The following is a 72,089-nucleotide window of genomic DNA, read 5'->3' as shown; positions in this document are numbered from 1 at the left end:
TGACATCAGCTAAAAGCTCTATTTTTTGACATCGGTGCACTCACACAATCAATCGACATTAATTGTCAAAAATCAGGGTTACCAACTTTATATACTCAATCTAGTTGAAACCCGAAATGGGGGGCTAGCGAAGTTGGATTTTTTCTCACAATCCGTACGTTAAACCTAACTTCGGAAGTGGTGCGCTGAATAGCGCTTCGCGATATGAAAACAGCGCACCACTTCCGAAGTTAGGTTTAACGTACAGATTGTGAGAAAAATCCAACTTCGCTATCCCTCAATTCCGGTTTTCAACTGTATTGGGAATAACTTTCCCCTTGTCGCCGAGTCTTGCGCTGAGTGCTCGGCGCGGAAACCTAAAGGTGGGAATAAAATTTTGAGATTTATGCGCAATAAATGAACTAAATTAAATTGGCCTTTTATCGCCGGATTCATAAATATCCCGTATGGCCCAGGCCAGCAGAGCAGCACTTCAGCGTTAACGACAAGGCAAGGCATCCCAGTTCGAGACTCAAAGAAGTTAGCGTTTATATATTCAACGAAATTATACGAGGGTTAAGGAATTTGGTATAAACAATGAAGATATAGAACAAAGCTTTCGAAAACATATTTACTATTGTTTTAATTTTTCTTGTGTTTATCCATTTCAATGAACATAAAAATTCCAAAAAGAAATCATTCAAACTAAAAATAGCATTGGAAAACAAAACCAGATACCAATGCTTTCTAAAAGTATTAGCGGTGCTGTAAACGTGCTGTCAATTTTGACAGGATTCTTTTGCAGCACTATAATTGCATTAGTAGTGCTATGCATTGGCGTAAATAAGGGGGGGGCTAGGGGAAAAAATTAGCCCCCCCTAGGATTTGATAAGTTAGTTAGCAGTGATATCAGTTTTCAACATATTGTCATATACATTGTATTAACGATTGACAAAACTCATAACTTAGCAATTTCACCCCAAGCGTTCGGATCAAATTACTTATTTCAATGCTTGTGCAGAGCAAGCACATCGACTCTCCCATGCTCAATAAATTATATTTGTCACACGGATCAATACCCTCACGTTTAACCAGTGTAAGCAAAATTAAACCACTTTGTATATGCGCAATGACGCGAAAATGTAGCAACACATAGCTTGTAATATAAAACACATTTGGACTCTGTAATAAACGTCCTGTTCGTAGTTAGCGTTCTTCGGAACCACATCGTTTTGTGATTAGTGATCCTATCTGCCCAGATTATGGGTTAGGACACTGTTTTAAAAGAAACTCCCTTTAGGGTCATGCGCAACGGATTGCGCAGTGTAAAAATCGTGCCACGAACCTGCCAAATTAAGAAGAGGCATGATATGGCGACCGGCCAGAGTTAGTGCAGTGCAACAGTTTACCGAGAATGAAGAAAAAACAGCCATTAAGAAATTGAAGAGATGGTTTGCGTGGAATTGAGTCGCAATCGTTGCAGCCAGTATTTAAGTGCTAGCACAGAGGTTTAAAACCATCGGCACGGTGCACAACAAAAGAGAAGAAGACAATCCGTACAATGCTAGTGAAATGTGCAAAACAATACAAAATAATTGTATAGTGCTAGTAAAATGCGTGAACGATCATTACGATGCACGAGAAAAATAGTGAAGTGAAAATCAAACTGTTCGATACACGAGAAAGGATATGAAGAGAATGCAGATGCGAAGATCTGCAAGACAATCTGTACAGCAGGCGAGAGGGGTGATGAAGAGAATGCAGATACCAAGATTCGGAAGATAATCTGTACAGCAGACGAGCAAGGCGATGAAGAGAATGCAGATACCAAGATACGGAAGATAATCTGTACAGCAGACGAGCAAGGCGATGAAGAGAATGCAGATGCCAAAAACACCAGCCTGAGACCAGTGGAGGAAAATACAGCAGCTGGAGTTCTGGAAAATTCAGTAAGGTGAAGTACTCAAACTATTACATCGTGTTATTATTGTTATTATTATAATTATTGTGTATTAAATATTGTACATTTATATTACGATGGGGAAACCAAATTCAAAAGTAGATCAAAAGGCGAAAATAATATTAACATAGTTGAACACCTAGAACAAAATGAAAATTACCATGATAGTCACGAAATTAAACTTTGGCTAATCCTTGCAATTGTACTTATTCAACTCATTTTAGTCTTGAGAAAAACGTTGAAGAAACGCTGGCAGCGTAAAGGGTATGCCATGGGAAAAGCAGCATCTATCGCAAATATAGCTGATGTATAATATTTAATCTAGCTGAAATATTTATCAATGTCGACTTTACAAGACGACATTGGCTTACTGAACACACTTCTAAATAATTTAAAAGTCCATTAATAAAAATTTCACAGTTACCACTCTTCAGGCTAAATTAAACTACGCAAACGAGTTATATAACCAAATTGAAAGGGGGTTACTAGAAGAAGAAGATACTATACCGGATACGGAATTAACTTTTTAATTAAAGCATCTCGAAATTCAATATCTGAAATTCGAAATATTCTTAAACTCAAATTTGAACAATTAAACACTAAACCACAAGTCACAATGCCGTTTGATTATAAAGTAGCTACATCTATCGTACAGCCATACGATGGAACGGCTGACGGTATCGATGCTTTTTGGATTCCGCAAATCTTTTGAAGGATCTAACGGAGGCGAACCAACAAGCAACAGCAGCAAGATTTTTGAAGACACGTCTTACGGGGAAAGCCAGATTGGGTCTACCTGAAAGATTGGCAACGATTGACGATATTATTGCTGACGTTAAAACAAGATGTGAGGATAAAACCACACCGGAGAATATTTTGGCCAAGCTGAAGGCAATGAAGCAAAAAGACACTGCAGAAAAATTCTGCGACGAGGTGGAAAGACTTACCATAAAATTGAAGGCTGTCTACCTTAATAGTGGAATTCCTGATACAGTATCAACAGCAATGTCAACAAAAGCTGGAGTAGATACCTTAATTAATGGTATTGGTTCGGCTGAGACAAAGCTCATTCTTAAAGCAGGTACATTTAAGGACATGAAGGAAGCCACGCAAAAGGTTTTGGAAAATACTGCAAACACTTCATGTCAATCTGCTCAATTGTTAACATTCAAAAGCAGACAAACGCAACATAACTACAAAGGCTGCTTCAATAGCAACCGAAACGACACAACTCGTTTCTTTAAAAGAGGTCAGTATAACGCTCAACCAAACTACCATGGAAATAATTTGCAATTCAGGAATAGTTTTCCTCATAATACGAATAACTATTATCAAAATAGAGGACGTGGCGGAAGGTACCATACAAATTCTCGAAGGCAAATCTTTACAACTGATGCAATACGTGTTCATAACACCTCAATTCCAAATTCCATATCCCAAGATGCAGGACCACAATCTCATACACCCCTGTACCAACCAATTTTCATCAACTGGATCTTTCACGTAATATACAAAGTATTAATAACGATAATTTTTAGATCAACATATGATGCAGGTAAACCCGCATCGTCTAACGTAATTTACTTAACAAATGTAAACGCTGTAAATTTTATTACTTTAGATGTACATATGACCAATTCAAAATGTACATTAATAATTGATAGTGGAGCCGACGTTTCACTTTTTTAAAAGTGGGAAAATATCTGTTAACCAACCTATTGATAGAAATATTAAATATAAACTCTCAGGTATAACCAATGGAATATCTGAAACCATTGCCGAAACTACTACTAACTTACGATTCAATGACTGTCTTCAAATAAGTCATAATTTTCAGATAGTTGGTAATGATTTCCAATACCAACAGACGGTATTTTGGGACAGGATTTTCTTATCAAACACAGATGTACTATAGACTATGAATATTGGCTATTAAATTTCAATTACCAAAATCATGTTGTTTCAATACCAATCGAGGATAGTTTCCAAAACACCATTATTCTCCCACCGAGGTGTGAAGTAGTACGCAGAATACCAAACTTCAAAGTTACTTCTGATTCTATAGTATTTTCACAGGAAATTTTACCTGAATATTTTGTGGAAATACAATAGTATCTCCAACGAATGCTATGATAAAATTTATCAACACAACTGACAAACAAGCACAAATACAGAACTTTCAACCCGTTGTCGACGAACTTTGTAATTATGAACAAATCGCGACGAAACCCAATTTAAATAATGAACGAAACCAAAATTGCTTTCTAAAATAGATTTTTCAAACGTTCCCCACTTTGTACAGAAACGTTTGAAAATTAATCGAACAAAATTCAGACATCTTCTGTATGTCAGATGAGAAATTGAGCACAAACAATTTTTATACTCAAAATATTCACTTAACGGACCCCGTTCCAGTTTATATCCCGAATTATAAGAATATTTATTCACAAAATGATGAAATAAAAAACAAGTTCAAAAGATGCTGAAGGACGATATTATAGAACCATCAGTATCGTTGTATAATAGTCCAATTTTACTTGTTCCAAAAAATCGGACAACAATAGCAAAAATGGAGACTGGTCGTTGATTTTCGCCAGTTGAATAAAAAAATCTTGGCAGATAAATTTCCATTGCCAAGAATTGATACAATTCTTGATCAATTAGGAAATGCTAAATATTTTACAACACTGGATCTAATGTCTGGATTTCACCAGATTCCATTGGATCCGGAAGCAAAAATACACAGCTTTTTCCACTTCATCTGGACACTTCAATTTTAAGCGATTACCTTTCGGGTTAAACATTAGCCCTAATAGCTTCCAGCGAATGATGAATATCGCTATGGCAGGATTATATCCTGATTGTGCCTTTATATATATTGACGATATAATTATTATAGGTTGTTCAGTAAATCATCATCTGAACAATTTACAAAAGGTTTTCGAGCGCTTGAGGTACTATAATCTCAAGCTCAACCCTGAAAAATGCAACTTTTTCGAAGAGAAGTTCTTTATCTAGGACATCGTATTACAGATAAAGGATTTTACCAGACAATAGCAAATTCCAAGTCATCAAAGATTTCCCAGTACCTACAAATGCGGATGAAATACGACGATTCGTCGCTTTCTGTAATTATTACAGAAAGTTTGTGCCAAATTTTGCGAATATAGCAAAGCCCTTGAACAATTTATTGAAAAAGGGTGTAAAATTTGCTTGGACACATTTACATCAAAACAGTTTTGAGAAATTAAAACGATTACTGATATCTCCGACAATTTTGCGTTACCCAGACTTTACGAAAGAATTTATCCTTACTACGGATGCTTCTAACGTAGCGTGTGGAGCCATTCTTTCACAACAACATGACAACCATGATTTACCAATCGCCTACGCAAGCAAAAGCTTCACAAAAGGTGAAAGTAACAAACCAACAATTGAAAAAGAGCTAACGGCCATACATTGGGCCATCAATCATTTCAAAAGTTATTTACACGGGAAAAAGTTTATAGTTCGTACGGATCATAAGCCACTAGTATATCTATTCGGCATGAAGAATCCTACTAGCAAATTAACACGAATGCGCTTGGATTTAGCAGAGTTCGATTTTGAAATTGAATATGTTTCAGGCAAAAGTAACGTAGGAGCAGACGCACTTTCGCGCATTCCTTCAAATTCAGATGAACTGAAAAAATTATCAGTTTTAACAGTCAACACTAGGGCAATGGCAAGAAAACAACACAGTTCACAATCAAATAGTAAACTAAGATCAGAAGAACCAAGTAATAAGATTGATCACCTTAATGCTTGGCAAACTGAAAATCCCTCTGAGACCAGAAAAATCCTTAAGCTTGGTTGCGAAGTGCACCGAAACCAAGTAAGATTTAATGTATACAGCCATAATTATACAAAAATATTGGGAAGTATTGAAATTACTCTGAATAACGGAAGTCATGCGCTAGAGTATGCTCTTCTGAAAATTGAAGAGATTTTAATAAAATATAGAAGAGATAAATTGGCCATTTCACTCGAAGATAAACTTTTCAAAGAAATCAGCGCTAGAACATTCAAGGAAATCGCTAACAGAGCCATTTCCAAATGCGAAATAATATTATTCAATCCTCCAAAACTACTGACAACACAGAAAAAATCAAAGAAGTTCTTCAGAATTTCCATATGACCCCGACGTCAGGTCATATTGGACAGCACAGAATGTATTTGAAAATAAGAGAAGTATACAAATGGAGAAACATGAAAGCAGATGTTGCAAATTTTGTCAAGTCTTGCAATATGTGCAAAATCAATAAAGTTCACCGACATACTAAAGAAAATCAAGTTATTACTACCACACCATCAAAACCTTTCGAAGTTCTTTCAGCGGATACAGTTGGACCGTTCATAAGAACGAGAAACGGTAACCGGTATATTCTAACACTACAATGCAATCTAACCAAATACGTAGTTTGTATTCCAATACCTACAAAAGAAGCAGCAATAATAGCGAAGGCGCTTGTCGAACATTTTATTCTGATTTACGGAAATATTTTGAATTTAGAACAGATCAAGGCACAGAGTATAACAACGAAGTCCTTGATCAAATTTATAACTTTTATCTATAAAACAAAAATTTTCAACAGCGTATCACCCACAGACAATTGGAGCATTGGAAAGAAATCATAGATGCTTGAACGAGTATCTGCGATGTTTTACCAATGATCACAAAGATGACTAGGATGATTGGATTCAATTTTATACATTCAGCTACAACACAACACCCCATATCGAGCACAGTTTTACACCGTTTGAATTAGTATTTGGACATAAAGCAAATTTACCAATTGATTTTCGAAAACGTCAAACCATGAGCCGATTTATAACCTTGAGGAATATTACAACGAATTAAAATTTAAACTGAATATAACAAACAAATTAGCTAGAGACAATTTACTAGAGCGAAAAGAAAGTAGACAAAAAGTAGTAAACGAGAAAATTAATCCAATAGATCTGAGAATCGGTGACCACATTTATATTACAAACGAAAATCGTAAAAATTAGACCCATTCTATCTAGGCCCATATATTGTAAAAGAAATCAACAGCCCAAATTGTACTATTGTTAATGAAAACACAAACAAACAAACAGTAATTCATAAAATAGAATTGTAAAAGCATAAAGAATAAACTCGCAAAAACAAAAAAAAAAAAGAAAAGAGAAAAAAAAAAATCGAAGAATTGCCAAAATTTTGTCAAAAATAAAATAATTTCATTTCACTTCAATTATTTTTTTTGTAAAAAGGGGAGGTGTCATATACATTGTATTAACGATTGACAAAACTCATAACTTAGCAATTTCACCCCAAGCGTTCGGATCAAATTACTTATTTCAATGCTTGTGCAGAGCAAGCACATCGACTCTCCCATGCTCAATAAATTATATTTGTCACACGGATCAATACCCTCACGTTTAACCAGTGTAAGCAAAATTAAACCACTTTGTATATGCGCAATGACGCGAAAATGTAGCAACACATAGCTTGTAATATAAAACACATTTGGACTCTGTAATAAACGTCCTGTTCGTAGTTAGCGTTCTTCGGAACCACATCGTTTTGTGATTAGTGATCCTATCTGCCCAGATTATGGGTTAGGACACTGTTTTAAAAGAAACTCCCTTTAGGGTCATGCGCAACGGATTGCGCAGTGTAAAAATCGTGCCACGAACCTGCCAAATTAAGAAGAGGCATGATAATATAACATAATGAATTATCGGAAAAGTTTGAAGACTAAAGAGTTATCTCTCATATTCACTATATCATACTTAATGAAATGAGTGGAATAAAAATTAGCTTGTTTCTGAATTCTGAGAAAGAATCCCATCAGCATACGAGAAGGATTCTCATCAGAAGGCGAGAAGAATTCTCACTTCAATCTCTAAAGAATTCTTTTCGGATTCATCGAAGTATTCCAATCGTAATCCAGAAGAATTCCTTCTGGATTCTTTCCAGTATTGTTAAACAATACCCTTGGGAATCTGTGAAAAATACCCCTTAAAACTCATGGAGGATTTGCTTTAGAATCTCTCGTTGATTTGCTCCGGAACATCTCCAGATTCGTTTTAAGATTGGTTTAGGAATTCCTTGACAAATCAGAATCCTTCGGCGATTTGCTTCGTAATCCTTTGAAGATTTAATTCGGAGTCTCTCGACGTTTTGCAAATGATCTGCGTTGGGATCTCTAGACGATAAGGAATCCGGCTGACGAATAGCTTCGGAATCCCGCGTACAGTTGCTTTAGAATCATTCGACGTTGCGCTTCGGTATACATCGACGAATACGAATACATTGCTTCAACATTCATGGAGGATTCCCTTCGGGATCGCCGGATGCTTCTTTTCGAAATAACTGAAGGAGTAATGCGGAGTCGCTCGACGATTTGCTTCAAAGTTCTTCGACGTATTGCTTCCGAATCCTTCGACGATATGCGTCTTCATCCCTGGAACATTGCTCATGAAATACCTGGTTTTCGACGAAATTCCTGGAATATTCCCCTTCAAATTCCTGAAATATTCCCGTCGAAATTCCTGGAGGGTGAAGGATCCCTGGTTCATTCTCGTCGGAATCCTTGAAATTTTCCGTTGGAATTCCTGAAATATTCCTCCGAAATCTCTGGTGGATTCCCTTCATGATCCCTGGAGGCTCCCATCGGTATTCTGGTCGAAATATCTAGAGATTCCCGTCAGGTCCCTAGAACATTCCAGTCAGGATCACTAAAGGATTCTCATCAGAATTCTTGGAAGATTCTCGGCGGAATCCATGGAAAGTTGCACTATTTTTTTCATTTGAGATAGATAGAATATTTATGAAGTATGCAAATATATCCACTGCCTGACGCTAGTCGAGCGCAATTAAACATAGACTGTGAGTTGTTGCTCACACGTGCACACGTGCACGTGCTTGAGAAAAGAGAATAATATGAATGAGTGTGATGGATCCGCAATTGCCTTAGGTGGTTGGACTGCATTTGTCACATTACCGCTGATAACTTGATGAGATGTTAAAATGTTCGAGAATTTTCAAAAAGAGGGTCAATTTCGAGAAAAAATATAAAGGGCTATAGCCCCCCCTAGGCATCGGAGGTAGTTACGCCAATGGTGCTATGTAAGTGTTTTCATCATCAGCATTTTATTGGCACGCTATTTCGCCTTTTGTGGCATCAAATTAGCATTATATTGACACTCAGAGCAAGCAGGCTTTAAAAAGTTGCTCTACAATTGGATATAATGCTGAATTGAAGCCAGTTTATGATGCTTATGGTTACTTGGGAATGTGTTTAAATGGGTGTTGATACTTTTTAATCCGGAAAATTCCGAATTAGCGAGATCCGGAATAACGAGTCGTCGGACTAGCGAGGTCCGGATAAGCAGGGGGATACTGTACATTCTGAGCTCCATACACACGGACAGAGAGGGCAAGAAAACGCCAAGTACGAAGCGACCCAAACGCGCTACCATTAAGGCGAAGCGTCGCCTGGATGGTGCACCGGAGCCTGAAGGGCGTGTGCCCAAGAAGGCGAAAGGCACTAGACAGGCACAAGTTGCTGAGCCACAAGCTGGCCCCAGCCAGCCATCGGTACCCGCCGAAGGGGATGCGAATCGCCAGCAACTGGTCAGTAGGGCGCGGAAGTCGAACACCCTCGACCTATGAAGAGAGTGAGAGACAGAGGCGAGGCCTTGTTGGTGAAAACCGACAAGGACAAATACGCCGATGTCCTTAAATCGCTGCGAGCGGCCGATAGCCTATCGGCCCTGGGCCAGGACGTGCGCAGCGTTAGACGTACCAAGAACGGTGAAAAGATCTTGGTACTGAAGCGTGGTGCGCAATCCAGCGGGGTGGCTTACAAAAAGCTTGCCCAGGAGGTCTTGGGTGACGGCGCTCAGGTCAGGTCGTTGGGTGCGGAAGTGACCCTCCAGTGTAAGCAGCTGGATGAGGTCACGACCGCGGAAGACGTCGTCTCTGCCGTCAAAGAGCAGTGCGGCACAGAGGTTGAGCGGTCCTCTGTACGTCTAAGAGGGGGATTCTTTGGTACGCAGGTAGCCTATCTCAGACTACCGGTGGCTGACGCCAAAAAGGTCATCGAGAAAGGGAAGCTGAAGATCGGCTGGTCAGTATGCCCAGTAAGCGTGCTCCACCCAACAAACATTCACTAGTTGAACTAACATCAGTGTGATGATTTAATTCAGCGCTGTGTTGAATTATGTCTGTACTATTTCTTATCACAACTTCTGTTCAAGCTTTGTTCACACAATTTTGGCGAAGTTATACAACTACATCATCTCATTTTGAAAAACAACTTTATTAACTGATTCGTTAAACCTTTAATAAGCATTTTACTAAGCCTCAATTCAGCTACATGTAAATTCTTCGAAAATAATAACGCATAGAAGGTAACATCAGTAAGATCTTCAATGAACGTATTTTGAAGCAATTGCTATTTTCATATAATCATTTTAAAATTTTCCTAAATCGGGTCTCGAACTGCTGTCATTTGATCATCCGCCGGTAACGTTGTCATCCGCGCCATCCTTGATTTGTTAGATATGGCTCACTCAACGCATAACATAAATAATCTTATTGCTGAATATGAATCATAATTGGACTCTTATTCAATAAGTCGATCTGTCAAACTACAGTTTGTTAATAACTGTACAATTTTTTATTTCAACCATTGTTCAACCAGTCATAACCATCGCACACTAGGAAAAATACGTAAAAATAATGTCGATAAACGATAAAATAAAATCCGTCCCCAATGCTATTTATGAATTTATGAAAATAAAAACAAAGTATATTCGGCCTTCCTCAGAATCTCTTGATAATCGGTTGCGATATGATTGTCAAATGCTAAGATAATTTCAATTATTTCGCCGCAATAAAGATCAACATCCATGCAATAATATTGGGATTCCACACATCAAAGATTCAATAATTTTTCGATGTTATTCAACGGCGTTATGTCCGGCTTTTAGTAAATTTAGTTCCGCATGAATGCATGATTTTTTTTTCATTGCTCCAGCAGTTTTGTTCGTTATAATCTCCGACAGTTTAATAAATCACGAAAATAAAAAGCATGTCTTGAAAATAAATCATTATTTTTCTATAAATCAAATTACCCAGATCTAGAACTCAGATTTTCTCTCAAACTGAAAAAGCATGTTTTTTCCCACTGTGCGTCAGATCAGATAAATTTGAAATCCAATGGTTAAGAAGGACAAAGGTTAAGAAGGATGTCTAATGCCTGCTTATTAACTTACTATTCAAACTCAATTCGACCACCCTTTCAGAGCATCACATCATAGTCGAACAGAGAACTTTAAAAATCATTAGTTCAGTACATTGTTAAACTTCCCCAATGTGCTGAAATGTGATAAAACGAAAACGTAAGTTCGACTTCAAATAAAGGTAGTAAACAAATTAATAGGCCATGTCGAATATTAGTTAGATTAAATGCTGAAATGAAATCTGTCTAGCAAATTATTCAGCATCCATTTTATTCAGCTACAAAGATCACAAATAAACAATAATTCAACCTAGATGCTTATTTGTAGCTTGTCGTTGTTTGTTGGGCAGCCACCTTCAGTGGACAGGTGCTACCGGTGCCTTGAGTCCGGGCACAAGTCTTATGACTGCAAGGGCCCAGACCGAAGCAAGATGTGTCGTCGCTGCGGCGAGGAGGGACACAAAGCACCAGAAAGCGACAAGGCACCTAGATGCCTTATCTGCGCCAGTAAGAAGCAGGCCCGGAAACATGCTATGGGCGGGCCTGCGTGTCCCTTCGGAGAAGCCAATCGGAAAAAGCCGTGCAAGTAACACAGCTGAATCTGAATCACTGTGCACCTGCCCAGCAGCTGCTGTGGCCGGCGGTCTCGGAGTCGAGGATCGATGTCGCCCTCCTGTCCGACCCGTACAACGTCCCTGCCGTCAATAGCAACTGGGTGGCGAACGGGTGTAGGTCGGCGGCAATCTGCACAACGGGAAGGTACCCCGTTCAAGAGGTTGTACACTCCTCCGCGGAGGGTGTCGCGATAGCCAAGATCAACAGGGTGTTCTATTGTAGCTGCTACGCCCCACCAAGGTGGCCAATGGAACAGTTCAACCAGATGATCGACAGGCTATCGGCCGACCTAGTAGGTCGGAGCCCGTTCGTTATAGCGGGAGACTTTAATGCTTGGGCAGTGGAATGGGGCAGCCGCTGCACCAATCAGAGGGGACAAGCGTTACTCGAGGCACTTGCAAAACTCGACGCAGTGCTTGTCAATGACGGAGCCAGTAGCACATTCCGTAGGAATGGGGTCGAGTCATGGATAGATGTAACGTTTGTCAGCCCCAGTCTGGTCTCGGACCTGGACTGGAGGGTAGACGAGGGCTACACCCATAGTGATCACCTAGCAATTCGCTTCAAGATCAATTATGGTGTGCAGCGTCCGAGGGCGGGTGATCCCTGTCAGGTCCGTGGGTGGAAGACCAATCACTTCGACAGCGAAGTTTTCACCGCGGCCCTGGGACTGGAGGCCAACACCGACAGTCTAAGCGGGGATGCACTGATAGCTGTCCTATCACGCGCGTGCGACGCTACTATGCCGAGGAAAGCCCTGCCAAGAAATGGCAGACGCCCGGTATACTGGTGGAGTGCCGAAATTGCAGCCCTACGATCAGCCTGCCTTAAGGCTAGACGTAGGACGCAACGAGCCCGCACCGAGGAGGAAAGAGCGGTCCGCCGGGAAGTGTTTCAAGCTGCGAGACTGGCCCTTAACAAGGCCATCAAGAGCAGCAAGAGAGCGTGCTTCGACAACCTGTGCGAGGGTGCCAATGCGAATCCGTGGGGTGACGCCTATAGGATCGTGATGGCCAAGACCAAAGGGGGCTCTTCACCCCCCGAACGGTCACCGGACCGGTTGGCGAGGATTATCGAAGTACTCTTCCCGTCCCGAGCCACAAGTCCCTGGCCTCCTCCTGCGCTGCAAGGCGCTGGGAGTGTGGCCGAAATGGTGGCTCCGGCGACGAACGAAGAGTTACTTGCAGCGGCTAACACCCTTGCGATGAACAAGGGTACGGATGGCCTGTCGAGTAACCAGTTTGGTTTTCGGAAGGGTAAGCACAACCTCACACAACCCTACTTCATTGAGCGCCGTTGCTGATGAAGCAAGTGTGTAGGAGCCGGACAATACTAAATACTCATCCTACTTGGTTGACATGTGTACAAAAATACATTTGAGAGAGTTAGTTCTGAAAATGTATTGCGAGAGATCGGCTGGTACCTGGTGCTGGGAATTTGGTTTCATCAGTACCCGCTAAGCTGCGGTGGACGACGGAGGTCCTTCGTAGCTTAGTAGGGAAAGCACCTGTCATGCGAACTGGGGTCGTGGGATCAAACCCCACCGAAGGGGCGGTTACCCTCCAATACCTTTTCCGAACTAAATCTATCACATGTTGTACATATGCATAATCAAGTTTCAGACATAGTAAAGGTAATCTACCAAACATTTATTGAGTTTGGCAAACCTTGCTGGAAAAACGAACGTTTGAAATAGGCAAGTGAACCGACCTTCGAATCCATTGGTCAAGTAAATCCACAATAAACTCAGCTTTATGCTACGTTTAGACAAGGCATGTGAATTGAGCAAGTCGCTTGAATCTAACGCGAGCTGAACGTGTAAACACCTTAATTCAATTCACTTGAACGAAAAGAAAGTTGAACATGTTCAACTTTTGGCAAGTCAATTGAATTCAACTGAGTTGTTCAATTCACTTGCCCTGTCAAAACGTAGCATTAGGTAAATTGTTTACATGGGATTAAAGGCAAACTACACTCAGAAATAAAGAAAAACATTTTTGGATTAAAATTTAAACCTTATTGACATTTCTGCGATTTAAACGAAGATAAGTTTAAAAAGTATACCAAGTTCATTAAAACTAAACCCATGTCCGTATTCGGTGCTGTTATTATTGAAAGTTTAAGTCTTCTTTTGAAGTTAACAGAAACCGTGTGCTGCACCTAGATTGAAAACTGAAAAAAATCCAACTTTCTCGGCGACTTCATCTCACTCATCTTTAACATGGTAAGACATATTTATTATAGATCAATAGCTCCAATTATGGTGATGTTCCCGATGCTTCACACAGGTTTCCCATCTTGATATTTTGTTGGAAAATGGAAGATATGAAAGTCACCTTTTCACACCGCCTATCTCAGGAGCTGGAGAAGTGTTTCCGATTTTCGGTAATTGGGAAAAGCGAGTTTCTAGCTACGCCATGGAAGATCAAGATAAATCTCAAGCTTTTTTGCCGATGATTTCACAAACTAGAGACAAATCTATGGTAGCATTTACTCTATACAATCGTGAAGACTCCAGGCAGGATAGAGCTTTGCAGAAAAAATGAAAATGTACCCGGTATTGTCTTGCAGTAGTCATGCATCCCCAACCAACTCCAGCCGGGCTATGGTATCTAAAATGCTATCTATAGGAAGCTAGTAGCAATACCTATTGTATGAGACGAAAGAATAATAAAGTAAAAAATGTGTTTTACTCTCAATATTGTCCTTTTTAACAATCAACAACAAAACAAAAAACGAAAATACTGAAATATTTCAACGGCTTGGGCATGCTGAAAATTAATGTAGCCAGATAGAATGACTTTTAATCTATTTAGTATAAGGCATTTTATGAGACGTTTCGCGGTGGCCCGATTATTTACTTTTAATGTTTTGTTTTGGTATGACTCTGCGTGAACATTTCGTTAGGTCCGATCACAAAATAATGTTTGAAACGTTTTACTTTTCATTCGTGTTTTCTTCAGCATTTCATGCCTAGAACTCAATGGTATGAATAATCTAACGACACGTTTCAAGAATCATATGAAAAACTTTGTTCTAAAGCCCTGGTAGACGAAAAGTAAAACAGGTAAAATTGATGATGGGACCCATTATTACCAAACAAACGGGCTCCCACTAATTGTCAAAGTAGATAAACACGAGAAAAACAGCTGTTTCGATCTGTCTCATAAAATGCCTTATAGATTTTTCTCAGAGTGTACACGGACAGATAAATCAACCCAAACTTTGAGTTCAATATACGCACTGATGAGAATATAGCAGAAAAAATTTACCCAAATTTGGGTAGTTTTCCCTTTCTTTCCCATGATTGCTATCAAAACTAGAGCAAGATGCAAACACCTCACCGAGGTTGCTCAGCCCAATAACCCAAATTTGAGTAAATTCAATATTCTCTATTTTGGGTTGAATAAGGTCCGCTTTGGATAAATTAAACTCAGCTTTGGGTAAATTGTTTACATGGGATTAAAGGCAAACTACCTAGTGCCAGAAAAGTCATTTTACTCAAATTTTGGTTATTGGCCCAAACCACGGTTTTGAGTGCAATCAACCCACTTTTGGGTAGTTTTGGTTTTCAGTGCAGACAAATAGACCTGTGCAGGAGTTCATCAAATTCACTCACCCGATGGATTTTGACATTTGAGCGGGTCGTCTTCTCGAACAAAAGTTCATTTTGCGTTCATTATGCGACCCGCTCAAACGTCATAATTTCTTGGGGGAGTTCATTTTGCGTTAGTCTATACAGACATTTTACTGAGATTGATACACACCTACACTGCAAAAATTCCACACATTTATATTGGCAAAAAGCAAAAATCCATTAATTTAATTCATGATTCTAATTAGTGCACACATTACCACTCTCCACGCGAAGTTCAAATATAATCTATAATCAAATAAAATGTATGTGTGGTCTCTAATATGCAGTTGTTGAATTTATGTGTGGGTACAAATTGCATATTTGGGTCGCCAAATTGCAAAAATGTATGTGTGAGACAAATATAGTCAATATCTGGGTGCTGCGGATAGAGCCGTTTTTCTGCGCTCAAGCGAGCAGAGGGATATTTTGAAATCACTTCCATAAACTAAATTATTTTGCAGTTACTTGGCTGTCAAACATTTCCCGCTCTTCGAATTTCTCTTTCCACGCTGCACGAGGGCGCACAAATGCGCTAGACTCTACATGACTTTACGATTGTTTACATACATTGATGCTCCAATCAGCTGCTGAATCTCTTGAAATTTCGTAACGAGTCCTTTTTAATTGCATTCTCACTAATTTTCCACTCGAAATATAATGTGAGAATATTTGTTACAAAGAATACAAAACTCAAACAAAGTTTATTTTTATTTTTTCCAAAAATAATAACAATACTTCTCAATATTAGATCAGAAACGAACATAACCACAATCTTCAATGTTTGGCTCCGGCACAATAGAAAATTTTGGCTTCAGTTTGACAACCAAATCGATTCTATCCGCACCACCCAGGTCAATATAAAGAATTTTCTCGGTGTATGAAAATTGTATCTGTCATCCCTGCAGTTAACGAGCCTGGATTAAAAACAAATCAAGCATAATTTTTCATAACGACGTATGTAACAAAAGTAAACAAAACGAGGTTTTTAATACAACGTGACAATCACACACGGCTTTATATAATACGCATAGATTTTACTGATTTCAGATCTTAAAATTCTTTAATTCAATCTTTTTACGAATCGACGTATGTAAAAAGTTCTATTTTTGAAGTTTCACTGTTACATACGTCGCTTTAACATATGGAAACTAAGAGCGACCTATGTAACAAAAAAGCAAAACAAAACAAAACTGCAGTTGCGTCAATCGTGCGCACTATGGAAAACCGACCAATGTACACCGACGTACGTGCAGCATACCGGTGTATGTATAATTTTATTGTTTTTCACAGTGAATTTGAATGAACTGAGCTTTGATGTGGAGCACGCTTATTACGTGTCATGTAATGATGCATGCCAGCGGGAAAAAGTATTGAAAAAAGATTTAGTTTTAAAACAGTTTTAGAAAAAGTTTTGCCAACTTTCTGCAAAGGATTTCTCGAATCCTCAGAATTATTACATACGTCGTTATGAAAAATTATGCTTGAAATGCGCTGTTCCAATTTTGACACTTCATCTCTTTGTTATGAGTGCAGCCTCTTTACCTGCAGTAAAGTGGCAACAGTTTGTTTATTCCGTTGAATCTGCCCTTTACGTTGCGATTGAGTTGATTGAGTCAAGTTGTTTCGGTGGCTATTTCGCGAATTCTAAGCAAACACACAATGGGTGTTAAACATTTGGATCATTTCATCCGCAACAAGGTGGATAACGGTTGTTCCAAAGTAAACATTGCTGATGAAGTTCGGTACGATTTGATTTTTATTTCCAATCATTTGATTTCTTATTTTTCAATCATTTAATTTTTTTACCTTCAGGAAGTACCACAACAACGCAGCGGATGCCACGTTGGATCCTCCGCTTCCAGTGATAGTCGTCGATGTGTGGGCCTTGCTTGGCGAATTGATGGGAATAGATAGAGAATCGTTGATATTCGGTGCGCGCTTTAATGTAGGCTTCTGGATTATCGACGGTTTCCTGCGAAAGCTTAAATCTCTTGATGTGACGCTGGAGTTCTTCGTGGATGGAAGTGTGCTGGACTTCAAGCTTGATACATGGTCCCAGCGTCGGGATAGGGGATATCAGGAGATGCTTGAGCTGATCGATGCTGTTGATATGGGCGATGATGTAGAAGCGATTCTGGCAAACCACGAAGCTCCGTCTTGCTGCTACGCTATAGAATATCTCGCCCGAAGGCACGGTAGATTGACCGTTTCGTTGGAGAAGGAGTGTGATCAAGAGCTGGCTGCGTTCGCTTGTAAAGCGAACGCTCTGGCTATTATTTCCAACGACTCCGATTTTCTGATTTACGATGGTGATTGGAAGTATTGGTCATCCAGGGATCTCGACATCACTAGTTTGGACACGCTGGAGTACAATCGTAAGGCGTTGTTGAAGCATTTGGGATTAAATTTTGCGCAAATGCCGTTGTTCGCGACTCTTTGTGGTAACGATATTGTGGTGCTTGAAGAATTGAAGCGATTCCACTACAGACTTGGAAAATACTCGGACAAGATGATAAACGTAGCCAGATTCATTCGTCAGGGGCCAAAATCAGTAGATGTGAGCAAAGTTGTGGAACAGGCGTTCGGACCGCGTAACGCGCATGTGAAGGATCGCTTCCAAACCAGCTTGGATTTCTACAAAACGGTAAGTTTTTATCCAAGTTGTATTCCACGTCGCCACTAATTCCCCAAGTTTTTTAGGACTATTCCACAGTTACCAATCACGAGGAATCGCCTCAAATGCGAGAGATTTTCCTAAAGCATCCCAACAAGTTCATGTATCAACTCTGGCACAAGAAGCCTTACACCGTTTCGTTTGGACCGGTTGATATGCGCAGGATAGAATTGGGAGAACGACTCCCCAAATTCGCCCTCCGCATTCACTTGCGTACAGCCGGGATTGTTTTGTATCACCGCGTTGAGCATCGGAAGTCCTACACGCACCCATTCGTCATCAAACTTGATCATGAGCTCAAACACAAACTCCAACGCTTCTTTGTGGAATTTCCACCCACTGATGTACCACCTACTTTGCCGGAGCTTTTTTCTTCCGATCCGGCTGTCGGGGAAAATCTCCATGATCGAAAACTGCAACTAATTAGCTGGATCGTATCCGAACGATTAGACTACCGTCAACTTAAACCCATATTACGACCTTTGCTTCCGACTGTTATCACTCTGTGCAATTTGATGGAGAACCACGTCCTCCAGCTGTTCGAGGCCGATTTGCTGCTGCACGTGGCATATCAGGTGGTGACTGATGACTATGATCCCGCAACGATGGAAATTCCTACCAAGGTGCAAAGCCGCCCGTTTCGGTTGGTGTTTTTCTATCAGACCATGTACCGACTCGTAGTTGAAGCGATGGGTTGCATTGGGTTGAACCTGCAGAAATTCAGGGAAGATCCCCCTTTCGACGGAGTGATGTTTCACACGAAATATGAGGAGTGGGCTTCGTCAGAGGTGAAAACGACACCGATTGCGCAATGGCGAATATATGCTCATCAGTGTTGATCAAGGATGGTAAAAATCGCCTCACCCTACATTCAATCAGCACTCACCCATAAACATATTCCCGCTATGAAACACACCGTTTGTGTCGCTCCATACCAAGAGTCACACGTTCACGCGAATGAAGGAGATAAAACAAACAGATGAACTTTTGCCTACGTTTAATTTTTGATTGTGTTTATCCACCGATTCTCTCATGTATGGACTGGATCGCTACGCGATGCAAAGGGAAAGATTCGCAAGTGAATGCATTCTTTCAATCACCGTGATCCTTTCCGAAGCATTCACGGGATCGTTTACCGCAATTTTTGGTAGAATATCGAAGCCTTTGCTGGTAAGTCCACAATAAGCAACGGGTGGGTGGCAGCAAATCCAACTGAATTTGTTTACTACTTCCCATGCGATGGAACTTTTTTTTTAAAGCGCATCATTTCTAGGTTCAAGTTTTTCGCCTGCTTGACAAATTAATGACTAGGTATAGTAAATTTATTTGCGTTGTTTTTATTTTAAGGTTTGTTTCCAGCTTACAAGATAATGCGTCAATTAGCATGAAGTGCAGCATTAAAATTTTCATGGAGAGGCATTTAGTTCAGGACAACTTCCTGGATACTGGATAGAGCTAGGTGATAAAATGTTGTTTAGGTAAAATGCGCTACAATTTCGTATATAATAACTCAACATTTGTCCAAACAGCTTAAGCCTTGTCATGGCTTCGAATATTTAGATGGTTACGTAATTTAAATCGATTGGCGATTACACCAAAATATGCCGAATGTCAGCTCTTTTGTGAATAATTTTGCATCAAATAGATGAATATTCGCTTGCAATCGGTTGTCAATCCATTATTGTCCACTTTTGGACTCTGCAAGTTGCTACAGGGAGCTTGAAGGGCATGTTCATTTTTTAACCAAAACTGCTGTTCGGCAATTCATTTTTCATGATTTTTCATCAAATAAGGCTGAAACAAATATGATTTCCTTCTTCTGTAATGTTGGTCTTTGCATATCGAAGGGGGTGGTGAAAAACGACTGTATCATCTGATAACTTTGGGATTAGCGGCTTTTCAGTCTCACAAAAATCGAAACGACACGTTGGTTTAGTTTCCTATGTTTCGGCCCTTGCTCTTGGCCTTCCTCAGGGAATTAGACGGTGCATGTTTAAATCCATAAACCCGGAAACTATTGAACCAATCGGCGTAAAAAGTTGTATGCAGGGGTTTTTGGGGCCGGGGAAGGTTCTTAAGATGGTTTGAAGCCCATCCCCGCTCTAGAAGGGGGGGGGGGCTCCCATACAATTGAAGCATACATTTCTGCATGGCTCGAGAACTAATCAGAGAATAAATCATTTTTTGGCGAACGGAAGTTCGTCGGGTCTGTTAGTCTTATATCTTCTTATTTAGAGTTCTGAAGAATCCATCAACTCGAGTTGAAATCGATCTTGAGTGCGACGCTGCAATCAAACAAACCATTGACACTTAAGGTTGGTATCGTGTTCAAAAGAAATTCCTTTATTCCTTTTCCTATCCTAACCCCATGTTAAATTCCGTTTACTGAATCGGAAAAGTAAAAAATTTAAATGAAGTTTCGTCAACAGTATCCACCTCAAAAGAATAAAAATTGAAAAGGGAATTTGTAAGGTTCCCATGCAAACTATAGGAGCTGTCACTTTACTTTTTGAAAAATAGTCTGCTCGATTATTCCGCAAGTAAAACTGACATTTTGTTCCATGCAGATCAGTTGTCAAAATTCAGCTTGGTAATATCGAACAAAATTCAGTAACCTCTCTACTTTTTAAGTGGATACTGGGCTTTAGATAAAATAAAATCACGAGTTAGATAGGACAGATTCGTCTAGTAATTAAATAAAACCACAAATGATGACAGAAGATGCAGAAGAAGAAAGTTATAGGTATTTGTTGCAGACTTAATTGGTTATCTATTTGAAATTGATCGCCAACTATGTTCAACACCCCTGGAATATGTTGACAACTTTTGTGATCATTTTCCAAGGCTCTCATAGATGTGGAAAATTTATCCGCAGTACATATAGCACGTGCTATCAGAGCATTCATCGCCACAATCCCCCACGTGGCGGCCCGATTTTCAAAAATATTTTTTTAGACGACTATCTTGCGCTCATTTTTTGTTGCGATTATAAATAAGCGGAGGAGTAGATTTTTTATGAGCGGTACAATATGAGGTTCCCTCGAGCAACCCGTAGTGTAAATTTCCGTCTCCACATCAAAATATGTCATGCGGCAGCGCAATTTTTCTGACTTTTCATCATGGTTATGCATTCAAAATTAATGACCGACCACATTGATCACTTCTGGAACAAGGGAACATATTTATTTTTGCATCAAAATATACTGTGCGGTATTCTTATTGATTAAGCATAAAACAGATTATCCCGCATTTAAAATTAATAACCACCAGGTGCACTAGGGTAAATATGGCACAGGACTTATTTGTAGTTATGCCAGTAATGACCACACATTCCAATTAAACATTAAAAATAATTAACTGTTTTGCAATCTTTTTTCCATAAATTTACCACTTTTGAGAAGCTGGAACATTTGAATTGTACAATATATTTTATGTACACATACACTCAACCTCATATTTTCATTTGCAGTAACATAATCCCATGTAAGCCATTTGCAGTACCATAACATTCGTAAATTACGTCACATTTGTATAATTAATTATATATGTTTCTACAAAAAGCGATGTTTGAAGGTGGGTGATACATCACTTTATTTTTAACGAGACGTATTTTCTGGATTTCCTCTATCGATTGTATGGAAATTAAAAACTTCATAGAGAAGGGTGTAAAAAAACTTTCCCCTTTAGAATAGGTTTTCCGTTCAAATTTCTCCTGTAAAATTCAATGCAATTTAGAGCAGTTTTGCGTGGAAAGAAGTAATTTCTTTTTAAATTATTTTTTTTAAATTTTCCGATATAATCGCTTTAAATATTGTGACCAACATGTACTTGATGTGTCAAAAATCTTCTTCTACTGTGGGGCTACTTCACTTTTTATACTTGAGAATAAACAAACCAGAACAATAAATTTGACAGTCAAGTTAGCGATCATACTCTTTATGCGAAATCTGGGAAGCTATGGTTGAATCATGTTGGTCACAAACGTTGCATTGCTTATTAAAGCCTCTTGTGCTATAATACTTTTGCTTGTACTGGATGAGAAATAATCTTAATTTCCCGAAAATAATTCAGTTTTTTTGTGAAAAATCAAAATAAATTTTAAAAACAAATTTAAATTTAAAGGAATTTCCTGACAAAATTTAAAAAAAAAATCTGTTTGTATGAATGACAACACGTTGAAATTCAGGAGACTTTTTATTTTTTTAATTCAAATATTTTTTCGTGAAAATTGGAAGCAATTTCATGAGCAAATTCTAAGGAAACATAAACCGTTTAAAATAGAGGAAATTTCTAGATTAATAGTTATCAGAATTTTCGGCTTTCAGTCTCATTAAAAATGTTGATAATTTCAAATCATTGCTAACGTTTCGATCCGGAGGTTTGGATCTTCATCATCCAAACCCCCGGATAGAAACGTTGACAATGAGTTGAAATTATCAACATTTACAATAAGCATTTTTTTTTTCAATAAAACAAAAACGGATTGCTGATGTAATGCATATTTCCGATTCAGTTTGAAAACAAATCTCCCCATACAATTTGAATTTTTACTGATAATACTCTTAGATTCTGTTTCGATTGTTCCCTGAATTTTATGAAATAATAATATACTTGGTGTTACGTAGGACTGTAAAAGGATTTCGGCATGCTGCTTAATATTGTCTATCCGGAACAAAGTTAGAACGCTTGTTATACCGAAGTTGGAACAACGCATCAATTAGATAAAACTTCGGAAGAAAGTTCGGTTCGGAAGTCCCTACTTCCGAATTCTAAGTTGGTGCTATGCCGACAATAAATGTTTTGATGCTAAATTCGTTCAATGGAATCTGAATCACATTATAAATTATTCCGTAGTACGTGAATGACTCCACGAATTAAAATTTTGTATAACATTTGGAAAAAATATTTTGGTATAGGCACTATCGAGATAAAATGTATGTACTCCTTTTACGGGATCCATGAGCGGATAATGTGATTGCGGTAATCAATTTTGAATGGAGAAGCATTTACGTGTTGGAAAAAAAAAATTGTCGCAAGGCGTAGTTTTGTGAGAAAAAAAAATCCTAGCCGACACCTTGTGGGTTCTAGTAGTGGCGTGGTCATTGTGGTCACTAATCAGTTTCGAATGTTGGAATTTGATGGACAAACAAGAACAAACTGCTAAAGCTTGGAATACTTCAGCGTAAACACGGAAATGTACCCTTCTACCAGTTCCCGGGGTGCACTTTACATGAACCAGGAGTGGACATTATTCATTTCAACCACATAAATAACCATTTATTTGGTGGAAAATCCCGACGTAAGATTTGTCACATTACATATTTTAGTGTGAAAATTGAAATGTCCTCTACGCGTACCCGGAGGCATATGGCAGCATATATCCACATAGCCACATAATTGATGAGTTTTGAAGATAAATGTCATATTATAACTTGTAGTATTCAGAGTAAGCGGCTAATGATTTTAGTTTGTATAAGTGATTCTAGACTATGAATTGATTCTGCTATTGCGGATAGTACATTAAACATAAGCAATCAAATATACCAATCGTGAAATCACATATTTCGCGTGCCCCAATTTACCGTACAATGTGGCAAGTTTTACATTAGACTTGATTCGAACTCTCAATTTTGCATATGCACTAATATTGACCTCTATCGTGAAAGAATCTGTGCATGATTGAGTATTTGAGAGTAACATATTGAATTTTCTGACGAACTTTGCTTCATTTAAGCATGTGCCAAGGAATCGGTAGCTTGTGAAGGGCTGAGAGAGGTTGCGCGGCGGGGTATGGCAATGCTAGCGCATTGCAGCCACCGCAGTGTGAGATGGTGTTGGTAGCGCCATCGGGTTGAGTAGCAACGACGAAGATTGCACCGTCAGTTTGTTGTCGAATTTTAAAACGAACAGTCGCACCGCTCTTCAACGGCGGATTCCATTCAGCCGTTTTCGGATGGAATACGACATGTCGCAGTCGGTAGTGTTTGGTTTTATATTTGTAACTAGCGCATGAAAATGGTGCTTGCCACATCCATTAATGTGCTAGTTACTAAATGGTAAGTATGCTCTCATGTTGTGGATTTCGGAGCGAGCAGGTCTCCGAAATCATAGAAAAAAATACCGAAGCGAGCAGGTCTTCGAGTGTTTAATAAAACATGATCCCGGAGCGAGCAGGTCTCCCGAGGATATAATAAAAGATACCGGAGCGAGCAGGTCTCCGAGGCATTTTTTTTTGTTTATTCCGGAGCGAGCAGGTCTCCGAGGCATTTTTTTGTTTATTCCGGAACGAGCAGGTTTCCGAGGCATTTTTTTTTGTTTATTCCGGAGCGAGCAGGTCTCCGAGGCATTTTTTGTTTATTCCGGAGCGAGCAGGTCTCCGAGGCATTTTTTTTTGTTTATTCCGGAACGAGCAGGTTTCCGAGGCATTTTTTTTTTGTTTATTCCGGAGCGAGCAGGTCTCCGAGGCATTTTATTTTGTGAATGCGATTAGAACTCCGAGGCATGTTGACGTCGAACTACGTCTGAGACCGCTTTGCAAATGCGAAGCAGGATTCCGAAGCGAGTGGAAATCCGAGGCATGTTTACGTAGGACTACGTCTGGGTTTTCTTTAGAGGACCACACTTTGCGAATACAGAGGAGGTGTCCGAGACAATTTTTGTTCATTCCGGAGCGAGTAGAACTCCGAGGCATGTTGACGTAGGATTCCGTCTGTAGAGTACATTTTGTGAATGCGAAGCAGACCTTCGAGGAATTTTCGTGTTTATTCCCGAGCGTGTAAAACTTCGATGCGTGTTAAAGCAGGGCTACGTCTGTGTATTCATCAAAAAAAAGTTTACTTTGAAAATGCAAAGCAGTACTTCAAGGCATTTTGTGTTCATTCCGGAGCGAGTACACGTCAGAGACATTTTGACGTATGACTGCATCTGGGTATTCCGTAGAGCAGTACACTTTGCGAATGGATTGCAAGATTCCGAGACATTTTTTGTTTCTTTTTCGGAGCGAGTAGAACCTCGAGACATGTTGACGCTGGACTACGTCTGTGTATTATGTGGAGTACACTTTGTGAATGCGAGCCGACCTTCGAGGCATTTGCGTGTTTATTCTAAAGCGAGTAGAACGCCGAATCATATTGACGTAGGACTACGTCTGTGTATTCTATACAAGAGTACACTTTGTGAATGTGAAGCACTCCGAGGTATTTTTGTTTATTCCGGAGCGAGCAGAACTCCGAGGCATGTTGACGTAGGACTACGTCTGGGTATGCTATAGAGGACCACACTCTGCGAATACAGAACACGACTCCGAGAAAATTTGTGTTTATTACATTTTGTGTTCATTCCGAAGTGAGTAAAAAATCTGAGGCTTTTATTTTGTCAATGTGATTAGAACTCCGAGGCATGTTGACATCGAACTACGTCTGTGACCACTTTGCAAATGCGAAGCAGGATTCCAAGACATTTTGTGTTCGTTCCGTAGACGTAGGACTACGGCTGTGTGTTCTATAGAGGAGTACACTTTGAAAATGTGAGGCATTTTTTTGTTGATTCCGGAGCGTGTAGAACTCCGAGGCATGTTGGAGTAGGGGTTCGTCTGTGTATTCAAAAGAAGAGTAAACTTTAAAAATGCAAAGCAGGACTCCAAGGCATTTTGTGTTCATTCCGGAGCCTGTAAACATCAGAGACATTTTGACGTAGGACTGCATCTGGGTATTTTATAGAGGAGTACACTTTGCGAATGAAGACTCTGAGGCGTTTTTTTTTTGTGAATATGAGTAAACTCCGAGGCATGTTGACGTCGAACTACGTCTGTGACCACTTTGCAAATGCGAAGCTGGATTCCAAGACATTTTGTGTTCATTCCGTAAACATAGGACTTCGGCTGTGTATTCTATAGAGGAGTACACTTTGCGAATGTGAGGCATTTTTTGTTGATTTCGGAGCGAGTGGAAATCCGAGACATGTTTACGTAGGACTATGTCTGGGTTTTCTATAGAGGACCATACTTTGCGAATACAGAGCAGGTGTCTGAGACAATTTTTGTTCATTCCGGAGCGAGTAGAACTCCGAGGCATGTTGACGTAGGATTACGTCTGTAGAGTACATTTTGTGAATGCGAAGCAGACCTTCGAGGAATTTTCGTGTTTATTCCCGAGCGTGTAAAACTTCGATGCGTGTTGAAGTAGGGCTACGTCTGTGTATTCAACAAAAAAAGTTTACTTTGAAAATGCAAAGCAGTACTCCAAGGCATTTTGTGTTCATTCCGGAGCGAGTACACATCAGAGACATTTTGACGAATGACTGAATCTGGGTATTCCGTAGATCAGTACACTTTGCGAATGCATTGCAAGATTACGAGATAATTTTCGGAGCGAGTAGAACCTCGAGACATGTTGACGCTGGACTACGTCTGTGTATTATGTGGAGTACACTTTGTGAATGCGAGTCGACCTTCGAGGCATTTTCGTGTTTATTCTGAAGCGAGTAGAACGCCGAAGCATCTTGACGTAGGACTACGCCTGTGTATTCTATACAAGAGTACACTTTGTGAATGTGAAGCACTCCGAGGCATTTTTGTTTATTCCGGAGCGAGCAGAACTCCGAGGCATGTTGACGTAGGACTACGTCTGGGTATGCTATAGAGGACCACACTCTGCGAATACAGAACACGACTCCGAAAAAAAATGTGTTTATTCCATTTTGTGTTCATTCCGAAGCGAGGCGAGGCATTTTGACGTAGGAATACGTCTGTGTATTCTATGGAAGAGTAAACTTTGCGAATGTGAAGGACTCCAAAGCATTTTTGGTTATTCCGGAGCGAGTATTTTGAGGTAGGACATCGTTTGTGTGTTCTATAAAAGAGTATACTTTGCGAATGCAGAGCTGGACTCCGATGCAACTCCAAGACATGTTCGTCTGGGTATTCTATAGAAGACCACACGAATGCAGAGTAGGACTCCGAGACAATTTTGTTCGTTCCGGAGCGAGTAGAACTCCGAGACATGTTGACGTAGGATTACGTCTGTGACTTCTATGAAGGAATACATTTTGCAAAAAGACTCCGAGGCGTTGTTTCATTTATTCCAGAGTGAGTAAAACTCCAAAGAATGTTGACGTAGGACTACGTTTGCAAGTTCTATAGAGGATTGCTCTTTGTGAGTACCGAGCAGGACTCCGAGGCATTTTTAGTGTATTCCGAATTGTGAAGAAGCAAGTAGAATTCCGAAAAAAAAATTAAAATGTGACCCACAATCATTATTAGTTTTTAGCTGGGTGGTGCGAATAGAATCGATTTGGTTGTCAAACTGAAGCCAAACTTTTCTATTGTGCCGGAGCCAAACATCTAAAGATTGTGGTTATGTTCGTTTCTGATCTAATATTGAGAAGTATTGTTATTATTCGGAGAAAAAATAAAAATAAACTTGGTTTGAGTTTTGTATTCTTTGTAACAAATATTTTCACATTATATTTCGAATGGAAAATTAGTAGGAATGCAAAAAAAAGCACTCGTTACCATATTTCACGATATTCAGCAGCTGATTGGAGCAGGAATGAATGTAAACAATCGTAAAGTCATTTAGAGTCTAGAACATTTGCGCGCCCTCGTGCAGCATGGAAAGAGAAATTCGAAGAGCGGGAAATGTTTGACAGCCAAGTAACTGCAATATAATTTTGTTTGTGGTAGTGATTTCAAAATATCCCTCTACTCGCTTGAGCGCAGAAAAACAGCTCTATCCGCAGCACCCAGGTTTTTAGCAAAAATATGACGGTACTTAACATATCAAGTTTGTTCTTCTTTGCATTAGATTTTGATGGTACTACAATATTAAGAATTGTTCTAATTTATTTTGGAACAATTTAGGTATGATTTTTCTTCATAATGAAATATTTATAAAATTGAAATCATATTCTTACAAAGATGAAAGAGTAGGGAAGGAGAAAGATGTAGTATTCAGAGTAAGCGGCTAATTATTTTAGTTTGTATAAGTGATTCTAGACTATGAATTGATTCTGCTATTGCGGATAGTACATTAAACATAAGCAATCAAATATACCAATCGTGAAATCACATATTTCGCGTGCCCCAATTTACCGTACAATGTGGCAAGTTTTACATTAGACTTGATTCGAACTCTCAATTTTGCATATGCACTAATATTGACCTCTATCGTGAAAGAATCTGTGCATGATTGAGTATTTGAGAGTAACATATTGAATTTTCTGACGAACTTTGCTTCATTTAAGCATGTGCCAAGGAATCGGTAGCTTGTGAAGGGCTGAGAGAGGTTGCGCGGCGGGGTATGGCAATGCTAGCGCATTGCAGCCACCGCAGTGTGAGATGGTGTTGGTAGCGCCATCGGGTTGAGTAGCAACGACGAAGATTGCACCGTCAGTTTGTTGTCGAATTTTAAAACGAACAGTCGCACCGCTCTTCAACGGCGGATTCCATTCAGCCGTTTTCGGATGGAATACGACATAACTGAACTTTATAATTGGATTATAAGAAGACTATATTCTATAAACATTTACATTTCTCGATCAATATGACCCTAACATATTATTCGGTAAACAACCACACAAACGTATCGAAAAATGAGTTCATCTGAACCAATCAATCGCAATCACACGAACCAAAAAGATTCAATCGCAAGTGAGCGTTCCCGATAGAATCACCTGACCCACATGGAGCACAATCGTTTTGTTTCGCTTGTTTTGCAGTCATTCGCTTCCAGGGCTAACACAATCGGGTGATTCATCTGTAACGCCGCTCAGCTTAGGTCGTGGTGAGAAGGTTCATTCCACTATGAGTGGCAATTCAAAAGCATTCTATGCAACAACACAATCGCCTTGAATCAGGCGAGTGAATGAATTAAACCATCCCTGGTGTTGATGATTTATTCCTTACGTTTTGAAATGGTTTGTGAGATCGAAATATAAGCATTTTGTATTTGAAATATATATAACAACAACTTCTCGAAACAACATTTGTTTTATACATGCCTTCTTCTTTTCTCTCGTTTCTTCTCAATTTTTTTAAGTCTCTGATATGCATTACACTATTAAAACTTAAATTGTTCAAATTACTAGTCCAACAAATTTCAGAAGATTCAACAAATGGTATCCAGTGCGTCAATGCTTCTGAGAATTACATTCTAACTAATTACCTATTTGTAAAATCAAAAATTCGACCGGAATAACCGTTTGAAAGCAGAATTCTGTTCAATGCGATTTAACTCATCAAAATAAATAACCCAATACTTACGCATATGTGTCGCCGTAAAATCTGCTTTCAGTCTCAAGTAATACCGGAACAGTGTATTTGCTTTTATTGATTGAATGAACAAAAATTAAAGAAGACTTGCAGGAATTGTCATCAGAATCAATTAGACTTAGGCTATAGCCATGTTTATGCTTTTATGAAATCTTTATATTGGTATTTATTTTGTCTGTCCGTTTGAAGTTTTGATAAATAAATATATTCACTACTCATCTGTCCCTAGTTGGAATTAGTTCGTTTTTTGGTTTTGTTGTTCGTATTATGAATGTGCGCTTTCCAAGCATTTTGTATTCTATGTTTTTGTAAATATATCTTGTCTGAATGAATTGCAGTGTCTTTCTATTTTATCTAAATAATATGTTCAGCATTGGCGCCGTTTTCTGGTAGAGAACTTTTTACACTTTGAAAGTGGATTTGCTCATCCAGCGGCACGGTTTCATCGCAAGAATCGTTCCCATTTTCTAGAGCGGGAATGCTCAATCCGGAGAATGTGCCTGCTGGTAACCTGTGAGGGATGAAAAAATAAAAAAAAAGTTAAAAAAAGTTATTCTATCGAATTATTAATTGTCTCAAATTGAAATAAAATGTTTTCTAAAGTCTATGATGCTTTCAATCAACTCCCAATTGGTCGACGTACCAAAATTACTCATTATTAGCCCAAGGTATCTCTTTTCCAAGATCTTTTCCAATATCTACGATACTTCAAACAGTTCCTGAACTCAGATATTAATATTCAAATCGGTCAACAAAAATATCTACGATGTCCCCACTAGTTTTATGAGTTTGAATAGCTCCAGGGTTCCTCATTACACCATTACAGACACACCACAGAATTCGTTCGATATAAACGACATTCCAAACTATCCTAGAGTACTGATTTGAATATTCAAATTGATCGACATGGAGATTATCCATGTCTCAAATATTTTTTATGAGTTGTAATAGCTCCACGGCGTAGGATTGCCAATCCGGAGATGGCGAGTTCTATTATCGGTCCGGAGTAAGATGTTTTCGGGTTGGAAACTTTTTCGACACCCCGAGCATAGTGTATCTATTGTACTCGCCACACAAGATACATACCCATGCACTGGTGTCCATAGGAAAGGTTCCAATTAACAGCTGAGGAAATGCTAATAGAATACTAAGTTGAAAAGCAGGCAAAGTTCAAGTTGGAATGTAGACCCATAGAAAAAAGAAAAATAAGAATAGCATATAACGGGATATCGTTACACCATTATAGAAACATCACAGAATTCGTTTAACATCTACGACACTTCAAACTGTCTTCGAGTGCAGATCCTAATATTCAAAACGATCAACATGAAGATCTTCGATGTCTGAACAATTTTTATGAGTTGGAATAGCTCCATGAGACTTCATTACAGCATTATAAATACATAACAGAATTCGTTGAACATCTATAACACTCCAAACTATCCATGAGTTCATTTCATTTATTCAGACTAAGGCCGAAGTGGCCTGTGCGGTATATAAGAGTCTTCTACATTCGGCTCGGTCACTGGCTACGCAAGTTCCGCAAGTCATCTTCCACCTGATCGATCCACCTTGCCCGCTGCGCACCTCGCCTTCTTGTGCCCATCGGATCGTTGTTGAGAACCATTTTCTCCGGGTTATTGTCCGACATTCTGGCTACGTGCCCGGCCCACCGCAGTCGTCCGATTTTCGTGGTGTGAACGTTCTCCCAATAGCTGAGGCAACTCGTGGCTCATTCGCCTCCTCCACGCCATTTGCACCCCACCATAGATGGTACGCAGCACTTTCCTTTCGAAAACTCCAAGTGTGCGTTGGTCCTCCACGAGCATCGTCCAGGTCTCGTGTCCGTAGAGGACTACCGGTCTAATGAGCGTTTTGTAGATTGTCAGTTTGGTACGGCAGCGAACTCTATTCGATCGGAGCGTCTTGCGGAGTCCAAAGTACGTACGATTTCCAGCCACTATGCGTCTCCGAATTTCTCTGCTGGTGTCATTTTCGGCAGTCACCAGTGAGCCCAAGTACACAAATTCTTCTACCACCTCGATTTCGTCACCACCGATGCAAACTTGCGGTGGGTGCCTCACATTGTCTTCTCTTGAACCTCTTCCTATCATGTACTGTGTTGATGACTAGTCCGATCCGCTTGGCTTCCCTCTTCAGTCTGATGTAGGCTTCCTCCATCTTCTCAAAGTTACGTGTCATAATATCTACATCGTCGGGGAAGCCAAATAGCTGGACGGACTTATTGAAAATTGTACCACTCGTGTTAATCCATGCTCTTCGTATTACCCCTTCCAAAGCGATGTTGAATAGCAGACACGAAAGACCATCACGGGTTTCGAAAGACTGCGGGTTTCGAAGGGATTCGAGAATGCCCCCGAAACTCGAACTACGCACATCGCCCGATCCATCGTCGCTTTGATCAACCGTGTCAGTTTATCTGGAAGTCCGTGTTCGTGCATTAGCTGCCATAGCTGGTCGTGATCGATTGTATCATATGCGGCTTTGAAGTCGATGAATAGACGATGTGTGGGGACGTTGTATTCGCGGCATTTCTGCAGTACTTGGCGAATGGCGAACATCTGGTTTGTGGTGGAGCGTTCGCCCATAAAACCCGCCTGGTACTGCCCCACGAACTCCCTTGCAATTGGTGCTAGTCGACGGTATAAAATTTGGGAGAGTACCTTGTAGGCGGCGGCAATGTGATTGCGCGGTAGTCGCTACAATCCAGCTTATCGCCCTTTTTGTAGATGGTAACAATTTCCATGCTGGTTGGATTTATTCAATTCTTATAACGGATTTATGAAAGCAATCACCATGGCTAGTTGCATAGTTTTAATGGCGATCTTATTGCTATTAATAAACCATTCATAAATCCGCTGAAAAAACTTCAAACGTCATATGCCGATTGATCAAAGTACGAATGAAGCTACAATTTGTAGTCATAATGTGGTCAAATGAACTACCCCAATAAGAATATATGTATTGCGAAAAGTTTATAACGGTGAAAAATAAGAGCAATATTTTTCTGATCGAAATTCATGATGGCCATGTTGAAAATGGAGAAGCATTTTCAAGTCCGTGAAATTTATCACTGGAATTCATGACTAAACGATATTTTCACCGCGTAAAGCACTTTCCAGTTAATTGATATTAATTACAAATATTTTGTGGTGGAATATCAACAGTTTCAGTAGACTTGTATAATATTGTTACATATTGGAATTATTTTTAATTTATTGCCCAGGCCAGAACTACATAATTTCGCTGGCACGTGGTGTATAAGCTAATTTTTTCACTAGCTTTCACCGCCTTTCACCATGAAATCGAACGCGCACTTAATTTCGACTGAAGTAGGGTAAATCACTACTTGGGCCTATGGACCCGGTTCCCGGCTCACTGCACAGAAAACTAATGATTTAAACTGTTTGGAAGTCGTAGGTTTATGGTTGATAATTTTTAAAAAGTCTACCATTTATTTTTCACAATACTCAATATTTTTCTATCACTTGTTTTACTCCTAATTGATTCAATTGTAGAAAATAAAAATGTAGAATTCAAAATTTCACTCTCCGATGCCACACCACTGAGCCGAAGTGATTCTTTCCACTTTTACAAAACGGTATTATCGAATAAACACCTACCTGAAAATCGTCACAGTGCTCGATACAACCATTGCATGAAGCTGTTAATCACCACACCATAATTCTAAACACCCGCACTTTAATTATTCTTGTTTGTTCGTTTCACTAGAACTTATTTAAACATACTAGAATACATTTTAAAGTGTATTCACAAACCGAACAAAAATTCACCTCGGCCCAAGAACTTCTAGCCGCACCGTGCTGCCAAAAGGCCAGGATTATAAAAATGATCCTTCATCGTTAATAGGAAAAGTGTCTAATACGTTGACGTCATGTTATTTATAGTTCTCTCGATTTTAAAAGGTGAAATAAATATTGTTTTTAAGTATTTGGAAGAAATTTGGATGAGTTAATATATCTTCTCAACCAAATAAAAATGATTATGAATAATACCATCTGGCATCTTGTTGTCGTGGAACGTGCATATTTTTGTTTACATCGCATTTTCTACCGTCCCGAGAGAGAATGAGAGTAAAATGTTGAGAGATTGAGTGAAATTTTGCATAGGCCGGGAAATGGTTTTTTGTATGCCGGATTGGGAATCGCTATGACTGAAATGAATGCTGCACATCGTTAATTTAAATCAAATAACAGCTTCTTTGAACGATATTTAGCACGAATAGCTATTTTTTAAGCAGAAGTGAACCCCAATGCAGTATTATACAGCCTACAAATTTCAGAAAAAGTTGCTTCCTGTCATAAATATCAATTAAATAATGCAGTCGTACGCATGTTAGGCCGGGAATGGGGTAAGAAACCCTACATCGAAAAACAATCCTGAAAAAATAATATTTGTTAGTCATTCTTATCATGATTGGCATCAACAATTCATTTTGTTATTATTTTTCTGCAAATCTATTTCTCTTTTTTCAAAGCACATTTTTGACAGCTGCCGCACACAAATTCCCTTTTTACGGGTGGTTTAAAAATGGTTTTATTTTACTCTTAAAGAAGGCTTATAGTGGTTATCTAGAGTGGGCAACTTGGTCATATTATACTCTCACACACAGTGCTCTCTCTCTCTCACAGTGCTATAGCCAGTGCCTCACCGCCGCACATAGGGGTATTTTCGCAATCTAGCCGGAATAAATTATTTTATCTCTCAAACTGCTATATTTCACCTTATTTTATGATACTGTGATGATAATTTAGCTGAAATATCAGTTTTCTTAATTTTCACTTTTTGACCCATGTGCTTTACCCTTTAAAACCCTGAAAAACATTGATAATTTCAATTAATTCGTTCTCTTCATCGCTTCTACCGAAATCAGTTCAACTCTATGTGTTTGCAAGGGGAAACATATAGCTAAAAGATGGTGTCATGGAAGTTGCTCTATGACTCTTCCTCTTTTCATAGGGATGTTGAATGTATGATATAGGTCATAAATGCCTTAAATACAGTACCAAACTAAAAACATCCGCTTTCAAAATGGCGCAAATTTGCGCAAGATTTTTCTTCGGGATCCTAAAATATAGACATAAATGCGTCCTCTCTATACTGAAATATTACCGAATATCATCGAATAAGTGTTTTATGCTTATTGAAAATATGAGGAACATTAACTAGTTTTAGCTCGAAAATGGACTTCGAATTATTCTTTTGTATTTCTGTTCAGAATCATTTATTCTTGTCAAAAACACGTTTACATGATACTATTTTGTCTACTTTTTCATGGTATGTACTGATCTGTGGATTACTGTGAGAAATATTAGACCACAATAAAACATACCGAACGTAATCAAATTCAACAGAGAGAACCGGTAATTTCCTCAATGAAAAACCTCTAACTTTCTAGAAGTGTAGTGGTAAAACTTTAAATCTAAATAGAAAACCTAGTACTAGGAGTGGCTCGTCTACTATTCAGAGAAGTTTGAGACATATTTAGACTGCTCTAGGACAATTTTGAAAATTTAACTTTATTCCGACGAAATACCCCTTTGTGCGCCGTGTTTAAATAGCTCTCCTGGTAGTTGATCAACCCCAGGGGCTTTGTTGTTCTTCAGCCGGCCAATCTCCTCCTGGATTTCCTGAAGAACCGGAGCCGGTAGAATAATGTCCTGCGCGCGTTCCCCCAGGTCCATCACCATACCGCCCTCTTCGTCTGCCACATCGCCATTCAGGTGCTCTTCGTAGTGCTGCCGCCACCTTTGGATCACCTCACGCTCGTTCGTAAGAAGGTTCCCGTTTATGCCCTTGCACATATCAGGCTGTGGCACGTGGCCCTTACGTGAACGGTTCAACTTCTCATAGAACTTAGCGTGGTGCAGTTGCTCCGTCTCTTCACGGTCTCGATCTTCCTGCTGGCGCTTTTTCCTCCGGTAAATCGAGTTTTGTCTGTTCCGCGCCTGTTTATATCGTGTCTCGTTCGCCCTCGTGCGGTGTTGCAGCAATCTCGCCCATGCTGCATTCTTCTCTTCCACTAACTGCTCACATTCGCCGTCATACCAGTCATTTCTCTGATCCGGGGGCACCGTGCCAAGTGCAGCGGTTGCGGTGCTACCAATGGCGGATCGAATATCTCAAGGGACGCTGCGCCTAGCTGCTCTTCCGTTGGGAGTGCCACTTCCAGCTGCTGCGCGTATTCTTGGGCTAGTCTAGCGTCTTGTAGCCGCCCAATGTTAAGCCGCGGCGTCCGACTTCGATGCGTGTTGTACACCGTCGAGAGTTTTGAGCGCAGGCATACTGGTACGAGGTAGTGGTCGGATTCAATATTCGCACTGCGGTAAGTGCGGACGTTCGTGATGTCGGAGAAGAATTTACCGTCGATTAGAACGTGGTCGATTTGGTTTTCCGTTTCTTGGTTAGGTGATCTCCATGTGGCCTTGTGGATATTTTTGCGGGGAAAGACTGCTTCGGACTACCATTCCGCGGGAGGCTGCGAAGTTTATGCATGGTTGGCCGTTGTCATTCGATACGGTGTGCAGACTATCCATTTCCTATACTATACATTTCCTCCCTTCCTATCTGTGCGTTCATGTCACCGATGACGTTTTTGACGTCCCGCAGTGGGCATCCATCGTATGTCTGCTGCAGCTGTGCGTAGAACGCTTCTTTCTCGTCGTCGGGTCTCCCTTTGTGTGGGCAGTGCACGTTGATGATGCTATAGTTGAAGAAACGGCCTTTAATCCTCAGCTTGCACATCCTTGTGTTCATTGGTTGCCACCCAATCATACGATGGCGCATCTTACCCAGCACTATGAAGCCGGTTCCCAGCTCGTTGGTGGTGCCACAACTTTGGTAGAAGGTAGCCGCTCGATGCCCGCTTTTCCACACTTTCTGTCCGGTCCAGCAGATTTCCTGCAGCGCTACGACATCGAAGTTGCGGGGATGTAATTCATCGTAGCAACCTGCAACGTCGCAACCTGCGAAGCCTAGCGACTTGCAGTTCCATGTTCCAAGCTTCCAATCGTGATCCTTTATTCGTCGCCTAGGTCTTTGCCGATTATATCGAGTCGCATTATCTCTTATATTGTTCGTAATGATTGGTTTTCCAGGCGGCTTATTGGGCCTGCGCAAACCTCCTGTCGTGTCAGGGCTGTTTAGCGTCCCACCTAACACCAGGACTTGGGCTTGTGCGCTTTGAGCGGCACACGGTCGCTTTGGTGGGGCCTACTTGCGGATACATGCAGCTTTTTATAGGAATTTAACAGTGCCCACTGTCAAACCCTACCACATCCTAGGCAAGCCCCTTGGACATAGTCCCTGCCACTATCAATGAGTACAGATCTGAATATTCAAAACGATCAACATGGAGATCTTCGATGTCTCAACTATTTTTATGAGTTGTAATAGCTCCACGGGATTTCGTTACACTATTATAGACACACCACAGAATTCGTTCGACATCTACGACACTCCAACTGTTTTTGAGCTCAGATCCCAATATTCAAATCGATCAATATGAAGATCATTGTGGTCTCCACTGTTTCTATGAGTTGAAAAAGCTCCACGGGACTTCGTTATACCATTATAGACACTTTATAGGATTCGTTGAACGTGTACGGCTGTTCATAAGTTCATTTCTTTATATTCAAATCGATCAACAAGATGTAAAATAGTCTAGCATGATTTTACCGCCAAAAAATTGTATGGTGAAGGACATCTAGGGAAGATCTATACAGTGTCATGCGGAACAATCACCCCTCTCCCTCTCCCCTTCGCCAAACTTCTTGTAATGAACCTCTATTTTTTTTTATGATTCGTCGCTGCCCAGACGCCCTCATCCCAGTAAGGATGTGACGCACTTTGTGCATTTCTTGGAAAAAAAAAAAACAATGACCTGTTACCAGTCTACTAAATATTTTTTCGATGATGAAGATTATTATTGAGAAACTTAACTATTGATTCCTTTTGGTACACTGCTTTCGAAAAGTTTACTCCTAATGTGCTGAATGTTTGCAGCAGTGCACCAGAGCTTAACGTGTCGATTCGAAAGTTTTATTGGAGCGCCTTCTGTTGACGATCTCGCAGAATCACATCAAATGGTTGCAGAGGAACTGATAGATAGATTTTTTTTAGCAACATGATTTAGCTATTAGGGGCCGTCCACAAAGTACGTCACGCCTCTAGGGGAGAGGGGGGGTTCAGAGCAGCGTGACGATCCATACAAAAATTTTAGAGGTTTATTACAAAAAGTGTGACGAAGGGGGGAGGGCGGTGAAAATCGCCGATTTTTGCGTGACGTACTTTATGGATCTTCCCTTACATTTAATTCATTTTGGGATAAGTATGGTGAAAAGCGTTTGAAATGGAATTTTGTGATATTATTCAAACGTACTTTACTCTTACATATAAATGTTGGTCTTAGTATCATCCACTTCCGTGCAATACTGAAACCAATTATATTATCGATTGACTGTGTTGCGACCTTTATTCAGTTCTAGGTACGCAATCCTCATTTATTGGTTAGACTGTCATCTCAATTGCAGTTCTGACTGAGGATACTGCAATATGTATAAAATATATAATATGTATAATAAGTATGAAGCAAGTAAGTAAGAGAGTACCAACGCCTTCGGGGTGCAACTTACTCTAATTCTGATCGATTATGGAGTAGCAATAATTCACATGTACAGCTGGGTATCAAGAGACGCCGTGGTACCCGTAGACCAAGCTTAATTCTATAACACTATTGACGATAAAAGAAACAAAAAAAATGTGGATGCGATGTTTGTGATCATAACACGTTTTTTTTTCGTACGTATTGTGTACGTAATGATGTCCATTGGAGGAATTCCAACTAACAAGAAAGCTTGGGGACTCAAGGAAGATTTGGAAGCCCTAGAAGATCTAAAAAAAAAAATAACTCCATATTTCTACTTTTCCAGAATGTCCAAAATTTATGTTGAAATACAACGAAAAAAATCCGTATTGAATCGGTAAAGTATTACATCGCTAAAGGGCACCCCGCTCAATTCGAAAGCAACGCACAATTGTCATTTTTATTAATCTAGCTTTCCTGCATCGCAGCATGCGTTAAGAAATATCTGAATAGAAAACGACTACTTCATTTCTTCTCAATAAAAATGGAGCAGAAAGACATGCACTAAACAAATGACACGGAGATACTACAAAAGTTCAATAAAATGGAAGCAATAGTTTATCTCGAAAAAAAAACCAACTCATTCATTCAGTCAATTGCTTATTCACTTACCACTCATTTGTTTATTCACTCATTGACTCGCTCGTTCTCTCGCTCATCCCCCCTCCGGTGACTTCATCACTCACCATCTGACTCACTATCTATTCACTCAATCACTCACGTACTACTTACTCACACACTCTCTCGTTCTTCATTCACCCTCTCGTTCATTCACTTGCTCACCCACTCTCTTATTTATTCACTCGCACACTCACTCACGCTCAACCACTCACTCACTCATTCAATATCGCGCTCATTTACTCAGTCACTCAGTATCTCACACACACACTCTCTTGCACATTCACTCACTTACTAACTCTCTTGGTCATTCACTCACGCACTCACTAACTCGCTGATTCACTCACTAACTTACTCCCTCGCTCATTCACTCTTAGCTTAGCTTTGCTTGATTGACTGTACCCATCGTAGTTGCTAGTCGTGATTGGCCGAGAAACAACAAATAATGCATAGCTCACCAATTGAATAGTTTTCTTGGGACTAGAAAGCTATTCTCACTGTACACGGATACAAATGAAAAAGCTATTTAGCTTATTCTTTATTCCTTTTCAAGCTTTATTGAATTTTATTAATTTCAACGATTTAAATTAGAATTGCATGATTTTGTTTTATGCATTGTAATGCTTTTCTCAAATTTAATCATCCAATTGCTTATCAAGTTACTCTCGGGACTTGACATTTTTTTTCTTAAGTTAGCATCCATATTCTAAATTTTAATAGGATCGGCCGAAATAATAGGTAATGGGTTAAAAAGTTTATTCCTACATGATCTGATTTATAATTTTTTAGAATATTCGTTTTCTTTTATTGTGATTTATTGCTACGCAACAACAATAAAGAATACCGCGTCAGAGGGAAGCTGAATCGGATCTTCAACCGCAGAAAGCCATCGTGTTTGCGGCCTTCCTCGAAGTCTACGGCCTCTTCCGGGAAGGATATAATATTGGTTCTAAATACGTCTAAGCGAGTGCCAAACGGATCAAATTTCGATCGACAACATCGATGATGACTTTTTTTAAACAACATTGTTGTATTTGGAGGCGAAATCATCAACGAGTCGAGTTCCTGTCAGTCCTAGACCACTAACATCTATAGCCACCTTTCCGGATCGAGAACGAAGGAGGTTCAATCTGTCCAAGGCGGCCACGGAACAATGTGTTTCGTCAGGATCACGGCATACAAAAAACAAGGCAGGCTCATCACGTATGTAAACATTCAGTTTGAATATAAACATGTGACGTCACTGCTATCTTCGCACAAGCTGGACCGAGACGATGCTCTACGGTCGCAGCATGCTTACTTTTGTACTCCAACATGTGGCGATAAAACATGCGTCACATTCGAAGTGTCATTTTTCTAACAAGGCTACCTTGTTTTCTGTATACCGTGGTCAGGATATCTCCGGTCCGATAATGACTTTTATTCTCCAGCTCCAATTCCTCAGCAAGATACAGGTAGGAAAACCGTGAATCTTCTCGTACACGAAATTACCTATTTATAAAATTGCCCTTCATTGCAGGTATCAGATACTGCTCCATTTAACACTGGAGGAAAAACAGATGTTTTTGGGTCAACCATATAATCACTTGGGTAGAAGATTACGAAGCGCTGATGGAATATCTCATCAGTCGAGAATGCTCAAAACGAGATTACATTCACCCTGACTACGACACCTATCCACCAGAAAAATGTAGAAACATTTGCTCCAAAAAAATATAATTTCTGAAACAAATATTTACGTCTTCTTAATTCCACAACGCAATTTGAAAAAAAATTCTGGAAATAAAATCAATTAACTGAAATAAATTGCCATTAATCGCGGTTCTATTAAACATGTAATAAGCAGTCCAATGAATAAATTTAGAATAATCATGCACAGCTTATTGGCAATTTAATCATTGTAATGAGTGGATAGACAGAATATTAGATTGGTTTTTAATCTATTTAGCTTTTATATTTTTATCCGTGTACATGCTTCGGAGTTTCTTTAATTCTAAACCAATAACGATGCCGGCCACGTCCTTACAGTCGATTAGGATAAGGGGAGCAAAATTAGTTCGACACTCATTGCTATAAGAGACCAAGGAATCCTCTGCATCTTCATGAGCGCACTGGAAAGGAATAGTATGTTTGTTGGGAAGGAAATATATTGGAAATAGCCTTGGTAAGCGACTAATTATTTCTTTTGAACGACGCCATATTCATGATGATACAAAAACGGACAAGCAACACGCATCTTACATATTTTCCCGAAGACTGATTCGATATCTTAACTACTTTGCGACGACTAAAACACGCACTGCACAACGTTTGCTTGATGGCTACTCCGAAAAAACACGCACTGAACTGATTAACTTTATTACCGGCCGCGCTATGCAGAACACAATATTTAGGCGATCGTTCTGCCTTTCCGAAACAAGAGAAAACACGCACTCACTAACTCCCTCGCCCATTCACTCGCTCACAAACTCCCTCAATCACTCACTCGCTTATTCACTTCCTCATTCACTTTATTTTTCACTCATTCATTCGCTTATACACTACCTTACTCCTTCTCTCCCTTTCTCACTCACTTATTACTTACTCGCTTATTCACCTACTCACTCATTCAATCACTCGCTCACTCGCTTATTCACTTACTCACTCACTTACTCACCCGTTCTTTATTTAATTTACTCACCTGCCTATTCACTTACTCACTCGCTTATTTACTTACCCACTCACTTACTCCTTCATTCACTGACTCACTCGCTCACTCGTTCACTTACTCAATCGCTCATTCACTCACTCACTCACCAACTTGCTCTTTTACTCACTCTCTTGCTCATTCACCCACTCACTCACTCACTCAATCTATAACTTACTCACTCACTATCTACTCACTGGCTGACTCACTAGAGTGGCCCAAGCTTATATGGAAAAAGTGAAAAGTCTGGAATTTTAAACCTTGCACCCTTAAATGACAGTTTGGGGGTCCCAGAAGCTCCCCTGAAAATTTCAGCTCATTCGGTCCAGTGGTTGGCGTGCGCAAATGGCTCAAAGTTTGTATGAGAAAAGTGATCCAAATGTATGGGGAAACGCAACCGTTTCAGTTTTTTGTTTCTAGGTGGCGCTGTAATCGACGGATTCCTGTTGTGGACAAAATATAGAACCTTTTTTATATAAGGAAGCGACTGGTGAAGACCGGATGTAAATCCCTTTGAAATTGGCCAAGTTGTAAGCATCCAAAGTCGAGGGTGTCGAGCGTGTCCCCCAGGGGTGTTTAAAATGAGAGCAACGTACCACCGACCATTGCGGCGGCGATGCAGGCATATTCGGTGCCGTGCGAAATTAAATGCATGATTATCACGCAATCTCGCGAATTTTTATCCGATTGGTAAATACTTTCCGTGCTCTGTACAGTAGTGTAGCTAGAGAGGGAGGAGGTGACTTACCACTGAAGCCAACGAGCTGAAGTTTTTAGGGGAGACAAAATTCACGAAATATTTGAAACGAGTTGTTTTCGGATATCGTGATGCCCGTTGCATCAATTTTAGAACGATATGATATAATCGTTACAGACAGAGGGACAGAAGGACAAGAAAGACAGAGAGACCTGGGATATTATATAAGTTATATATTTTTCAAACAATAGTTTTAAGGGGTCGTTCAACAATGATGTCACAAGTTTTAGGGGGGAGGGGGTCTAAGATTTTGTGACACTACATATACTAGGTATACTAAAAAGCGTGACAGAGGGGGGAGGGGGTGTCTAGAAATATCAAAAAGTAGTGGACGTCATATTTGAATCGCCCCTAATGTTTATAGCCTAATTTATTAACTGTATAAAACTACAAAGTTATCAACAAACAACACTTATACCTATATTTATTATTTATTTCAACTGCTAGGCCTTCCTTTATAACAGAGCGAGTGCAACCTGGAAAATTTTGCCTATGCTGTTGAACAACTTTGAGAAGATATTGAAGCTGATCTTCATTTTTTGTCAGTTTTCCACAAAAATCTTGAACTAGTTTAACTCCTCTTTCAGCACAGTCATTCACTACCAAAAATGAATTAATTTTATTTCTACTTTCAACAAATTCTTCCAATACATCCCATATACTAGGATCTCCTTTGAGAAAATTTGCAGATATTCCAGAAATTTCAAAAAAATTCATCATGTTTTGAGAAACAAAATCCGAAAGCGTACAAGAAGTCAACTTATCGATGGCAGCTAGTATAGGAGTAATTATTTTTTATTTACTTCTACAAAAGAAATACGACTGGAAGATTTGGTGTTTTATTGTGTGGCTTTCTCAGTCTAATTTAGTCAAAACGATTCGTTTTGTTTTGCCCGACGTTTCGGCCTGTATTTTTGGCCTTTTTCAAGGGTGAACTAAAATAAGAACATGGACTTTAGGAGGTACACAACATAATACATAAAACATAGTAAAATATAACCTACACAGTCTACCGTTTTTCGTTTTTAAGTTTGCCGTTTTTTTACATAGGGAGGGCTTCTCGTAATCCTACAAATTGTAACACATAATTCACATAAAAATTGTCTTACAGTTTAAACATTTAGTGTGAGCGTAGGGACTTTGGTAGACACTGCTATTGCACACGACTTGCACTACAATAATAGACAGGAATAGACAATGTTCAATGGTTGGTTTAGAGATGGCGGTGTCGGATGCTATAAAATTCTCATCTGTTCAGACTCATTTACACTTTCTGATCTAGTGTGGTGGTGAGCAATTCCTCTGCGCGAGGAATTGGCTTTAACGGTGTGGAGTATACCTGCGTATGTTATATTCAGACCCTCCACATCAGTACGGTAGTTTACTGTATTAGGTGTGTTTTGAATATGACACATTTCTAATATTGGTAGGGCTGTTTGTCGAAATGTACGATCTATTATTTGTGTGTTGTCTAGATTGAAGGTGTGTTGATTGTTTATCATATGTTGGATGAGGGCTGTTTTGGCGTGTATGTTATTTTCTGGGCTTTTGCTAATCTTGTTTATGTCGCATCTGTGTCCACTGATACGTTTTTTTAAATTGTTGGTGGTCATACCAATATAAACTTGATCGCAATCGTTACATGGAATGTTGTATATGACGTTGTGTTGGTCATATGGAAGCACTGGATCTTTAACTGGTTTCAGCAGGGATTTTGTTGTTTTGAAATTTTGTCTGGCTATTTTTATGTTTTTGAAGTCTTTTTTCAGGATGTTGGAGATGGTCGTCGTCAGAAAAGGAATGTTGAGCATGGATCTATAGGCGGTTTCTTGGCTGTTTGGATTGGCTTCGTTTGGTGGACTGGATGGTTGAGATCTTGGAGTTTGGCTGGTGTTTACGTCGCATGGATCTATTGATGGGGTATGTGTCGGAATGATCAGAAAAGGTGGACTGGGCGGCGATGATGTGGTGGGCAGCGGTGACAATGATGTGCTTTGGATGTTGGAAGGCGATGATTGAGACAGATTGTGTTGTATGTTCACGATTGATGAGGTGGGTTGTATCCATTGATGAGCGGGGTTTTCATTGATTCGGTTGAGCATTCGGTTGATGAGTGACGAAGGGTAATTGTTTTGACGAAGGTACTGGAAGATTTTTTGTTTTTGCTGTTGTGCAGAAGCATCCGTGGTGAGTTGAATGACGCGTTGGATGAAATTTGAGGCTACGTTGATTTTCATAGACGTTGGATGAAAAGAGTGGTAATTGAGTAGGCGGCCGGAGGAGATTGGTTTGGCATACCATCTCGTTTTTATAGTTTGGTCATTTGACCTGATAACTAGTGTATCCAAGAAGGGAAGTTGGCCATCGTTTTCACGTTCCATGGTAAATTGAAGGTGTGGGTTGTACTCGTTGAAGGTATCAAGTGTTCTCTCCACCTCTGTTATGGGCAGGACGAGAAAAAGGTCGTCTACGTACTTTTTCAGAACGGGAATTTTGAAATTCAGGTTATTGGTAACCACTTCCAGCAGATCTTCCATGACATAATCTGCTAAAATTGGTGATAGAGGACTACCCATTGCAGTTCCAAAGGTCTGTTGATAGAATTTGTCTCTGAAGCGAAAGTAGCTGTTGTTGATGCATAGTTCGACCATTTCAAGGAACAAATCCGGGTTGATTGTTGTTCCTTTACTAATGGCCGGCCAACGGAAAATAATGCTGTGTATGACTAAATCCTTCGGGATGTTTGTGAAGAGGGATACAACATCGAAAGATACCAGTACTTGTCCAGGTGAGATGGTCGTCGTTGATAGGTATTCCACAAAGCTAAAGCTGTCCTTTATGTTGAATTTGCTGGAGAATGTTTCTTTCATGAGGTTGGCGATGTATTTGGAGGGATGGTACGTGAGTGCTGTAGGTCCAAACAACAACGGGGCGCAGTGGTAGATCCGGCTTATGGACTTTGGGTTGGCCGTAGATACGAGGACATGTAGAAGCGTGTGTGCGTAGTAAACGGAGAGTACGGTCATCTATTAGCTTGAGGTTGTGCAGTCGTCTGATCATGTTGTTGGTTGCTAATTGGATCTTATAAGTGGGATCGTTTTTTAAAACCGTGTATGTGGAATCGTTTAGATTCATTACGACCATCCGTTTTCCTTTGTCCGATTCCAATATACACAAATCGGGATGGTCTGTGAAGAATTTCTTCAAGGATTTTTTGGCACTGTTACAGAAACGATCGAGAGGGGTGTGTGGTTGATGGCGTTGGGGACGGGCTAGGTGGTTTTGAATATGGGTTGCAACAATACACCTGTTGCTGTCTTGTACGGCTTTGTCGGGATTTGTTCGTACGACTGATTCTACGTCCGCTAATAGATGATAAACTGCATTCTGCGGGATGTGATGGTTAGGCAGTGCGAATTTAGGTCCTAGGCTCAGGAAAAACGCTCGAAAAACGCTCTACTAGTGGAGGGTTTCTCATCTGGAAGCAAGACATAACAATATTGACATATAGTAGAAGTTACCATCTTATTTGATTATATTCTTATCTCCTCCATCAATAATTAAAACGCTGGTAGCTGATTGAGATTCCAAGGAAGGCTCTGGTTCCGTTGTTGGTTCTTCTTCGATTTTGCCTTTTTTAACTCTCGCAAAGGCAGATCCAGACCTTCCAACTTCCCTTTGCAGAATAAGGAACTGTTTATCCTTATCGTTTTTAATCAAATTTAATGCATTTCATCGAGCAATGTCAAACAATCGATCCAAATTATTAATGAAACTAGACTCTTGCTCTTTCTGTTTATCTCCCGCGTGAGAAGATTTTTTGATAATTGCTCGCATTTTGTTAAATAATTTTAGGAGCTTAACAACAGCATTGTAGTGTTGCATTAGAGGAATTCTATATTTCTCCCAAAAAATTTGAAGTTCAGTTACTACAGTTTTAGCAGCTGGTTTTATACTCAAGTGTTGATTTTTCATTATAAAACGCATCCGACCAAGCACATCACCGTTTGAAGGCAACTTTACACCTTTAAAACTTTCAATTATGTATTCCACTTGCACGATCAAATATCACTTCACAAAAGCAAGAAGCACATTTTTCTTGCAGGACCAGTGGTTTTGGAGATACAACGGTTTGAAGAGTGAAAAATTAGTAACGTTATATCGATGTATACCTGTAGAAATAAAGAATTTTTATTTGATTTGTTAATACAACAAATAGGCCCAATGATTTGGGAGTTACAATTTTATGAAAAATTAAAATTCCTGAAATGATCGATTTTTCTGAATTATATTGAAATTGGTCACCATAAAGGGGATAATAAAATGGGTCCAATATTGTTCTATAAGGAACGATCCTACCAAATATAAGGTAATTTTGAGGGATCATATCAATAATGTTGGAACTGAATGTCTGTATATTTTCATTTGAGGCTAACAAAATAAATGGAAGAAGTACTTAATTTGTTTCGTGTATTTCCATTCACGCTTCGAAAATTGAACTCTAAACTATAGCATAAATCAAACTTGACCAAATTTTGAGTTCTTCAATTTATTTCAATTTTGAGTAAATTTTTTTTTTAGCTTGCTAGCTCGAAGATAAAACGACGCAAGAAAATTGCGAGACTAAACATCGCACAATATCCCGGATGTGTTTTTCTACAAAAAAAAAGATCCTCCCCCTTGCCCCCCCTTATTCACCCCCTCCCTCTCTAGCTACACTACTGTACAGAGTACGGAAAGTATTTACCAATCGGATAAAAATTCGCGAGAATGCTTGATAATCATGCATTTAATTTCGCACGGCACCGAATACGCCTGCATCGCCGCCGCAATGGTCGGTGGTACGTTGCTCTCATTTTAAACACCCCTGGGGGACACGCTCGAAACCCTCGACTTTGGATGCTTATAACTTGGCCAATTTCAAAGAGATTTACATTCGGTCTTCACCAGTCGCTTCCTTATATAAAAAAGGTTCTACATTTTGTCCACAACAGGAATCCGTCGACTACAGCGCCACCTAGAAGCGTTTCTCCATACATTTATATCACTTTTCCCATACAAACTTTGAGCCATTTGCGCACGCCAACCACTGGACCGAATGAGCTGAAATTTTCAGGGGAGCTTGTGGGACCCCCAAACTGTCATTTAAGGGTGCAAGGTTTGAAATTCAGGATTTCATGCATTTTGGGCCAGTCTACTGCCTCCCTCGTTTGCTGTCGGAGGTGGTCACTAACCCCGCACTTCCTGGACAACCCAGGATGTCTGTTGAGCAGATTCCCCCTCCATCGCTTAGGAAAAAAAATCTCTCTTGGTCATTCACTCACACACTCACTAACTCGCTTATTGACTCCCTAACTTACTCCCTCGCTCATTCACTCACTCACAAACTCGCCCAAGCACTCACGCACTAGCTCCCTCAATCACTCATTCACTCGCTTATTCAATTCCTCACTCACTTTATCTTTCACTCACTCATTTGCTGTTTTTACACGATTTTTTTTCGCTCGTATTTTTGATCGTGTGACTTTAACTTAGCACCAAAATCTTCGCAACATGTTTCAAAAAATCCTGAATAAATCAAAGAAAAATCACATGATAATTAAAATGCGTTCAACATTTAGAATGTATGTAAAATTGCGAAACTGTAAATCGTGTAAAAACAGAATCCAGTGTACACTAACTTACTCCTTCTCTCCCTTTCTCACTCACTTACTTACTCACTCGCTCATTCACCCACTCACTCATTCATTCACTCGCTAACTCACTCTTTCACTCACGCACTCGCTCATTCACTCACTCACTCGAACAATTTCACAGCCTCTTTCTCATACCGTCTCTTCCTTCCACAGTCTTTATCTCTATTTCTCAGTCGATATCATCTCTTTCTCACATATCATCTCTTTCTCTCTTTCTCACATATCATCATCTCTCTCTCACATATCATCTCTTTCTAACATATGCAGTCTGACACAATCTCTTTCCGACACTGTCTTTTTTCGACACAGTCTTTTTCTCAGACATCTGTTTCTGAGACAGATTTTTTTTTCCTTAGCCAATGTCCGATTCTCTGACAGAGAATCTTTCTCAGCCAAACTTAATTGTGACCGAATTCGGTCACACACGAGTTGGTTGCGGCAACTAACTTGCAACATGTGTGTCACTCTGGTTTCTTCTTCACTCAGAGTCTCTTACTACGACAGAGTCTTTTTCTCAGACAGTGTCAAATTCTCTGAGCCTTTGTCAGGCAGAGTCTTTTTCTTAGACAAAGTTATTTTTTCAGGACAGGCTCTTTTTCTCAAACAGAGTGTCTTTTTAGGATAGATTCACTTTGCCAGATAGAGGTTATTTTGAAGTGAAGCTTCTGTTTCATAGACAAAGTCTTTTTTCCAGGTGTCTCTTCGTAAGGTAGAGTTTCTTTTTCAGACAGAGTTTCTTTTTCAGACAGAGTCCTTTTCTCAGACAGAGTCACTTTCTTAGGCAGAGTCTCTCTGAGTCTTAGGCAGCGGCTCTATCTGAGAATGACTTACTTGCTTACTTTCTAAAACAGAATCTGTTTCTCACACAAAGTTTCTCTCTCAAAAAGAATCTTTCTCCGACAGAATCTATTTTCTCTTTTTCAGACAGAATCTATTTTCCAAAAAGAGTCTTGATTCGTTTTCTCAAACAGAGCGCCTTTTTTCGAATAGAGTGTTTCACACACAGTCTCTTTCTCAGTCAGTGTCTATTACTCAGACAGTTTTTTTCAAAGCAGAGTTTCCTTCGCAGTGGAAGTTGTTTTTTTAGACGGAGCCTATTTCTCCGACAGTTTCTATTTCAGACAGAGACTTTTTTTTTTCGAATAATGTTATTTTTCTCAAGTAGATTGTCTTTGTCTCAACCTGATTATCTTTTTCTCAAACTGATTCACAGATAGTGTCTCAGACAGATACTTTCCCCCTACAAAGTGTCTTTCTCTACATCTATCCTCCGACAGATCGTCTTTTTCAGACACTGCCTCTTTCTCAGATATGATCTCCTTCTGAGACGTAGTCTCTTTCTCCGACCGAGTTTTTTTTTTCAGGCAGGTTTTTTTTTCAGACAAAATTTGTTTGTGCAAAAGAGCTTGCTCTTTCTCAGACCTCTTATTTAGACAGTGCCGTTTTCATGTACAGAGACCTTTTCTCTAACAAAGTCGCTATGTCAGACAGAGTCTCTTAGTAAGACAGAATATCTTCCTCAAACAGAATCTGTTTCTCAGACAGAGTCACGTACTTGGGCAGAGTCTGAATATCAGACATAATCTTTTTCTCTGACAGAGTATCTTTTTCAGTCAGAATCTCTTTTTAAAATACAATGTTTTTATTCGGACAGAGTCGTTTTCTCAGGAAGAGTCTTTTACTCAGACAGGGACTTTTTCTCAGAGAGAGAAAGAGAGCGAAAGAAAGAGAGAGAGATCGTTCTCAGACAAAGTCTCTTTATCAGATACTTTTTTCGAGACTTTCTTAGACGAAGTGTTATTCTCGAACAGATACGCTCTCTCAGACAAGGTCTCTTTCTTAAGGAGATTGTAATTCCTCAAACATAGTATTTTTTTCGGACAGAGTTTTTTTTTCTCCAACTGAGTGTCTCTTTCGGATAAAATCTCTTTCGCAGAGTCTGTATTTCAGATAGAGTCCCTTTCTCAAACGGTTTATCTTTTACGGATAGAATCTTTTTCTCTTTTAGTCTTTTCTTCGGACAGAGTTTCTTTCTCAGATAGAGTCTCTTTCTCAAACAGAGTGTTTATTTAGGATTGAATCGTTTTATACTCCCATAGAGTATTTTTCCAGTGTCTCTATTTCAGACATAGTATTTTTTTTCAGACGGGGTCTCATCATGTATGGGAAAAATCGGTTCATTTAGCGCTAAACTTTCACTCACATCTACACACAATCGCAAATTAGGCAACTGTACACGAGCCCTTCCGAAATTTTCAATTTCGATTGTCTGCCGTTTGGCTTCAGTTAGTAACGAATCATGCCAAAAAACAAACAGACAAAATTCATCACCGAATCTTTCCCACAGATAGCAAATGATGCGTAGCCGAGTATTTGTTTACATTCGGATCGTAAACGAATGGAATCGCAATTGAGTGGTGAGTGAGGATTCGGCAGAAAGAATCAGGCCGCAAAACGAATCATTAAGTCTAAATTGAATCAATCTTCTGAGTTCAACTCAGTGTTTTCTGCTGCACTCACTACACATCGGTTCATTTTCATCTCTCGATTTCTTTTCGCACTATTTGTGGTTTCACTTCTTCCTGCTGGAGGGCACTCAGTAGGTATTAATCGTTTGTTGGTTCGCTTTTGGGTTGAATAGCATTCATTTTGCAATCGTGTATTCGCTGATGGATAGGGATTTTAAATCGGTGTGGTTCGTGTGAGTGAGTGAGATTTCCCATAGCTGGGTCTCATTCTCAGACAGTGTCTTTTCATCAGAAAGTGTATTCCTTATATAGACAGTTTTTTTTCGCTCAGACAGAGTGTCTTTCTGTCATTCTTCCTACTCATTCATTCTCTATCTTTCATTATTTCAGACTCTCAGATCTTGATGTACCTATATTACGCATGATATGTCATGTGCAGGGACGAAATTCTTTTGAATTGAAATACTCGAAAAAAAAGGTTTCAAAATTAATTCTTCCTTTTTTTTTCTTCTGCGTGCAACGATAGGCTTTTTCTGGCACGATAGAAAATTTTCACCCAACTGATAAACCATTTTCTCAAAATCTATCAAACCCGAAAAACGAAGTCATTATTAGTCATCCACTTACCATAAGGGCTCAACTGCTTCCAGCCCGTATTTGTCGGCGATGTTAACTGTCTTCGGCGGAACATTTCTGGGGATCTCGTAGTGTTGGTTGTCGTGCAGGCCGTAGTTCCCCCCAGCTGTCGGTGGTGATGGTTCCGTTTTTCTTTCAATTCGATCGAAATCTGCCGCAAAAGTAAGTGTCGTTAACATCTGTTGATCGCTGCCGGAAGCCCTCCTCGCCCTCTGGTGGCGATCGCTAGTAGAAGAAATGGCTCGGCGGGAAGGCATCCGTTGGACTGATCAGATAGTGACTGTGGGTGCGATGCGGGGCCAGGTCTCACTTGTAGCCACTGGTGCGTCGCGAACAGTAGGAACTGGCCTGCGAGCTGGACATGGTTCCCACCAGCTCAGACGGGTAGACGTGGTTCAGTTGGTTGATATCCAGCGGTTGAGGAGCCGGTGGCGGGTGCTCCGGCGGCGGTGGAAGATAGTCGACCCAGTTCGGTGGAACTGTTGGAGGAAATAAGAATCGCAATTCAAATACATTGTGGCTAGAAAGATTGTTATCAATTACCTTGATTGCTGTTAACAATCGGTCTCGGATAACCGTAGAATGATCTAAAACTGGAAGACGTGGATGAAAAAGTGTCGTGACCTTGATAGCTCAGGTCACCGTTTTCACTATGTGGAATACCATTGATGATCATGGTTGTAGCGTACGGAGTCGGACTTTCCGGAGACTGAGAATTCGAAAAAAAATCATGATTATTCTATCCAATCCCAAGAATCATGGATCAATTAAACATACCTTTCGGCAGTTGTAGAACGAGGTCACGCCCCTCGGATCTACCTCTGCATAATCTGTGCCTCCATCGGACAAAGCTTGATTCGGATATAATTGATTCCCCTCCAGCAGCTTTATGGAACTTAACCCGGAATCTTTATCCGTATCGCAAGTCCTCCACCCGCGGTCGATCCAAATCCCATTATCCTTCCTCGAAACGCTTAGATTGGGAAGGTCACTTCTGGCTCCGATGGGGACTGTCACCACGGGTTTACCCAAGCCCTGACGCCGCTTGAAGAAGATCACCCCACCAATGACAGTGAACAGCAATATGATGAACAAAGACAGCACAACGAAAATCATAAACCACGTTTCGTGCAGAAAATTGTGATGCCGAAAGTCTTCGTAGTCGTTGTAGCTGTTGTGAACCCCCTGCGGAACGATCACAAACGAGGGATCCATCGTTAGGTGAACCGGCTTGGAGTAGGGACCGAGTCCTACTCTGTTGAAGGCGCCTACTCGGATGCTGTAGCTCGACCCGGTTGTCAGGTTATTGAGCATCACCGAAGTCGTGGTCGCATTCAGCGTCATCTGCGCTAGCAATTTGGAAATATTTCCGGCCTTAACTTGGATTTTGTAACCTTGCAGAACTCCATTGAGTTGATCCTTTGGCGGAGGACTCCAACGCACCCAACCCGCCGTCAAGTTCAACATTCCGGTTTGGATGCCTCCCGGAGCGATTGATGGCAGGTCTTCCATAGTTTGTACGATTCGGGCATTGCTCGGTTGACCTTCCAGGTTTTTGAAGTATGGCGTGAGGAAAAACTCGTATTTGGTAAATTTGGCTAAGTTGGTAATGATATGCTGTTCGATTTCGTTGTTTGGTATTGAAAGCATTGAGAAGCGTTGCGAGTGCGAGTCCAGTTCCCGATAGCGAACATAAAATCCCTCAACGAACTGCTCAGAAGTGCTAACGTGCAACAGCCATTCCAGTCGAACCGACGTCGATGATAGCGGGATAATGTCAATCAGTTCCAAAATCTGCGGGAAAGAAGCAAAAGAGAAATGGCATTGGATGACGTGCTCAAGGACAATTCATTCTCGTCAGCTCCGACCACTTATCATCGGAATTGCATCTTTGGCCCCATCTGTTGGCATGACAAAGCCCACCCAAATGATTGCCATATGTCAGTCAATTCTCCTCCTTCAACCCCGATAGATACTACACACACGCAAGTGTCACGAGACACATCACATTAATCATGCTGCGAAATGAGTTCTACCGTCGTCGAATATGGGGAAGGAATCAAATCATGGGAGTTTCCGTGAAGGAACGTCTTCCTCAAATGTAGGTCATCCAATAAATCACAACAAATAAGTTAAGATGATTTGGCGTTTCGCAATCTACATTCCGACATGATTTTTTCCTTTTTGTAGGACAAAGTCGAATTCTATCTAAACCTCATTCTATCATAAAAATCTATTAAATGTGAAATACGGCACAGGCGGATTTGCTGTCGCACATCTCCACTTTCAAAATTTCATCCATCAAACGTCAAAAATAACCTTTTTCACACTCACCTTTCCACTCAGCACGTTCCGGGCGCTCTCCATCTCGGCGGGCACTGTCACCCGGTCGTCGGATGACAGCGTGCGAATCGGCACCGAAATGGCAGATGGCCCCGAGCAGCCGTACGCATTTTCCGCTCGGACTACAAAGAGGTAGGACGTATCCGGTCGCAGTCCGGTGACGGTGGCAGTGTTGCCAGCCAGTTGACGCAGGGCAATCTGCCAACCGCCTGCCGATTGCGATGAGGTTGGAGGAAGGTTGTCGGAATCGTCCAGACCGTACTGCTCGATTGTGTAGGTAAGCAGAGGGCCACTGGTGCTGCGAATTGGCCAGGCCAGGGTTACGTTACTGTTTGTGATGTTGAGGGCTTTCGGCGAGCCGGGCGCTGCTGGGAGAAGCTCGCCGTTGAAGATGCGCTGTTGCGAGGTGGGGAGATTATCTTCGACCTGTAATAAATGTCAGGAAAAGCAATGAAAGGAAAATAATGACCAACGAATTAAAGAAAATTATTCCGTTTACGCCTGGAATTTCAAACAAACACATTCGACAAATTTATTCATAGATTGTGTTTGCCTGACATTCATCTTCAGTTTATGAAGACACTGGCAAGGGGTCATGCTACGAAAGGATTTCCGCACTTACCGTCAAGTATGCACTCCAGGCGGACGATGCTATCGTTTGTCCAACTCGTGCAACGCACCGATACCAGCCACTGTCCTGAACTTGCAAATCTGAAAACATAAATCATAGAGGTTTGGTTTGCGGGTTAGAATCGTACCGATTGAACAAATGTTTAGTTAATGCTTCAGTACTGAGCTCCTACTCTCATAGGATGACTCCAAACGTTAGAGAGACGACGAATGGGTGTGAAGGTTTTTGGAGATGCAATATTGCACTGCAAGATGTACGACATTCGACTGGAAAGAATATGAACAGTGAAGATATAAAACAGAATTATTTGCACAAGTCCAAAAATGTGGAACGAAATGTTTATGCTGGTTCAACTTCTTTTCGGACATGAGTATTGTATAACCGGAAAAAGTAAAACCATTATGCGTTAAACAATGCTCAGTCCAGATTTCCGGAAGAGTATAATACAGAATGACAATAAAAAGGATCTAATATGATAGCATACATCTGATATGACTGCTGTCGAATGAGCAAAAATGTTTCGAAATGAGAAAACTGTCTGTAGATCTTTGTGTTGTGATAATGAATTCGTTATGGAAATAACATTAGAGTGCATCTTGAAACTCAACTTCTATTTTGTATTTTTAATAACTATAATAATTGCTGCTTTCGTCAGGGTTAGATTATTGGAATGGATTTAAATTAAATTTGATTTTTTTTAATCAGGTTTGGATTGCATTTAGCTTGAAAGTGGAATGGATTTTTATTGATTTTCGACTGGACTTTGATTTGCATTGAATTTGGGATTTGGATTGGATTTGGATTGGATTTGGATTGAATTTGGATTGGATTTGGATTGGATTTGGATTGGATTTGGATTGGATTTGGATTGGATTTGGATTGGATTTGGATTGGATTTGGATTGGATTTGGATTGATTTGGATTGATTTGATTGATTTGATTGATTTGGATTGGATTTGGATTGATTTGGATTGGTTTTGATTTGGTTGGATTGGATTGATTGGATTGGATTGATTGATTTGGATTGGTTTGATTGGTTTGGATTGATTTGATTTGATTGATTTGATTGGTTGATTGATTTGATTTGGATTGATTTGGATTGATTTGGATTGATTTGGATTGATTTGGATTGGTTTGATTGATTTGGATTGGATTTGGATTGATTTGATTGATTGGATTTGATTGATTTGATTGATTTGGATTGATTTGGATTGATTTGGATTGATTTGGTTGGATTTGATTGGATTTGGATTGATTTGGATTGATTTGGATTGATTTGGATTGGATTTGACTGATTTGGATTGGATTTGATTGATTTGATTGATTTGGATTGGATTTGATTGATTTGGATTGGTTTGGATTGATTTGGATTGATTTGGATTGGTCGGACTGATTTGACTTGATTTGATTGGATTTGACTGGATTTGGATTGATTTGATTGATTTGGATTGATTTGGATTGGTTTGGATTGGATTTGATTGATTTGACTTGGTTTGGATTGATTTGACTGGATTTGGATTGACTGGATTGATTTGGATTGATTTGGATTGGTTTGACTGGATTTGATTGATTGGATTGATTTGGATTGGATTTGATTGGATTTGGATTGGATTGGATTTGGACTGGATTTGATTGGATTTGACTGGATTGGATTGGACTGGATTGGATTTGGATTGATTTGGATTGGTTTGGATTGGATTTGATTGGACTTGGATTGACTGGATTTGGATTGATTTGGATTGATTTGGATTGATTTGACTGGATTGACTGATTGGATTTGGATTGATTTGATTGATTTGGATTGATTTGACTGATTTGACTGATTTGGATTGGATGGATTGATTTGGATTGATTTGACTGGATTTGGATTGACTTGGATTGATTTGATTGGATTTGATTGGATTGATTTGGATTGGATTTGGATTGATTTGGATTGATTTGGATTGGTTGATTGATTTGGATTGATTTGGATTGATTTGGATTGATTTGGATTGATTTGACTTGGATTTGGATTGATTTGATTGATTTGGATTGATTTGGATTGGATTTGGATTGATTTGGATTGATTTGACTGGATTGATTGATTGGATTGATTTGACTGGATTTGGATTGGATTTGATTGGATTTGATTGGATTTGGATTGATTTGATTGATTTGGATTGATTTGACTGATTGGATTGACTTGGATTGATTTGATTGATTTGGATTGATTTGGATTGGATTTGGATTGATTTGGATTGATTTGGATTGATTTGGATTGATTTGGATTGATTTGACTTGATTTGGATTGGATTTGATTGGATTTGGATTGGTTTGGATTGGTTTGGATTGATTTGGATTGATTTGATTGGATTGATGGATTTGGATTGGTTTGACTTGGATTGATTTGATTGGATTTGGATTGATTTGGATTGATTTGGATTGATTTGGATTGGATTTGGATTGATTTGGATTGATTTGATTGATTTGGATTGGATTTGGATTGATTTGGATTGATTGGATTGGATTTGATTGATTTGATTGATTTGGATTGGATTTGGATTGATTTGGATTGATTTGGATTTGATTTGGATTGATTTGATTGGTTTGGATTGATTTGGATTGGATTTGGATTGACTGGACTGGATTGGACTTGGATTGGATTTGATTGATTTGGATTGATTTGGATTGATTTGGATTGATTTGATTGATTTGGATTGATTTGATTGATTTGGATTGATTTGGATTGATTTGGATTGATTTGGATTGATTTGGATTGGATTTGATTGATTTGGATTGGATTTGGATTGATTTGGATTGATTTGGATTGATTTGGATTGATTTGATTGATTTGGATTGATTTGGATTGATTTGATTTGATTTGGATTGATTTGGATTGATTTGATTGATTTGGATTGATTTGGATTGGATTTGATTGATTTGGTTGATTTGGATTGATTTGGATTGATTTGATTGATTTGGTTTGATTTGGATTGGATTTGGATTGGATTTGGATTGGATTTGGATTGGATTTGGATTGGATTTGGATTGGATTTGGATTGGATTTGGATTGGATTTGGATTGGATTTGGATTGGATTTGGATTGGATTTGTATCAGATTTGGATTGAATTGCCTTGGTTTTGGATTAAATTGGTTTGTATTTGGGTTTGGATTAGATTTTAGCTGGTTTGTATTGTTAGACCAACTTTGACCTGGCGTTTTCATGAAAACAAAGAGAACTGGCTTGGTAGTCATATGGCTACTGCTTCTGCCTCATACGCAGGAGGTCGTGGGTTCAGTCCCAGGTCCGTTCCATTTCCTACTTTGTATCTTACTCTATATTTCTCATGTTCTAGCAATCGCTAGAACTGGAAATGGACTTCCATGCCGTTTCCATTACTATTCCTATACCTTCAACTTGAGTATTCTAACAGTAATCTGCTAGAATTGGAAATGAACGATAGAGCTCGTTTCCTACATCCAATTAGAAATTCCATCAGTTGCTTTCTCTCCTATCTATCACATTGGCAGGTCGTTAACCAAGACGGACCCCTGCCTCTCGAACCTAACCTAAACATTTCCAACAAATTCCGCATGAAGTCGTGGCAAGTGCAGAGGTATATTCGGCTTGTAGTGGGCGAGTGATTGCATCATCATTTCCTCCCCCTTCCCTACATTGACTTGCATTCTGACGTGGCAGGCGCCAGTATGACCTAACAAATTAGATCACCAGTACTTGTACATTGAAGATGTGTGCTAGTCCCAAGCAAACATCTGTTGGTTCCCTGTGCAAGAACAGCTGATCTGGTCATAATGGAGTAGCAACTACGAGCAGTCAATCAAGCTCAAGCTCAAGCTCAAAGCAATTTTGGAACGAAAAATTAACAGCTAAAATAAAAAAAACGTTTCTCATAGCATTACATAACAGAATATATTGTCTAAAGAAATATTTTTTCAGGCAATAAATTCCGTTTTATTTATTTCTGGTCTACATATCTTAAATATACTTCACTTAAAGTTTTAACTGAATCACCCTAATCCTAAAAGTCGTTATTGTCCGCATTTTTTGTATACAACAATACCAACGTTTGCATGGCAATCGGAATTATTGAACAGGAATAATATGAGTAACCAATACAAAGCAGCCAGTCAATGTTCAACGAGCACTTGAAAATTTTCTTTGGCCAACCCCGCTAGCTCCTGCTCAAGATTCTTCCCAAATCGGAAATTCAACCCTCACCAACCAAACACAGTTCGGAAAAACGACAACGGAACATCCTCTGCTGCATATTGCATCGGTCTTTCCCGTACATGCACTGACAGTCACTAATGGAAAATGGTCGTCGTTTTGCTCTCAAATTCAAATTGAGACTTACTTCTCGGCAACCAACAACGACGACGACGACGACTACTCTGTGGTGGGTGGGTCTGAACATGGAACTGCTCTGCAAGCAAAAGCTCCCCGTTCCTACGAAGTGAGTTCGATTCGAAGAAGCACAACAACCAACAACACACTCGAATACAAACTCCGGTATTTTAGTTGGCCGTAGATCTGTCCCGGTGTTCCGGGTTTTTAAGCTTCACTCGGTGTGTCAGTGGGAGAATGAAATCCACTTCTCACTTTGTGTGCAAAACGGGTATCCTTCGCCTGAAATCCTTAAAATATTGTGCTGAAGCCGGAGACAGTCGGTAACGCCGGAAAACCTAGAGAGGCGTATAAATATGTAAGCTTTATTGGTTAAATATAATCGGGAAAGCATGGTTCACTCAAGAAGGTCTTCCGTGCAAGTGGGTGGTAAAAGATAAAGGTATCTATCGCCGTCGGAATGCGGGGAGATAGCGCCGGTGAGTGTGTGCGAAACGGTTCTGCCATGGAGGGGCACACATAAAATGTAATTCATTGTTTCCGCAGAATCCAACACATCCTTTTGCGTTCCCAGTTTGATGTGGGCGAGATTTGCAATTCTAGACGAAGTAAAATGGGACCTACAGGGGTCGACACGTACAGGGTTTTCACTGTCCTGACAGGTTTATGGTTTGGTGAGGCTTACTGTGGGGCTCACCGCACCTCAAGAAGAGTGTGGTTAGGTGATTATGAGCTGTGGGCGGGAGTAAAAGATGCAGTCGAGTGGTATTCCTTTGAACTATTGCTGCAGTGGTTGACATTGTGTAGCTCATTTATTTATTGTATTTGTTGACTTTCAGTTCTAATGCTGAAAATGGTTTTTGCGTATATGGCGTGAGGCATAATTAAATTGACATAGTAACATGGACATGTAATTGTCCATTTTCAACACTCTTCTAAGCTTTATCACTCATTTTGAAACCTACGAAAAACAGGCAAACTGAAATTGAAGCAAAAGATAGATGATGTTTTAAATTTGCGATTTCAACTAAACTAATTATGAAAGGAGTTCCCAATGTGATACAATCGCTCGAAATATTCGTTCTTCAAGTAGTCATAAAAATCGTCACTTGTTTTCACAATCAAATCAGTTGACTGTGAAAATGTTTTAACTCAATCATTGTAAAACTTGCTGAGAACTCGGAATCAATTAGAATTAGTTAGAATTTGATCAAATATTAACGGGCATGGTGGTCATATGCCTCATATGCAAGTGGTCGTGGGTTCAATCCCAAGCCCGTTCCATTTCTCCTACTTTGTATCTTTCATATATTTCTTATCTTCTAGCAATCGCTAGAACTTGAAATGGGCTTCTATACCGTTTCCATCGCTATATCTACAACTTGATTAGTTCTAGCAGGCAACTATAAGAGTTCGAAATGAGCGAAAAAGCTCGTTTCGACATTCAATTAGAATATACCACCGTCCACCATCCTTTTATTACTATCAGATTGGCAATCCGTTAAGACGAGGCGAACTTCTGCTATAGAACATAAACCCCAGATTCCAATAAAATTCCGCATGAACTCGTGGCATGTGCAGAGGTGTTCTCGACTTGCAGTAGGCGAGTGATTGCATCAACAATTACTTCCCATCCCTGATAGACCGCGAGGACGTGGCTAGCTCCGTTATCGACCATTCAAAATACGATATCTCACGGACTGTGCACATTGAGGTTGTAGAGTAAATCCCATGCTTCCATCCACTGGTTCCCTGTGCAATTGCGATTGTTCGGCCAATCACGGAGTAGCAACTACGAAATGCACGGTCATCATGCTCATGCTCATGCCTCATGCTCATGCCAACGACCTGATCAAATATTCGAGTTACAAACAAAGTTGAAGGGGTTGAGAACCACCCATGAACAATCAGCGCTTTCATAGTTTCCTCGGTAGTTATATGAATATTTATTTTTAGACCAGGAATACCTAGGACAGAAATGCGTAATTGCGGATGTATTACAATTAATTGCATATTATTCAGCAACTCGGCCGTACGAAAACCATTTTTTTTGTTAAATATCTTGGCTGTGCATATGCACAGCACATGTTTCGAAATGGACAAATTGATATGAAATTTGCCAAAAAGAATCCACTTGTCTAGGAGGGACTCGAACCCTCAACCTCCTACTCTCTAGATAGGCGTGATAACCCCTACCCAACAAGACCACTTAAAGGTCACGTTTGCGAAGAAGCCATCAGAATCCGAGTACCAACCTCCACCGCGGTTAGCTCTTTTTTGCAAATTGAATATCTTTCGGATGCTTGATTTGTCCAATCTCACATGTGAAAAATATTTTTTTTTGAGATCTTTTAGGGCTTCCAAACCCTTCTTGAGTACCGAACTTGATGATCTACATAAACAACAAAGCGGTTTACGGGGCCTCAATCCTAATATGAAGTTTGAAATGGTAATTGAGACATAATTAAACTGTTTTTATCAAATCGCAGACTTACTAGAACATCAACGGTACACTAAATTATTCTTGAGTTCAGATCTTGGAGGTCTTCAAGACCAACCGAATGATTGATAGGGTCCTGAGCTTGTGTGTTAGTTGTAGAACCCCATGGTACATCATTACATCAGTATTTAAAAAAATCAACATTCCCAGAATAGCTATGGTACTTCAAAACATTCTCGAGTTCATATCTTGGAGTTTTACAACATCAACAGAGTAATTCAAAAGATTCCCGAGCTTGTGTGTTAGTTGGAGAAGCCCCACGGGACATCATTACATCAGTATATAAGAAATTCAACATTCCCAGAATAGCTACGGTACATCAGATATTGGAGGTCTACAACACCAACAGAGTAATTCATAGGTCCTGAGCTTGTGTGATACTTGGAGCAACCCCACGGGACATCATTACACCAGTATACACAAATCACAACATTTTCAGAGTTCCTGCGGTACTCCAAATAATTCTTGAGTTCAGATATTGGAGGTCTACAAGACCAACAGAGTGATTCATTTCCGAGCTTGTGTGTTAGTTGGTGAAGCCCCACGGGACATCATTACATCAGTATATACAAATCAGAACATTCTCAGAATATCTACGATACCATAAATTCGCTATTCCAACTCATAAAAATAGTTGAGACATCGAAGATTTTCATGTTGATTTTTTTTAATATTAGGATCTGTACTCAAGAACAGTTTGGAGTTTCGTAGATATTGAACGAATTTTGTAGTGTGTCTGTAATTGTGTTTTGAAGTCCCGTGGAGCTATTTCAACGCATAAAACTAGTAGGGACATCAAAGATCTTCATGTTGATCGATTCGAATATTAAGATCTGTACTCAAGGGTAATTCGGAGAGTCGTAGATGTCGAGCGAAGTATGTAGTGTGTCTGTAATGGCGTTATGAGGTACCGTGGAGCTATTCCAGCTCATAAAAATAGTGGGGACATCCAAGATCTTTTTGTTAATCCATTTGAATATTAGGATCAGAGCTCAAAGACAGTTTGGAGTGTCGTAGAAACTCAACGAATTCTGAATTGTGTCTAAAACGGTGTAACGAAATACCGTGGAGCTATTCAAACTCATAAAACTAGTAAAGACATCGAAGATCTTCATGTTGATCAATTTGAATATAAAGATCTGTACTCCAGGATAGTTTGAAGTGTCGTAGATATTAATCGAATTATGTGGGGTGTCTGTAATGGTGTTACGAGGTACCTTGGGACTATTTCAACTCATAAAACTAGTAAGGACATCGAAGATCTTCATGCTGATCGATTTGAACATCAAGATCTGTACTCAAGGATGGTTTGGAGTGTCATAGATATTGATCGAATTCTGTGGCGTGTCTGTAATTATGTTTAAGGTACCTTGGAGCTATTCAAACTCATACAACTAAAAAGGACATCAAAGATCTTCATGTTGATCAATTTTAATATTAAGATCTGTACTCAAGGATGGTTTGGAGGCTTGGAAGTTTCCTTTCAAGAGGCTCAGAATCCACCTTTCAAGAATCTCAGAAGCTTCCTTTCAAAAGTATCGGAAGCCTTCTTTCAAGAGGTTATAAAGCCTCCTTTCAAGAGGCTGGGAAGCCTCCATTCAAGAGGCTGGGAAGCCTCCTTTCAAGAGACTGGGAAGCCTCCTTTCAAGAGGCTGGGAAGCCTCCTTTCAAGAGGCTCGGAAGCTTCTTTTCAAGAGGCTCGGAAGCCTCCTTTCATTTCCCGTAATGCTGGGTAGACACCTTTACGTGGTGTGTTACGGGGTAAGATCTACCACGGTCACATTGCCAGCTACAGGCAAATCCTGACCCAACGAAAACCTTCCCCAATTTCCAATTCTGTAGTGCTTATGAAATTGTCGGTAAGTCATTAAGTAAATACTACACTAATCCTTCCTTCCAACTTCCTAGATGCTTCCCGACCGCAAATAGTCATACTTATGTCCCTGTAATGTTTTTCTTAGATTGGAATCAAGGATTTAACCTTCCTTGATTTCTGATAGCAGTCTGGAAAAGCATTTCAATAATAACATGAGTATAATTAAAGTGTCCAATCTTCTAATATTGTGGTAGCGCTTCTTTTATTTTCAGAATTGTCATCACATCTGTTACCGAGGAAAGAAGCTGACGTTACCGCCTACTAATGATGATTTTCTTCTTTTCTTATTTATAGTGAATGTAGTTATTTTGAACACGACGTCAACCATCACTTGCCGAATGGAGCATTTCATAACTTTTAAATAGCTTCGCTCCCAACGAAAAAAATATTAATATAATATTTGATTACTATTTATACTAACTGGAAGCGTTTGGTACGGGAGGTCCACGCTTTCTTCCTATCCCCTCGGTTTCATGGTATGGATCGACTTTAAGGGTTTACAAATTCTGAGGTCGCTCAGTATCTAGAAATCCTCTCTGCGGTACATACTGCGTAGTTGGCCTGGCCGTATGAAAAGAAAAATGACGGAATTTAGAAACCGTCATTTTCCAGGATGCTTTCAAGTATTGGCTGCGCAAGTATGAGATTAGATTAGATTAGATTAGAGGCTCGGAAGCCTCCTTTCAAAAGGTTCTGAAGGCTCCTTTCAAGAGGCTCAGAATCCTCCTTTAAAGAGGCTATGAATCCTCCTTTCAAGAGGCTGGGAAGCCTTCTTTCAAGTTGCTCAGAAGTCACCTTTCAAGTGGCTCAGAAGTCACCTTTCAAGAGGCTCGAAAGCCTCCTTTCAAAAGGCACAGAATCCTCTTTTCAAGAGGCTCGGAAGCCTTCTCTCGAGAGGCTCGGAAACCGCCTTTCAAGAGACTTGGAAGTCATCTTTCAAGAGGCATAGAATCCTTCTTTCAAGAGGCTTGGAAGTCATATTTCAAGAGGCTCAGAATCCTCTTTCAAGAGGCTTGGAATCCTTCTTTCAAGAGGTTCAGATGCCTCATTTCAAGAGGCTCGAAAGCCTCATTTTAAGATGCTCGGAACCCATCAGAAGTCCTCAAAGTTTCATTAGAAGCTTTATGTATAAAATTAGTTTTCATTACGAAAAAAAAATCAGACTACTTCTTGGATTGCCTATATCCCGTTAGTTATCATGTCAGTTTTTCATATATCTCATGAGTTATGCTTATTTTCATTTACAGCGAACAAAATGGGGGTACCTCAATGAATATAAAAGTTCTAAGGGAAACGTTGAGAACCGCTGGTGTAATACAAAGTGTCGACACTGTCAGAATTGGAACAAGATTCATCTGTCATTCCCATACAAAATCGTGTTCCAAACGAGCAGGAGACCTGTCAAATGCGGTATATGTCGGTACTCTTACTTACAGGACTCTAGTTCTCACTGTATAGAAATTAGGAAACAACAAGGTCACTAAATGTCAAATTTCATGAAGAACGAAAGGGAACGAGATTCGTCCGTGCAATGCCCTATCAAAGAGCTCTGTCGCTGAATCGCAGTATTCTGAGTTGGGTTTATTCATGCTACTGACATCCTACTGTTTAGCTAGCCCATCACGAGATCGTAGCTGTGTAGCCTCGTGCTATCAGAAAAGGACCAAGATAGATAACGTTAAATGGATATTATGCATTTTATACACCGCCAAACGAGAATTCAAAAACTATAAATTTATGGCACACATTTCCCCTCTTCTCGAAAAAAATAATCCTGTGCATTCAAAGAGTTTCACAGTTCAGAAATTGTTAAGAAGCAAAACTGTAATTTGGGTTCTTTACGCACATATAAATAAATCCAAGATATAAATAGAAATTACTGTTCAATCAAAGTTAATTGCCTATATTCCGGGGATTAAACCACCCGACTTGGACATTAAATTTACAATGTTATGAAAACTCATAGTAGCCGCTAGGTTGCGAAGGCCGACGGAGGTCCTTCGTAGCTTAGTTGGGTCGTGGGTTCGAGTCCCATCGAAGGGAAAGTTGTTACCTCCAATACATTTTTCAAATCATTATCTTCCACATATGAGTTTTCATAACATTGTAAATAGAAAATACTGACAGATGAGAAAATTGTATAAAATGTCTCTCAGAACTGTGATAGATTCTTTTTTTATTTCGCATCATTGTTATCAAAATTGTAACGACCCAACGATTCTTGGAATTCGTTGGCCTGCTCCAGAATGATGCGGTAACGATAATAGGGTCCACAGCTGGCTTATTTAAAAAACCTTTTTGAAAAACTATTAAACTCTACACCTTATCAATTGAACTGTTGAGTACTCAGATTCATCTTTACAATAAAATTCTGATATTTTCATCTCATTTTTTTTAAATTATTTTGAGTTTGACTCACTGGTTGGGAACTCGAACTTATATTATTATCCGTATTAACGAGACTTCCGGTCCTTTGCCGGCTCATCTAGTATCTCGAGTCTCATGTTTAGGATTTTTGAAATACTAACCAATTTTTTTAGATTTCGAAATTATTCTTGGGTTTAAGATTTATAAACTTTGTGAACCAAATTAAATCTATGTCGAAAAATTATTTAAATGAATTTCTTTTAGAAGATGAGCCAGCCTAGGGCCAAAAGACTCCTTAATAAAGGTAATAAAAAAAAATCTCTCATAAAACTGCCATTTTCACACACAAGCGAAGATTTTCCGAATAAGTTCGAACCCAACCCATTAAACATTATTGCACCTTATTCTGTATGACTTGCCCCAAAGTCGACTTTTTCACCACTTTGGAGCGGAAAATACAAAAATAAATATTAGAAAAAATTTAATAAAACAAACTCATCAGATTTCACTTAAGTTACAATTGTCATAAGACATTTAATTCCATCACTTTGTAAACGTTGATCAATGTCTCATACTTGAGACGACTTGAAAGACTAAAGACGTCATTACTGTTGAGGTCGAAGAAGGTTCACTTGTAAAGATGACAAAGTAATGGAATTAAATAATTCATGAAAAGTGAAGACATTCCACTAAATAAGCACACAATTTTCTTCTTATCGATTTTGTTGAATAAAGTTTTGAAAATTCATAATTTTTGTGGAATTTATTCCTCCTTTAAATTGAAATTTTCGGCCAAAAGATATAAGACGCAGACATCATTTTTGAATATAATTTGTATCGGCCTTATTAACTTCATACACTAATAAAAATTCACACATTTTTATTGGAATATATAAAATAATAAAGAAATTTACAAATAAATTTTATGTGTGCGTTTATTACACCCGCTACATGAGAATCCACATACAGGTTATTAGTTAATAAGGGCTATGTGTGTTTCCACATATATGTCATGCGAATTCACATAGCCGTTATGTGGGAAATGTTATAGTCAAAATTTATGTGTGCCACACATAATGAATATGATTGGATTTGTGTATAAAAGTGTATAAAAGTCAATTTTTGTCACCGCAAATAAAATTAAAAGTCACTATTTGGTCACTTTTTCTGCAGCTGAAGGTCACTATTTGGTCCCCTTTTTACCAGTGTTGGTCACTAAAGTCACTATTTTGAGCGGCATTGATCGCTACCAGCCCTGTATTAGTTTGGAATTAGTTGGGTAAATTAGGAATTCCTGCCGAAATTGAATTAGGAGCTCCTTCAATTTATTGAATGAATTGCATCAGCAATTATTCCAAGATTCTATTAAACTAATTCAATTCCAATTCCTTAAGAAAATCTAGAAAAAAAATCTTGGAATTCCCTGAAAATTGCACTTGAGAAATTCTTCTGAATTTTATCCAGAAATTCTTTCGAAAATTTCTGCCGAAATTCCTTCGGACATTTTTCTGTAAAATGAATTAAAAATTCCTTAAGACCTTTAGGTATATATTAGGAAATTTAGGAATTCTTTCGGAAATCTAAGTAATAAGTCAGTAATTCTCTTGGGAATCTTTTAAAATAATAATTAAAGAGTTCCTTCTAGAAATTTTATCTGGAAATTCCTTTGACATTTCCGTGAGAAGCTCTCCAGACAATTACTTTAAAATTTTCTATTTCATTCTTTTATTTCCGAAAGAAATCTTCCAACTAAATTTCCGGAATAATTCCTGCAAGAGAATTTTGAAGGGTTTTACAAGAATCAAAAGAAAGTACCGATGGAATTTCCGGATGAATACGCAACGGCTTTTTCAGAGAATTTTCCAAAAAGAATTCCTCAACATAAATTACCTATATGCGAATTAAAAAGTGAATCAATTATCAAGATATTGGAATATAATGCTCAGTTACTTGAGAATCGCTGTACAGTGTACTACAAATTATAGTTAGAAAATATTTCAAATTCAATCAATATACATCTGGTCACAAATGACTACGATTGAATTTTAGCCAAATAATATCAGTTTGGTGCAATAATCGGTTCAAGAACCTGTCTCAATTAATAGGCTCTCGACTGTTTGAATCTTACTAATACATTTTTTTGGCTTTCAGTCTTTACTGGCTATTAAAACGACATATTTTTTCTACGCCCGACGTTTTAATGGTTTATTCCATCTTTTTCAAGGGTTCTATTAAAAAAATTGGCAGATTACAAACAATTATGAGATGACATACAAATAGCACAAAAACTTACAGAAAATATCGCTTTTTGTCCGGTGGTTTGTTGAGCTCACTGATTGTCATAAAAACATTAACAAATATCGGCAATTTCCTAAAACAATTAACAGTTAAACATTCATTTGTTAGTTGTTAGCCCAACATAACTCGCATCACAGTCTCCACAAGGAATCCTGTAGATCACATTACTACGAGACTGTTCTGGTACGCGATCTTTAGTATGCGTGAACAAACTTCTGATGGTGTACTCGTTCCCCATTGCCAATGTAGTGTTGGGCAAATCATTCTTAAAAGTTTTAGCTATACGATCCGTCAAGTTGTTCAAGTAGATCATAGGCTTGTACATGACTTCCCCGTTGTTTGCACAATCGTTCCTGTTCGTTTGAGCCTGTTGGTTTATTAAACAGTGTCGTAGCGATCTGGGATAATGATTCGTTTTTAATTGTTGGTCGATTATGGAGTTTATTGTAGATTGAGAATGATTAGTGCTCAATTTTCTGACACGCCCGATGAAGTTGATCACCATATTCATTTTCATGTGGAGAGGATGACATGAATGAAAATCCAGGAAACGACCAGATGCCATTGGTTTGTAATACCATTCAGTTAGGATGGATTGATCTGAGAGGCGGACTAAAACCATATCCAAGTACGGAAGACGCCTATTCTTTTAATTTAATATTTTTTTAATAGAACCCTTGAAAAGGATGGAATAAACCATTGAAACGTCGGGCGTAGAAGAAATATGTCGTTTTGATAGCCAGTAAAGACTGAAAGCCAAAAAAATGTATTAGAACCTGTCTCAGTAATGCGGTTCGTGCAACAAAAAATTGTCCATTACTTTATAGATTGCAGAGTTGAAATCGTACTCTGCGCTACAATCTATTTTATCACCCAGGTTTTGTTTTACGTGGTTGGAGTTCATTAATTTTTTGTGATTTTTTTCGTTGACGCTGACGCTAAGGGTCTTAAACGACTAAAAAACAAATGGTGTAAAAAAAACCTGGATGTAAATGTTTGCCAAAAATAAGGAAGTCGAGTTAACACTGAGCACCTAATTCACCTGAATCTTCCTTCCGTTCCTAACCCCAGTAGTTTGTCTATAATCAAAATAAGTGTTCCGCCATTGACCATATCGTCATCATCATCACCCTCATGCCCTGGACAGACCCATTAACTCCGAGAGTGGCCACCTATTAGTAGCAATCACTTCACACCGCCCGGTCGAATCGCTTCAAGTAGCCGCTTACGGCCGGCGGGGCACTATACCGATTGGTACTTGTCGACATCGCCATCGTCTTTGTCGTTTCGTTTCCCGTCGGTCGTCGGGTCGCGTAGGTCCTTCGTAATAACCATAAATAGTCCGTCTCGTAGCGAAACTGGGCGGTAGACGCTGTATGCAGAAGGAACCTATGTTCTACCTTTCCGCCTACCTTCATGGCGAACATGCACGACTGGCTGCGCTGTCTTCGTAGCGTAATAAAGGTGATACCCACTTGTTCCGAGGGAACCAACAACAACAACTGCCGGGAGCTGCCATCGGGGGAGGGCATCGTCAGTTTAAGAAAATGCTGACAAATAATGGCCTCCACCGTTGCTTAAGGGCCACTACTGTTGAGATCGTAAAAATGTTTCCCGGTGAAGCTGTGTGGGGGAGTGCTGACGACGACGTTGGCGGAACAGCGGTAAAAATCATTCCGAAGGAGATGGGTCCCCTGATTGTCAGGGAAAGGGGATGCACGGTAGCAAAAGTATTATGGTGATGATTGGAATAAGACGAAGGCCGAAGCATAAATGATAACGAGTGTAATTCCGGCGATAACAGCCCTGATCGGTTATAATGACACAATGACTTCCTTGGTTTGGGCTAAGAAGAAGGGCGAACGTTTATATTCGAGATTTATTGAAAATTGTGCACCTCCATAACGATAAATTTCAAACTTGTTTGGATGTCATTAAGGAGTTTTGAAAACAAATTAAAAGAACATTGTGTGGTTCTATAATTTATGTCGTTTTCAATTCTTATGCCTAAGCTTTTGTTCTTATTTGTGATTTAAAATTGCTGATCACGATTAATTAAATCGAGCCCTAAAATGATATCTCATTTACCACATACGAAAGTATGCTGCCCTACCATGTAATTTTTTACGCGTGACCGATCGAACAAAGACCCACCAAAAATTATCGAAAATTACCGAAAAGAAGAAACAAACCACGATAAATCATTCAGAAACGCAGGCCAAAATTATTCCCATGAACGTGGGCCGTGCTCACGTGGCACTGCATGGCCCATGAAACCCGAATCGTTGCTCAATTTATTGGTTTCACCCGAAAGCCGCGCACTTGTATCCGGCTCAAAAAATTTGAATTCCGTTCTAGCGATTCAGCGCTTCAGGCTCGGATGATGGTTGGTTCGGTACCAATGATGATGACGGTGGCGGAAGTTTTCCCAAAAATTATCGATGCGCAACGATCCGTTCAATATGCGGGATTGGAGTATGTGTGTGTGAGTGTGGGTACGTACGCGTACCGTACCGGTGAAGGTGTTTATTACGGCTGAAATGGTTTAGGAGGTTCTGGGCAAAATTAGGAACGATGGACCCAGTCAAGCATGCAGCGACCGGAAATGGCATCTAATTTGTAGGTTAGAGCGTAGGAAATGTTCGGGAGGCGTGGTGGTAGCCAATTTTGATAGTCAAGCTTCTAGGAACCAAGGCGATGGATTGGAAAATTATGTGTTGTGATGGATTAGGTGTGACATGTAACAGACTACAGTCCCATCCCGATTTTGGCAACACCAGTTTTTGTCTACCCCCGATTTTGGCAACACCCGTTTTTGGCAACATTTTCTTCCCGATTTTGGCAACAACCTCGAAAATATTTTGTTTATTACTTTTTGTAGCTAAAACCTTTCTATTAATATGTAATAGGATAAACAAAACCAAAAGTGAATATCATTAAGGTTTATATGCGTATTATGGGCTCTGTACGAATAGTGGGCACTTTTACTGAAATAAAGAATCACCACTCGTATCACCGCTCATTGCAAACAATTTCTATTGAAACTTTTCTGCTCTTTTTATTCACGTTTTTCATGTCCCTACTCTAATATAACCAGCCCACCGTAGAATGTCGTATTTTTTGGTATTCACACTGATTTTGTCGTCGCTGACTCACACCGTTGTAAATAGTACAACACCTTTTAAGCGAATCCAGCTGTATGCATCACAATGTAACCGATACTGCATGAGTGATCCAGGAGCAAGCAAACCCCAGTAGGTTTAATTGCTAGTGATTAGCACATTCGATTGTCTAAATGCGCTATATAGCCATCAAGTCGTTTTGCTCATTATGCGCCTCTTTTCTGATATCAGCCAAGAAACTGTAATTTTATCATTTTATCCGTCTTTCTGCTGCATTCCCGTACAGATAATAAGCAACAATTTATTTCAAAGAGTCTTATTGCTTAAAATTGACGCAAATTTGTCTAGCGATTAATATCACAACACTGTTGGCTTTTACAGTTTCCTGATGTGTCAATTGCATAACGAGCCTTTTGATTCCAGTAAGTTAGCCAACAGTTCATCGTTCCGTAAATCGTCTTCCACCTGATCGATCCACCTCGATAGCTGCACACCTCGCCTTCTTGTGCCTGTCGGATCGTTGTAGAGAACCATTTTCGATCGGAGTGATTTTTGGAGTCCAAAGTACGTACGCTTTCTGGCCACGTTACGTCTCCGAATTTGTCTACTGGTATCGTTATCGGAGGTCAAGTGAGCCCAAGTACACGAATTCTAACACTTTAATAAAGAAAAAAAAAAAAAAAAAAATACACGAATTCTTCAACAACCTTGATTTTGTCGCCATTGATACAAGCTCGTGGTGAATGGCCGTTGTCTTCTCTTGTGCCTACTTCGTCTTCAACGTGTTAATGACTAGTCCGATCTGCTTTGCTACCCACCTGAGTCTGATGTAGGATTCTTCCATCTTTTTAAAGTCATGAAAATTAAAGTAGTGCATGGAGAACTGTAGTCGAGTGTAGCTAACCCATACTCGCACTACATTGGATACGCTTGTCCAATGTGCAGAATGCAAATTTCCGTTACCATTTTCGAAAACAATGGAATGTCTTATGCCTTGCGCTCATTTTTTACATAATTTCAGCAAAAAATGTGTACAGAACTTTAGTCCTAATCACAGCGATCACAAGAACGTTTGCCTACAATAGAAAAGTTTTTTTATCACCACAAATTTTTGTAAGGACATGGCCGACGTTATTGTTAATTTAATTAATATTTTTTATTATTCAATTTGTATTATGAAATTGGCTAATTAGTTACATTATCGTTTGACTACCATTCTTGAGTTTGTTTAAATTTTGTTTGAACTACAATCTCCGAGTTATAAATAATACCGCAAAAATGTCAATTGTGATGCACGTGCATTTTTTACACACTCCCCACATACTCTGTAGTACATTTTCTAAGTATTTAGCTTCAATCATGCAAACAAAAAAAATTGAAATTTTGTGTGAAATTTTTTCCGTTTTTATTACATCCCCATTTTGGCAACATTAAAATCCGTCGTGTTGCCAAAATCGGGAAGGACGTATATATGAATGAAAGTAATTATTACATGTATTCTTGAAAAGAAATCCATTAATTAAACTGCAAATTATTTAATTACATTTTAATTTATTGAACAAATTAAATATTTCGGATTACGATTTCTCGATAAATACACATTCGTCTATTTCTTCAATTTCCTTATATTCCAAGGACACTGCTGCTTCGCAG

At 39.5% G+C, this 72,089-nt stretch overlaps 3 protein-coding genes across 3 annotated transcripts; 1 reads left to right on the top strand and 2 right to left on the bottom strand.

The window, feature by feature from the left end:
- Positions 1-17,016: 17,016 nt before the first annotated feature.
- Positions 17,017-19,131, top strand: LOC134221630 (uncharacterized). Its single transcript, XM_062700819.1, has 3 exons — positions 17,017-17,205; positions 17,276-18,107; positions 18,164-19,131. Exons 1-3 carry the CDS (start codon positions 17,123-17,125, stop codon positions 18,974-18,976), a joined length of 1,728 nt encoding a protein of 575 aa, XP_062556803.1. The 5' UTR covers positions 17,017-17,122; the 3' UTR covers positions 18,977-19,131.
- A 10,409-nt stretch (positions 19,132-29,540) lies between these two features.
- Positions 29,541-68,427, bottom strand: LOC134222774 (roundabout homolog 2-like). The gene is made up of 8 exons (XM_062701930.1): positions 68,357-68,427; positions 67,528-67,712; positions 53,919-54,007; positions 53,288-53,722; positions 51,731-52,747; positions 51,497-51,662; positions 50,945-51,432; positions 29,541-29,917 (listed from the first exon to the last, which is right to left on the bottom strand). Exons 1-7 carry the CDS (start codon positions 68,425-68,427, stop codon positions 51,260-51,262), a joined length of 2,136 nt encoding a protein of 711 aa, XP_062557914.1. The 3' UTR covers positions 29,541-29,917; positions 50,945-51,259.
- On the bottom strand, positions 43,389-44,714 carry LOC134222776 (uncharacterized). Its single transcript, XM_062701931.1, has one exon. It carries the CDS (start codon positions 44,688-44,690, stop codon positions 43,389-43,391), a length of 1,302 nt encoding a protein of 433 aa, XP_062557915.1. The 5' UTR covers positions 44,691-44,714.
- Positions 68,428-72,089: the final 3,662 nt, after the last annotated feature.

Source organism: Armigeres subalbatus, chromosome 3 (genome assembly GCF_024139115.2).
Source record: "Armigeres subalbatus isolate Guangzhou_Male chromosome 3, GZ_Asu_2, whole genome shotgun sequence".
NCBI lineage: Eukaryota > Metazoa > Arthropoda > Insecta > Diptera > Culicidae > Armigeres > Armigeres subalbatus.
This window is presented reverse-complemented; position numbering and strand designations above follow the sequence as displayed.

Coding starts and splice junctions, on each gene's coding strand:
- LOC134221630 (XM_062700819.1), top strand. CDS start 17,123: ATGGGTGTTAAACATTTGGATCATTTCATCCGCAACAAGGTGGATAAC. Junction 17,206..17,275: donor AACATTGCTGATGAAGTTCG/GTACGATTTGAT, acceptor TTTTACCTTCAG/GAAGTACCACAACAACGCAG. Junction 18,108..18,163: donor GCTTGGATTTCTACAAAACG/GTAAGTTTTTAT, acceptor CAAGTTTTTTAG/GACTATTCCACAGTTACCAA.
- LOC134222776 (XM_062701931.1), bottom strand. CDS start 44,690: ATGGAAGATCTGCTGGAAGTGGTTACCAATAACCTGAATTTCAAAATT.
- LOC134222774 (XM_062701930.1), bottom strand. CDS start 68,427: ATGGTCAATGGCGGAACACTTATTTTGATTATAGACAAACTACTGGGG. Junction 67,713..68,356: donor GGAACGGAAGGAAGATTCAG/GTGAATTAGGTG, acceptor TCATTATCCCAG/ATCGCTACGACACTGTTTAA. Junction 54,008..67,527: donor GAACGAGTACACCATCAGAA/GTTTGTTCACGC, acceptor TTATGTTTTCAG/ATTTGCAAGTTCAGGACAGT.